Genomic DNA, 72,089 nt, shown 5'->3' on the forward strand with positions numbered 1-72,089 from the left:
ACGTCATTTTCACTTCAAACGATTGTTTTTGCATTTTGCATTTGCATTACAAAAACTAACAATTTCCAATAAGTTCCAGACATTTACAATGCAGAAAACGTCGAGAATCAACGACTTTTTGAAATGACCATTCGGTATTTCCCGACTGCTCGGGATCCCGAAAAGTCGGAAATTCATTTCCCGAAGTCGGGATCGGGACGGGAATTTTTTTCCAGATCCTGATCCCGACTTTTCTGGATCCCGCACACCCCTAGTATCCATTTCTGGAGAAAAAAGTGTGTAAGCAGTTTCAATTTTTTTTAAATCGACAACGACGTCGATTGGTTCATTATGTGAAAAGAGCACCAAACAGCTGCAGCTACAGAGGCTCTGTCCGAAAGGTACAGTGAGATCCATGAGTATTACCGTGCAAATTGTCCATGACTATTTTCATTAATTTTTCTCTTACACCCTATGTGTTCTTTAGCGATGAATTTTTATGTATGCTGGTGCAGAAGTAGTCAACAGCTTGTTTTGAGTTTTATTTTAATTCTTGAAGCTCTTATTGGTTCAAATAAGGTGCACGAACATGGTGACGGATAATTTGCAGGGTAATACTCATGGATCCCACTGTACAAAGTGCAGACTTGAAGTATCGTCTTGGTGGAAGTGACGTCACCTAGTACAGTTTGAAAGCGCCAAGAACAGAAGGACGCAAGTACACAGCATGCAGTACAGATAATTGGTGACTAGGTCACGTTACGTGGTTTGCACACTCGTTGTTCATTTGTTTAAAATCACGGAGGTAGGAAGCGAGCAGCACAGGTAGATAGATATACGTTATTGGCCAGCAAGTTGTTGGTTATAGTTCTTCTAATGTGTGGAAATGTATGTGTACGAGCATTTGAAAATGCTATGTGATTACTATTGTGAAAAACAAGTGTTTAAATGGCGAGAAAAACAACGAGTACTCAGTTTTATCTCCTGATCGTATTTGGCGCTGCAGTCGTAGTGCAATTCGAAAGACAACACTTCCAGTCCATGACTTGAAGACCGCTCTCTAAGACCATACCAGGAGGATGCTCGCTTCAAGTACGGTCTTGCACCTTTCGGACACGGCCTATCCCACTTTGCTGGAATCGAGTAGAAAGTGCGTAAACCGCTACTCGCCATAGAAGGGTCGAGTCGAGCAGACAGGCCAGTAACTCTCCCGCTCACTCGACCAATGTAAACCAGCCTTCAGAAATTCAAGATAATAATCTGTGTGTTGTGCACAGTGCAGAATAATGGATTATTATCCACTTTTTACGATGATGATCCTGAAAAGTCGGGAAATCATTTCCCAAAGTTGAGATCCCGAACACCTTTAAAATTGAGCAATGAGTTCATAGGCATAGCCAGCCAGCATCTTTCCGGAAGGAGGGGGGGCGACTCGTGGCTTTTTTGAAGTGTAGGAAGAAGTTGTGGTAAACTGAGGAAGGTTTCAAAAATGCGTTCAATTACTGTCGCACAAATAGCTCGTGTTATCCATTGCATTTAGAATGTTACCTGCAGGCCCACGCACATGGTAGGGCAAGGTGCTCCTGCCCCCTTGAACTATGAACCTATATAAAAAAACAATGACGATATTTCAGATTTTGCAAAAAAATCGATTTTGTCCCCTCTCCCTGTCGTGTGGATTGAGGATAATAAAGAGTGCTGCTTAAATTCTGAAATTATGATAAATGCTTCTAAATTGTGCTAGGATTTATTATTAATTATTTTATTCTGATAACTACAGTTTTAAGTTCAATTATGCATATATTTTTCGAGTTTTGAACTTGCGTTACTTATTATTCACTACACAAAATTGTGTAGAATGGCTCAACAAACGAGATGGGTTTAGCATAGAACTTGAAATGGTTTGTTTACCGCCAACCTTCTATAGATTTACTGTCGTAAAATCTCCTCAGGAACAAAATCGACAGGATAAAGAAAATATAGAGGATGATGGATCGCCGCATGGTTGTAAAAAACCGTATCGCTGTGTGTGCATACTCCGTTTAATTTTAAACAAGTCCGCTGGTGAAGTATAAATAAGATTTGAATGTAATTTTATTTCAATTTCCTGAAAACCTATTCGTTTGAATTCGATTTCCCTCTCCCAGGGACTCGCGTTTGCAGATTATACTAGATTTGACCATTATGCCAAAAGCAGGATGCTAGGGGCCAACGAAGATCAAACTGTGCTACGTTTAGTACCAATTTGATGGGGTTGGCACCACTGATGTAGGAACCCCTCGATGATTCCTCACTGGATGCTTTAAACCCGCAACCTTCCTTCTGCCCCTTTTCCACTCCTCACCCATCTGTTTGTAGTGATACCAGCGAGGTTCCTCAGGCGGGGCAGCAAGTATAAAGAAACTGTAGGAAGTTCCTCACTTTCTACATGGAGGAATCGCCCCTGGACCAACATAGTCATTCGAGCAAGTGTTCTCGGGTTACCAGCCAGGTTAAATTGGAAGCCAACTTCAATTTAACCTGGCTGGTAACCCGAGAACACTTGTTTGAATCACGTCGCCAGGAAAGCTACAATTCCTATTTTCAACATAGTCATATCATGGGGACAAAAAAAGACGTGGGGTGGCGCAGCTGTGAATGTCTGCAGGAATTTAGGTAAAAATGGCAACGGTAGAAATGCCAAGAAAAAATGGCAAATACAATATATTACGATTCTACATAAAAATTTAGACTGCACTTCACAGTTTGAAATTCAAATTTAATATAATTTTGATGTCTTAAAATTAATTTGTCTTTGAATGGATACATTTTATTGGTCTAGGAATCAATTCGTGCGGTTGTTACGCACACATTGAAGCTGTAGTTCAAACACAAAATACATAAATATCTTAAGAAAAATATTGTCCATCGCGAGCCACCACTTTCGCCCATCTGTCAGGCAAGTTACGGATTCCGTGGCGAAAGAAGTCCTCATCCTTTGAAGCGATCCAGTCAGAGACCCATTTTTCGATATCTTCTGAAGAAGTGAACCGCTGTCCAATCAAATCGTTATTCATGCAATCGAGTAGTAGTCCGAAGGAGCAACGTCTGGTGAATACGGCGGGTGGGGTAAAACTTCCCATCCGACATTTTCTAAATAGGTTTTGACCGGTTTTGCGACATGTGGGCGAGTGTTATCATGTTGAAAAATAAGTTTATCATGTCTGTTCTCCCATTCTGGTCGTTTCCTGGCCAGAGCTTGCTTCAAACGCATTAATTGTCGTCGATAACGTTCTCCATTAATAGTTTCACCCGGTTGCAGCAGCTCATAGTACACCACACCTTTCATATCCCACCATATGCACAGCATAACCTTTGCACAGTGAATATCTCGTTTCAGTTGTGATGGACCTGGTTCACCTGGCTTCACCCAGGCCTTTTTTCGTTTCGGGTTCTCGTAATGGATCCACTTCTCATCGCCAGTAACAATGCGATGCAAAAACCCCTTTCTTTTCTGTCTTTGAAGCAGCAATTCGCAAATGGTTTTTCGTCTTTCAATTCATGTGGAACCCAATGTGACATCTTTTGAATCATTCCCATGGCTTTGAGGCCTTTGAAAACTGTTGTTTGATCAACGCCTGATGCTTCTGCAAGTTCGTCCTGCGTTTGACACGAATCCTGATCGAGCAATGCTCTCAATTCTTAGTCTTCAAATTTTTTTGGCTGTCCAGGTCGCTCTTGGTCTTCCAGGCTGAAATCACCACTTCTAAACCGTGCAAACCACTTCTGACACGTTCGCTCAGCTAGCGCATGTTCACCATACACTTCCACCAAAATACGATGACTTTCGGTAGCACTTTTCTGCATGTTAAAGTAATGAAGCAGAACACCCCGCAAAAACACTTTATCTGGCACGAACTGCGCCATGTTCAGTTGACTACAAAATGCTGTTGTTGACGCGTCAATCAACTGCCCTATACTACGAACGATGCGCGCTGACAGGAGTTTTCAACGCATGTGTGGCTACACGGAACTGTGGGACGATACGCTCGTTACGCCATCTCTTGTCCAGGCGCACGAATTAATTCCTAGACCAAAATATTTAACGTTTCCAAAAATAATTATAATGCCCTTTATTTCTTTTGGCAGGAGTTACTGCCGCTATAGAATCACTTGTTAATGAAAGGTAACCTTAGTAAGTAATTTGAAGCATGTGTGATTGATGAAACTTAGGGGGGAGGGGATGCAGCATAGAATGGGTTTTCATCTTGACTGAAAACAAGTTTACGCCTTGCGCGCACCTGCTGACCAATCGCACATGTTTGTTAATAGTAGGACTTCAAGTCAGCCCTTATCTAACCCCTCGCACTAATTTGTACCACTGAGAGTGACGAACTTGTTTACTTTTTTAAAATGAAAATTGTTAAATCTGGGAAACCTGGAGAGAAGCTCTTCTTCCTACAACAGTCTCATCTGAAGAATGTTATAAGGTGGAGGAACAAATTCAAGTGTCGAGGAATTCTAAAAAAAATAAAAAAATAAAAATAAAGAAAAGAAATATTGAAACAAAATTCTGTGTGTTCCTATGACCATAATCATCCACCTGAATATGATGATGTAAAGATAGCCAAGTGTCCTAATTTTGGACGGTATAAGAGAACATTGCATATAATATATTTGAAGGTAGAAACAATAACAACATTTTTTTTCCATTTGGTGGGGTCTAAACATCCTACAAGGTACAGACTGTAGGCTATATTGTGGAAGCTAATCAGGTGCATCTAGCAAGAAAATGCAGCAGGGAAAGTGAGCATTCTGCAGGCTGAGAGAGGACAACTGCCAAAGAACAAAACTACGAGAATTTATACCGACAATGGTAACAGTGCAGGATTTCTTACGAGGCGTAGCACATAACCTAAAGTTGCAATGCATGTAAAGTGGCGATGTCAAAGGAGAATAAGTATTGTTAGCTAAATACAGTAAAAGGTGACGAAACCCAAGGTGAATAAATATTGATTTCCTTAAGCACAGCATCAATATTTTTCTTCTTTACAATTTACATATGAATTATTTATATCAATTATTTATCATTTGCTTCTGCTTTCTGTTTGTGATTTTTACTTTCGCCATTTTTCATTTGCCATTTTCACTTTCACCAGCCCGACCCTGTAGCCGAGTGGTTAGCACATCGCACTGCGACGCCAAGGGCCCCGGGTTCGAATCCCGGTCGGGCTTGGTTGTTTGTGAATGTCCATTCATCAATTTCATCATTTCATCACTCATCCCCATCTTCGCAAAATTAGCCAAGAGGCACAAAACGCGAAGTAAAATAAACTAAATCAAATCAAATCAAACTTTCACCAATTTTTCCGTTTACCATTTTTACTTTTGCCATTTTTTTCCGTTTGCCATTTTTACCCGGCCATTTTTACCGGACACCGTCTGCAGACATAGGTGGAACTTGCGAGGTAAGGGGTTAATTAGAAATGTACAAGGTTACTTTTGTTAATCCCCCCTGGCACCGAGTTTCATGTAATAAACACGAAAATTTCGATTGAAAAATGACATGTATTAAACGAAAAATTGACCAGGCAAGCAACACACATGTCATTAAAGAAAAAAATCGGCTACAAGAATGTGATACCTTTGATGATACCTGTACTGTACAGTGGGATCTATGAATATTACCGTGCAAATTGTCCATCACCATGTTCGTGCACTTTATTTGACCCAATGAGAGCTTCAAGAATTATAAGAAAACTCAAAACAAGCTGTTGACAATTTCTGCACCAGCATACATAAAAATTCATCCCTTAAAAACCCACAGGATGTAAGAGAAAAATTAATAAAAATAGCCATGGACAATTTGCACGATAATACTCATGGATCCCACTGTACCTTAAGAAAGAGGACAAGAAGACACGGAGAGCTAGGATAAAAAAAATTAGCAACAATGGCTAGAAATCACAAGGGATACGTGGTGTGAGCCAACAACAACCACCACCTTGGTGATATCAGAATAATATTAAGTACTGTGGTACATTATACCAGGAAGCAACAACAACGAAGTTAGTTATAATCTTCAAGAGTTTTATATAATTTTATGTATGGTCCTAAGGAATTGTGTTTCTGAAATTACAAAAATAGAATTGCTAACATGAATTATAGATAGTCAATGCGTAAAAATAGTAAATTAACCTACAGCTTAGCCATGAACTCAAGGAAAAGTATATTTTTGCTCTTTTATGGAAGGCATAAGGTTACCAGCCCACTACAAGCAGTAAGTAGGAGAGACTACTGTTCGACAATGTAGATCTTTAAGTCAAAATGTAGGACACAATCGTACACAGTAATTAATACATATTAAGGAAATGAGAGTAAGTAATTAATGTGATATTAATATATTTTTAAACTTTCTCTTCTAAATTCCCAACAACATTACTAAAGGAGAGGCATCAGTAGTTAACACTCTTGAAGAAATGTTAAACAAGGTCATCGGAACTACATTCGCTTAAAAATTGTGACAATTTAAGTCCATCCATTTGTCATTAAATTCAATGGGTGTATATTAAAAATTGCATGATAGGTAGCCAGACTGTCGAAGATTTTGACTTGATTTGACATTTTCTCTTATGCATTTCGTTAAACAGGTAAGTTCATCCATTAAGGTTTTCCTCCTATTTTTTATTGTATTCTGGTTCAAAAACTTCCTTTACTGCATTCTACAATGTATTTTCTGTGTTAACATAGTAATATTATTTATTACCTTAATGGGTGCCAACTGCTGAATACAACATTCACAAAAATATTATTCATAGAAATTTTACAGAAAGGGGATCTCAAGTACTAACACTAATTTCAACTGGATATAAATTGATATTAACTTTGCATAAATTCTAATCTGGATAAATTACTGAAGTTTCTGTGATAATTGATATAATTTGATAGTAGTAGACTATGGAAAGTCCAATAATGGCTAAAATTTACCCAGCACTTCCAATTATAGATAGGAATGTTAATGTTAAGTAGCATACTGAAAGAGGTATTTTCTTAATGGAAAATTACACGATATTAAAAATGTTGGGCATGTACATTTTTACAAATTTGTACTAGACACCGTGGTCCTCTAAAATGTAGGGCACGTCCGAGGAAAAGAGGGCGACTGGCAACCCTGCGAATCATACTTTTGAGCTGTACACATCCAATACACAACGTTGGTATAAAACATCAATTCTTATGTAAGTAAATGTTCCAGATTATTGGGAGGACAGTTAACACATTATCCTCCCGGCTCCCGATGACAATGTACATGCTAGAACATTTACTTCATTTCGAGCATTTGTTGGTGAATCGGATCCAAGTATGCTTGAATTCTAGTAGTTTCTTGCAGTAGATTACATTACAATGAACGTGCCCGATCCATTCCATGATATTTGTCTAGCTCATACAGTGATGATGCATTTCAGGCACGAGACACTCCAGGATTTCTGTAAAGACGAAACGCACAGCCGACTTTTATCCAGAACAAACGAGGAAGTCTCTGAAGAACAATGTCTCCGGTGTCAAGAGTGCTGAGTAAAACATCTTTGGAGGCCAAGAGGTCGCAGCAGAACGTTAGGTTTGGTGATCCTGTCTCGAGAGAAAGTCTAGTCGGCAGCGCGAGATCAGAAGGGTTCGTAGTTATTGGAGAGCGGCAGCCGAGCAGTGGTGAAGATGTTGACACGAAGCAAGATGCAGAGAATTCTGTTGAAGATGAACCTGAACGGGATCCTTCATTGACGACGCTGGCCAAGCGGTGGGAGTCGACAAAGTACATCCCTGGATCCGAGAGGGTGCAGACCGCGTATGCCGCACGTAGGACATCGTTTACGGGACAGACAGATAGGCCAGGACGACGGATAGCGTTCGCTGGACAGACGGAGATTACAATCCCGAAAGGCGAAGCTTCGACAGAACACACGGGCAAAGATAACTGCACGTGCTGCGACTGCCAGCTGGGGCCGGCTGCACGGCTTCATCTTCCCAGAAGGAGGCGCGGCGACTTGAGGACCGTGAACACCGTGGGGACGCAAACCGAGAAGGAACTTCTTCGCCGCGATGACAAGACCTTCTTCGGTCGGCTACGAAGGATGTTCAGGTGCGGTCGGAAGGAGGTCATCGAGGGCATCTCCCTGCCGCAGGTTTTGAAGAGGGAGGAGAAGCGAGGGTCGACGACGCCCAAAGAGGTCACGCCCTTCCCGGTACCTACAGTGTCCGCTGTGGCCGTGGAGGAGGTCGATGTCGGCCTGGAGGAGTTCAGGTACCACAGTTGGCAACATTTGTGTGTGTGTTTAAAAAACAAAAAGCTTGTAGGATTGCTGGCATTGTAGAAATTACAAGACAGACTCAAATGAAAAACTTTCATTTGCTTTTGCTTCTTATCTAGTACATTTCTGTATGTAGGGTTGCACAAGTTTGCTGCATTCTAGCACAGACCTATTTCTGACCTACAGGGTGTACCAAAAGTCCCATTACCCCCCCCCCCCCATTGAATTGTAGACAAACCTGCAAAATGTTATTTTAACAGCATGAGTATGATGAGAGGATGGTATACCAATCAGACCAATGAACCACCATTTACTCCAGAGGATCTGTGTGCACACCGCCATTTTCATGGCACAGTATTTTTCGCCTCCAGATGCGTTGTGAAATCCTCCGTAACATAAGATGTCAGATCTTGATTTCAGGTGGCCATTTTAAGAGAATACCTCAATGATGTGTTCAGAGACAAATGGATTGGACGAGGATCGCCAAATTTACCAGCACCTCTAAAATGGCTACCCCAAAGTCCAAATCTGACATCTTGTGATAATGCGCTATGGGGACACATCAAACAGAAAGTCGCCCATAATCGTTAACAGATAACTGAGGAACTTCAAGAAGCTGTTCGCAGTGCGTTTGCTTCCCTCACGCCAGCCATGGTACGGAGGATTTCACATCGCACCTGGAGGCGAATAATACTGTGCCATGAAAATGGCGGTGTGCACACAGATCCTCTAAGTAAATGGTGGTCATTGGTCTGATTTAATGGTATACCCTCCTCTCATCATACGCATGCTGTTAAAATAACATTTTGCTGGTTTGTCTACAATTCAAAGGGGGGAGGTAATGGGACTTTTGGTACACCCTGTACATATATATTCAAGTCTGAGTTAGTGCCTGGATACTTTAAGAAGAACAAGTCTTTGGGGTCCATATGCAGTCTCTTACGATTGGATTGGATTGATTGGATTGATTTGTTGTTTTAAGTCCACTTTATGCACAGTAAGGCTAATCGGGACTGGACCTACATTTTAAAGTGGGATCCGAACCACTTGTGCCTCCACCGGGTATCGAACCCGGGACCCCTTGATTACAAGGCGATGACGCTACCACTGTGCCATCGGGGAGGCCCGCAGTCACTTACGAGTCACTGCGAATGCCTTTCCACCCATCTGCCTGCGAACCGAGACCATTGTCGAACTTTCTTCTCCATTAGTATACTTGCTGGCGTGGTAAGCATGCCCAGAGATACTGAATTTTCATTTGCTGCCGAGAAATTTCTGTAAGTTTTAGGCTGACAGAGGGCAAGTGTGTATAGCAGGCGCCATCATTAAAATAAAAACAAAAATCCGCGCGATGACACGCCGTCTGCAGGCACGCGCTATCTCGGTGATAAAAGATGAAACATTTGAGTCTGCAAAAATATTAGGCCTAATATAATATTTGCAAATGCCTTGCAGTTGGGAGCGGCTGGATCGCGCGTGCCCCACAGACTATAATTATCAAGTATCAAAATATGCGTTTTAATCAAATCTTAAAAAAATGTTTAAAACACTGTTTGAAATTTTTAACATATTTGTAAAAAAGAGAAAGTCGTGTTTTACACAATTATAACAAGTTGTTTTAAACATGGCAGGTACGTGTTCACGCGCGGCCTGCGAGCCGACAACCTGTCCCTGTCGGCCGACGTGTGCTTCAGGATCCCCAAGATGAACAGGGACAAGGAGCCCCACATCATCTTCAGCGAGAGGGACACACCGCTGGAGTTCCTCTTGAAGCTGGGCTACAGCACCGAGGAGTCTGTGAAGGCTCTGGCTGATGAGGACTTCAAAGGGCGCATGAAGGCCGCCATCGTCGAGGTACGGGCATTGAGGTAACTTTAGTTTCTAATCCCCCCCAGATATTTTATCCCCGGCAAAATAAGTTATTGTCATCCCTGCCAAAGAAAATTGAATTGGAAGCATGTAGCATCACATTTCCTAACTTTTGGTTAATCGCGACGATGATAACATGATGAGACACTCACAAGGAACACTCATGCCCAGGTCGACATTCGAAACCGGGACCCACGGCGTCTGTGCTACCACTCCGCCACGAAGATTAATTAAAAATTGTAGGTAATTAACAGTGTAATGTGTTGATAGGAAATATTGTGAAAATAATAAAACAGTACTCATCAGATCAGAGACAAGACCAAGAGGATATTCAATTTGCCTATTACATTGTACAGAGTGGGACATGACCCACCAAGTAAAGATAATGGTAGGCAAATTGTCCACCGCTATTTTCACTATTTTTTTATTCTACATCCTGTGTTGTTTTAAGGAATGAAACTATGTTGGTTCGAAGCAGGCATTGTTCTCTGCTTTTTGACGTCATTGTGTAATACAGACCGAATGAAAATGGTGGTGGACAATTCGACTACAGTTTCTTTCGCCGTTCGGTGTGTCGGCTCGTGTCTAAAATAACAGGTGAAGAAGTATATTTATAGGCAATGAAAACAAATAGTAAGTGCCAGTGCCCCCCCCCCCCCCAATTTAAAACGTCTTTTTTGTCTTCATCCGTCCATCTGGAAAATGGTGTCTGCAACAAATTACACACTGTCATTTACTGGGTTCATTGTAGAAACCACAGCTCAACACATGAACACAACACACGATAGGAAACGCGAAACACACACGCGGAACATGATCTCGCGAGAACGCGAAGATTTTGCCACAAGCACTGGATGCGATGTTTTCTCCGACGAGAGAACTGCTTCATCTAGAAGGCGACACCCGTTCAAGGCCAACGCTAGGTGACGTCACCGTTGCCATGACAACCGGCTAAGTTTTCCGCAACCTAGCGGTGTTTGCTCTTGGGTTGGGACGAACTCAATACGTGCGTAGCGCCGAGCGGCGTGTTATTTGAGTATTATCGTGTGCGTTCTGCTGGGAAATAGTTAAATTTAACAAGCTAATGAAAAATGTCAATATTAATTTGAAAATTAGGTGAAAACATCTGCACTTGTTGCACTTGGCCAGCCGCCACTGGTGTGTATTACACAATGTGATGACAATGAATTGAAATAATGACGTCAATAAGCAGAGAGCAATGCCTGCTTCGAACCAACATAGTTTCATTCCTTAAAACAACACAGGATGTAGAATAAAAAAGTAATGAAATTAGCGGTGGACAATTTGCCTACTATTATCTTTGCCGTTAACTGTACAAGAACGAAAACGTGACCTGTGTGTGACCACATTCCGTTCTGTTTGTGGCTCTTGAAAAAGACATTTAGGTGAATTGTATGGAAACGTTGAGTAATTGATTGACTTGTTGTTTTAAGTTCACTTTCTGCACAGGACTGGACCTACAGTTTAAACTGAGATCCGAACTACTATGTGCCTCCACCGGAAATCGAACCTGGGACCCTTTGATTACAAGCCGACGACGCTACGTCATCGGGAAGGCTCTACGTTGAGTAGTTATAAGTAAGTACTGTTTGATTGTTATGAATTATTTTCTTGGCAGGCGAGGATTTGGGCGAGCAAGATCACCAAATACGAGGGCAGTCTCCTTTATATGCTGGCGAGGAAGGCCACGCCCAAGATCATGCGTCACTACCTACTCTTCGTTGAAGCCATCGTCAACCAGCGGATCGTAAGCGCCTGCAAGCTGGACGGTAGGTGGTGGCGTGGCACACCCTCTGATTAGGGTGGTGTAACCATCCTTCTTGGCCAAGCTCCGCCCTACGTCTTCTGAAGTCATGATAAATGATTACGTTTTTAGGTTAGGTATGTTTTGGCATTAATACACTGCAATTTTAGTGACGTCACAAGTCGAAGGGCTAGGCTTAAACAACAAATGTGTTTGACAAGTGTCCTATAAGTGAGAAGGGGCGGCAAAAACCTCGATAAAAGTTTCGGGGAAAGAAAAACTACATTCTATCGTGCTGTTTTACAAATGCATTGACGTGTACAAAGCAGAGGCAGCTAAGATGGGCAGCTCCCCGAAAATCTGAAAATTTAGTACATTTTTGGACTACCGCTGATACGGAAATGGTACTCTTATTTATTCCATGTAAAGTAAGCCCAGTCTAAAAATTCCCAGCTCTTGATAAGCTAGAAGTTTCACTGTACATACACTTGCGAATTAAATGCACATAGTAGATTTACACATATTGAATAGCGTATGAAACACTGTTGGTCCAACACTAGAATGAAGTGCAGTCTTACGAAAAATGTTCGTCATGATTCAGTTGTTAGAAGTGCAATCTTTTTTTTTTTTTGGATTATCCTCTCGCCCCCCCCCCCTTACTCTTGCACCACCAAACTAACAATAGAAAAATGATACAAATTACTATGTAAACCAAACATGTTCTGAAAATAAGAAGAAATTTGGTCAAAAATCATATCCCACTATCATCGTAAAACTATTGTAATTAAATTATTTTGAAACAATAAAGTTTTCACATAAAACATAAACGGGGGAATCGTAATTCAATGGAACTGACGTCCTGGTTTAGTATTAAAGCTTACATATACTGACATTTTTCCTTTCAAAGAAAACCATTGTAAGCATTTATCCACTGAATATTTTTTATCGTGCTTCTTTTGTGCAGATTGTCTTCTTTCCAGCGAAATTATTTTTTCGCAGCTACAGTTAAAAAAAAAGTAATGTGTTCCCCCGTGCTTTGCACCACGCCATGAGGGCGTATAGGATAGGGTGTGTGGAGTTAGGGCCCACACTTACTTGATCACGGCCAAAAGGGGGGGGGGTGATGTGATCAGCACCACGCCCCTGGCCGCCTTTACACCCCCAGAGTTTCCTCCAGTTACCCACTTTATACGACGCTGGGTGGGTGCCGGTGCCGCTTGAACAGGTGGGAAAAAATCCCGGTTCTCCCCCGCCGGGGATCTCGCATGGTAGTCAGATGCCCAAACTACTTTTTCCCCCCCTCGGGAAAAAGAATACTCCCTAAGCGGTAGTATCCCCCGTTTTTCACTTATCTCGTTTTTTTCTTCTCAATTCTCAGTTTTTCTCATTAGGACAAACACAAACATCCACGTCTTACCGGGATTTGAACCCGGGACCCCTGGCGTTGCAGTGCGCTGTGCTAACCACTCCGTCACGGCGGTCCACGACGACTGAGCTACCGCGACAGCTACAGTCAGAGATGTCTCCTGAACGCATGCGTCAATTGTGGGAAAAAGGACAGCTTGCTCTGCGACGACATTAATGAGCATTTCTACATTCTAATTTCTTCATATAGGAGAAGAATTTATTTTATACAAGAGCGCTCGACTAAAGCCCCTATCACACGGAACTGGATTTCTAGTTGGAATGCCCTAGTTGGCGATGAACTGACTTTCTGGGTAGTAATCATGGCCGCCTGGCTGACTGCTTGACTGGTTTTGAGGAATAGGACATGTTCTAATTGCTACTAACTTTTTCGACTAGATTCTGTGGAACAGCCAATCAGAGCAAAGTTTGGCCATGTGAAGATAATCTGTGAGTTTGTAAAGTAGCCTTTTTTTGTCTGTGGCTTCCGAGTGCATACAACACGAAAGGCATGTGTACAATTGAAAAAGCTAAAATATTCTTCCATACGTGTATAGTAAACGTTGTAAAGTATGTATTTTATCAGCGCCATTCTTCTCTACCTAAAACCATTTAATGCGATGCGATATTTTTCTCGGTTGGATAGTTATCGTATTTTAAAAGTGTGAAGTGATACGTTGTTTACCTCTCGCGTGGCCGCCATTATGGGAACGAAAGACTATCGACAAGTACGGTGTAACAAGTACCGTGTGAGGCGAAAACTAGCAAATGGGTAGCCAGTCCAGCGTCAACTAGAGCATTCCAACTAGAAATCCAGTTCCGTGTGATAGGGGCTTAAGCTTATATTACATTTCTTGGATCTGAAGTGAAATAAAGTAATAATTATTTTCCCACAATTGACGCATGTGTCACTTCAGATCCAAGAAATGTACTTTAATATAAGCTTAGGAGACACCTCTGGCTAGAGTTAAGCCCCTATCATACGGAACTGGATTTCTAGTAGGAATGCCCTAGTTGGCGCTGAACTAACTTTCTAGGTAGCAATGATGGCCGCCTGGCTGACTGGTTGACTGTTTGGGAGGAATAGGACATGTTCTAATTGCTACTTGCTTTCCTCGACTGGATTCTGTGGAACAGCCAATCAGAGCAAAGTTTCGCCATGTGAAAATAGCCTGTGAGTGTACAAAGGAGCGTTTTTGTCTGTGGTTTCCGAGTGTTACTCCAGCAATGTATAACGTATACAGCATGAAAGTCGCGTTGAGTTACACCATCTATGCTGAGTGCACGGTGTTTACATTTGAAACAACTAAAATATTCTTCGATGCGTGTACAGTAAACGTTGTAAAGTATGTATTTAAGCAGCGCCATTGTTTTGTACCTAATAACGTTTTATACGAAACGTTATTCCTCTCGGTTGAATAGTTATCGGCCTTTAAAAATGTGAAGTGATACATTGCTTACATCTCACGCGGCCGCCATTACAACTTCCTCGTATGGGAACAAAAGTCTATTGACAAGTACGCTGATAAGTATCGTGTGAGGCGAAAACTAGCAAATTGGTAGCCAGTCCAGCGCCAACTAGGGCATTCCTACTGGAAATCCAGTTCCGTGTGATGCGGGCTTTAATAAAATGAAAATCTTTAGTAGTAAACATTTTGCGTCTACATGTATTTTTGTGTGTATACAACTTGTGTTGTCCTGTCTCGTTTATATCTTTTTTCATTACCTTTTCCTTTGTTCTAGGTTTTCTGAAAATCTTCTCCAAACTAGAAGACGGACAACTAGGTTTCTCTGAAGTTCTAGGGTTGAAGGTAAGACCAATGGCGTAGGTGTCACTCTAGATAAATTCTAGAAGCACAAAATTGGTAGCTGTCATTTAATTACATTTTTTAGCAATATTATACGTTGGGAATGAAATTCTCTGATACTACACGCGGCACTAAACTGTTTACCTTGTGAATATTGAAATGTTTATATACTGTACTATTTCTTCCGTAGTATGAATTTTCATGTCTTGTATCGCCTATCCAATTATACTTAGTTTGAGCACTGTTTGCCAATAGGAAGATGACAAAGAAGTTAAACTGTTTACTAAGTCTAAACAGTTTAGAACTTAGTCTAACTTTAACAGCTGACGTCAGTGGAGCAGTGGTTAGCACAGATTTGCTACGACGGCAGGGGTCCTGGTTCGAATCCCGGCTTGGTCATGGGTGTTCTTTGCGAGTGTTCATAAATTTCAACCCTTTATCACTCATCCTCATCGTCGCGATTAGCTAAACGTGAAAGAAAAGCGACGCTAAATAACAAAAATGAAATCAAATCTAACTTAATCCTCTGTGTTTGTCATGACTTGTACTGAGTGTTCCTCTACAGGTCGATATCAAAAGAATGGAGATTTTAGTCGGCGGACGAGAGTATAGTGGTAGTATTGGTTTTAGAAAACAAGTGAGTTAGTTTTATTGTTAAGTACCCCCGGCCTCAATTTTTCCTGTTAAGGTGCTTGTATTATACGACGAGTGCAAATAGCCAACGTGCTGACGTATCCATTAATCTATAAATCTATCCATCGACCTATATTCGTGGCTTTTCAACAAATGACCATCGACCATCCTTGATGGATCACCCTGTATGCTTTCACCTTGGATTGAAAATCCAGAGCTGTTAAAGCGAACATAACGCCAAGTTTTGCATAGCATACAGTGTGACCTCAAAGTACCTTTACAACTTTTATGAAAAATACAAATTAACTAAGTGATACAAGTGTGAAACTCGATGTTGGCAAAAACAAAGATTTTGATTAATATTCAAATTATACATGGCTTTACTTTTCTCGATGGGAGTAATGACAAACAATTACTCTTTTCCTTTCTACCAGATGGAGGAAGAAGTGGTGACGGACGAGGAGGAAATTGTTCGAGCATTGAAGAAGAAGAAAAACCAAGAAATGGTTGTCATAGCAGAAGCACAGGCAAGTACTTTTTGGTAATTGGTTCGAAATTTCCCTCAGCGTAGGGAAATTTAGAACCAATTCTGATGTAAAGGGAAAAATGGGAAATTTTCTCAGAGGTTGGCGAAATGCATGAATAGCACACAGGCTATTTGTTTTAATTTATATTTATTATTACATTTGTTTCTACATTCGTGGTAGATGCGTATGCTTCCATGAAGTGTCTTTTACAGATTATTTTTTATATTCTAGTGAAAATAATTTGCATTGGGAAGTGTATTAGAGCTGAATTGTGGCTACTAGTCAGTATTTTAATTACTCTCATCTTAATAAATAATAGTAGAAATTATAGTGAGCAAATCAAGGGAATTTTGTCTGAAGAGGAGGGATTTTTTTTGTTTGTAGGAGGGAATTTTTCGGAACCTGATTACCGTAGTGGAAAGTAATGATTCTGTGCAAAAAAGAAAGCAGGGATTGTAGCTTTCCTGTCGTCGTGATTCGAACAAGATTAAGGCGAAGAGTGACAGTTTAGCACCAGGGATGCATTTATTTCAGTATCGTCGGAATGGGCACTGCAACTGAAAAAATAAAACATAGCACAAGAGAGTATGAATTTCTCTCCCTGATGAATAATTATTTATAGACTCCCATGTATTCCTTATAGGCAAACAACTTCAAGTTATGGCTAATCAAATGTAAGTTTCGACTTTCTCTAACGCAAGCTAAATCTTCAACCTGTCCTCTTTACGTTGATGTGTTTTTCTACGCCCTCGGAAGTGTGATATTCCCAAGCGAACTAGTAAAATAATACTCCCATAAGCGTAATGCTAAGTTTTCTCCTCCCTCCTACAACCATCCAGCAGACAGACTTCTCTTTCTCCAGCTCACAGCGGGAGCAGTTTAGGTTCCTCGCGTCTGGATGGACGTGGAAACTGTTCCTCGTGTCCTTAAATCGTCGATTTAACATGGCTAGTAACCCGATAACACTTCTTATCCCTCAATCTTCGTCTTGGCCTTCGTACAGGTCTCTTACCATCAGGTTTCCGAACATGAATCCTGTAAACTCTCCCATTCATGCCACATGGGCTGCCCACCTAAGTCTTCTTGATTTAATCATTCTAATAATATCTGGACATGAATTCAAATTATGTAGCTCTAAGTTATGTAACCTTCTCCACTCACCTGTCTCCTCATCCCTTTCAGGTCCAAATACGAGTAATTTCCTCAGGATTTTATTTTCAAATCCCCTTCGTAGTTACGAATCCAATCATACACAAATGAGGAAGTGAAAATTTACCCGAACACATAAAAACAAATTCTCCCTCTCTCTAAACATATTGTTACAAAAGGTAAATTGTCAATGCGCTGAATTTATCCCATTTTACCCCCAGTGTGAAAAGGTGAACAAAAGGCCCCTGTCGTCAACCCAGAAGCATCTTCTGTCGCTGTTCATCCAAGACTTCCAGTCCAGCCTCCAGATACACGAGGAGCTCATCGCCAAGTACATAGGCTCGGATCTCATCACCACAGACATCCAGTTGGAAGGTGAGTTAAGGTTGGGCTGCTTGTTGTGACGTCAGACAATCATGGGCGTTAACCGTATTCATTATCTACATTAGCTAGCATTCTGCTACAATGCGTGTGGCTTATATTTTCGTTACGTTTATAGTTATAGTCCATTACTCCAAATTATTATTAATAATCGACATTATTAATGTGTAATACTTCTGTTGAGTATATGAATACATGATGTACCATGAAGGTTCGACAATTGAGGTTTGTCGTATTTTAATTTTTTTTAGCACGGAGAGAACGAAGAAAGAGAATTGTTGTGTTCATCTTAACGCTTTTTATGTTCAAATATTTTCCCACGATTTTCATTTTTAATGTAATTAGCAATATTGTTAAAGTTATTAGTAGACCTCGGATTGTAGGTTTTTAACCTATTTTTTTTTCCTTTACAGGTATGTAAGAAATAATAAGTTATGTCAACGTTTCGCTAAAAAAAACGCAACGACTGATGAAGTTTTATAGTGCCTAAAAAACCTACTTTGCTTGTTAGAACCTATTTTAGGTTTATGAGCCTAATTCAAGCCTTTATTTAGGTTTTTATATATTTTTAAAGGTTTTACAGGATTTTTATGTCACACAGAGTCATTTGCTTTGTTTGGCCACGAAAAAATTCAAAGACGAACGTGTTTCAAAAAGTTCTCTCTGTCGATTTCCCTTCCTCCAAGTCCTTGGTGATTTTTCAAAGCAAAATGTCTGGTGCCACTGTTACCTGTACAATCGAAAGTGGTCTCATCTGTGTGCTCTTGATCACTTTGGTGCTTTGCGGAATTCACGCCTTGCAAACTAACATTTCAGCATTGAAGTTTGCACCACTGAGTATGCTTTTGTTGAAAGATTTTTTTCTGCATATAAGATGATCCTCACAGACAAAATTGCGGAGTTTGACCGTGAATAACATGAAAAACGATTGTTGCCTAACTAAACGGCGAAGAGTGGATTTTAATAGGAAATATCCAATGGTAAGTTCTGCCATCGCCGTAGGGTTAGGCAACACACATAACGTTATGCAAGATAGTGCGTATTTCAGGATATAGGTGCCGGTGACTATACCTAATCAGAATTTTTCAGAAATTTTGTACTATTTTAAGTTTTTTGAACCTACTTCAGGATTTTTCGAGCCTAACAAGATTTTTAGGGCCTATTTTAGGATTTTTAGAGCCTATTTTTGAAACCTAAAAATCCGAGATCTGGTTATTAGCACTATACAGAAGAACAAAAGCAATAACATGCGTATTGTAGCCTATATGTTTCAAAGCAGAATTTAAAATATGCGTTTCATATATTTTTAAATGCCTTCTATATACCTCTCATGCTGATTATGGGTATATGTTCATCAGCATTCTACAGAGCATTCCCTGACATTCGCTACGAGACTCGGCGGTAAGGGCCCCGGCGTCAGAAAATTGTCTTTCCCGGTGAACGGGGTCCGCGACAGTCGCACGCTACAGCCTGTTTTTTTTTTTTCGCTCTCCCTGCCTTCGCTCTCTTTCCCTTTCTGTTGACGTTCCAGACTGACGCCAGTATAATCCTCCCTCGGAAGTTGTGTTGTGTCGTGTCCGTGTCTTGAAAATTGTGGCTTAATATGGCACCACAAAAGTTTACATTACAACAAAGGATTTATCTTGTCGAGTGTTACTTCGGAAAGAGGAATTGTGGAGAAGTGCGACGACGTTTTGCAACGAAATTTCCTGGTGTTCCCGTTCCATATAGGACCACTATATTAAACGTCGTAAAAAAGTTTAGAGTAACAGGGTCAGTAGTTGTATTTGTGGTGGGATAAACTCACGAAAGGAAGAGCACCTCTCAAGCAGCTTTGCTATACTTAAAACAGGCTCAACATGCCCATATGAGCTTTTTGCTCAAGTGTGGAATCTTGTCTAATCCAAGATTTTTGTAAAAATGCCCCTTCAGAAAGGAAGAGCTCTCTCAGATTGATTTGTTTATACTTAAAACTTGCTCAACATGGCCATATGAGCTTTTTGTTCAAGTGTAGCACCTGCCTAACCCAAGAGTTTTGTAAAAATGCTCTTCGGAAAGTATCAACCCCCCTCAAGCAGATTTTTGTCTATAAACTTGTATCCATACATACATACACATATTTACTTCTGGTTTAAGTTTAATTGGATACCATTCAATTTGTTTATTTAATATTAAAACAATGCAATATGCAGAGCCCTCTAGAATTGCCCCGTGATTGCATGTTTCCCCTCTCTGTGTCAGTGTGTACAATTCCCGAGACGGTAGTATTGATTTTTGCTTTGCACGTTTCTCCCCAGCGCCAATACTTACAGAAATTCCCGAGTATTGCATCAGCCAGTATTGTGAGCGTGGCTGAGGAGAACAGATGTGTTTTTACAGTACTTCTCATACTTACTGGTTTAAATATTCATATTGAACAATATAAAATCTGATATTTGTTGTAATCCACTCATATTTAGAGTCAAGCTTATATTTGTTCTGTGTGAATGAATATTTATTCTTTTTTTCCACTTGTGGGCTATTGGCTTTACAACCTGTCATAAGATATGCATAGAGATTAGATTTAAAACCCAAGAAATTGTATATAAATACCAAAGCCAAAAATATCAACACACATACACACATACACACAGCACAGTGTTGAACCCAATTGATATTTTTATCCAGTATAAAGTTTTGAATTGAATCCCAAGAAATTGTATATAAATACCAAAGCCAAAAATATTAAGTGTATACACACATACACACATACACACACACACACAGCACAGTGTTGAACCCAACTGATATTTTTATCCAGTATAAAGTTTTGAATTGAATCCCAGGAATTTGTATATAATAAACAACAGCAAAAATGCCGAATCAAAAATATTGTAATCAATGCAATAAAAATATATCCAGCCCCAATTGGGCCAAGCACCAAAAAATTTGTAACCCGGACAAATACAGAACTCCCACAATAATTTGCCCCAAATGCAATAGAAAATACAGCATGCAATACTTCACATATACACATAAAGATACTTGCTCTGCACAATCATCAATACAACCATCTACATCTGGTCTGAAAAGAAAGCATGAAGCACCTGTTAATGCTGGACCTGCAAAACAGCCACGCTATGCACCTATCCGTAGCAGTTTTAACGGCCAATTAAGAGATCACCGGTTTGTATCAGAGCCAAGATGTGGCATTAAGAATTTTTTGAACAGTAAAAATTCTGATCTCCAGGCAATTCTAAATGCACAAAATGGCTCTTATAAGCTGTCCCTCAAATTGTTTGTACAATATAAGAAGCCAAATGGCACAAAATTTACACAGCCCCACTTAACAGAAACTGTACCTGTATATTCAAATGCAAATTCGGACAAAATAATAAGCAGGTTGATAGATCAACTGAACACTAAACACTCTGAATTTGCGGCAAAAGAGTCTGGATGGACCCTATGCGGCTCTCCACACAAGTTATATGTTAATATTTCTGAATTCAGCCCATTGCGAGGATCTACATATCTGCCATTACCTGCCAATATCAAAAACAAAAGAGCCGTGGTTAATATAAAAAATAATGACCAGAAATGCTTTTTGTGGTGTATTTTAGCTGCTCTGTATCCAGTTTCAAGGAATCCTGAGAGAATAACTTATTATAAACAACATGAACATCTTTTTGACGATGCAATGGAGGGTTTGGAATATCCAATGTCTGTACAGAATATTGATAAATTTGAAAAAAGAGCCAGGCATATCAATGGCAAACAATTATCTATTAATGTATTTATTTGTTCCACTGGCAATTGCCCGATAGCACCTCTCAGAATCAGTACACTTGATGATGAATCTGCTATTCCGATTGATTTGCTCTTAATTGAAGGGGATGATACACACCATTATACTCTGATACATAATCTTGAAGCTTTAGTGAGAACACAACTAGACAAATATAAAAAAATATTCAAGTTGTGCAGAAGATGTTTAACTGAATTTGATGGTAGAAAAATGGTGAAGGGGGTTCGGGAAGAGAATGCTGAAATTGCAAAAAACAAGTTAATTGAGCATCTGAAATACTGTGGCAACCATAAACCTGTTCATATGGTGATGCCCAATCCAAGTGAAAATTGCAAATTTAAAAAGTTTGAAGCCTTCTTGGAACACCCAGTATATATTGTCTGTGATTTTGAATCAAACCTCAAACCTTTTGCATCCTGCAATCCAGATCCTGAGGAATCTTCAAGTACACCATACCAGCTACATGAACCTTCCAGCTTTTGTTATACAGTTATACGGGATGGCGTAGCTAGTGAGCCATACTTATACATGGGACCAAATGCCATCAAAATATTTGCACATAGAATAGAAAATGAGTGCCGTGACATAGCATCTAACATCTTATTAAAATCAAAGCCTATGTTGCCTTTAACAGAGAAACAGATTGAAGATTTCAACAATGCAAAAAAATGCCCGGTATGTGATTGTGAATTTTCAGATACAAATATCAAGGTTCATCACCATTCTCATACAGATGGTAAATTCTTAATGGCCCTGTGTAAAAGCTGTAATATTCAGATCAAGAGACCAAGATTTATCCCCATATTTTGCCACGGAGCATCCAATTATGATTTCCATCATATGATCAGATACGAGGGGTTTGACAAGCAGAATTTAAATATTTTAGCTGAAAATGATGAGAAATATATATCTATTAGCAAGATAATTAAAGTTGATGGTGTTCCTATTCACATAAGATTTCTTGATTCTTACAGATTTTTACCTGCTAGCCTGGCTACACTGGCAAATCAATTATCTGATGATCAATTCAAAATCACACGTGCCTCGTTTCCAAATCTGGACCTGAAATTAATTAGGCGGAAGGGTGTATATCCATATGACTATGTTACAGATTTTTCTAAATTTGATGAGTGTTCCCTGCCACCACAAGAAGAGTTTTACAGCAGAATCAGAGGATCTGGAATCAGTGATGAAGATTATCACCATGCCCACTTGATGTGGAACAATTTAAAATGCAAGACATTTGGTGATTATCACATGGCATATTTAAAACTTGATGTGACCCTCTCAGCTGATATATTTCAGGCATTCAGAAAATCTTCCATGCAAAATTATAGACTGGACCCAGTATATTTTTACAGTGCCCCGGGCCTAGCATGGGCCGCAACGTTTTTGAACACTAAAATGCAATTGGATCTGATCCACGATCAAGATATGTATCTGTTTATGGAGAAATGTATAAGAGGAGGGATGGTGCAATGTTCTCAGAGATATGCCAGAGCAAATAACAAGCATATCATGCTGTCTGATTATGATCCAGCACGGCCATCAAATTATATACTGTATGTAGATGCAAACAGCCTCTATGGTCATGCCATGATGCAAAAACTGCCATATGCAGGGCTTGAATGGGTTGAAGATTTCAAGATTGAAGATCTTCAGGACTTTGATGACAGTGAATATGGCCTATTCTTAGAGGTTGATCTGATAATTCCAGATCATTTACACAATAAATTTTCTGATCTGCCCCCAATTTCCGAGGTTCAGTGCTCGCCTGGCTCTAAACAGAAGAAGCTCATGATGACTCTGGAGCCGAAACAGGGCTATGTCATATATTACAAAAATCTTCAGTTCCTGATGAAACATGGTGTTCAAGTGACCAAAGTTGGAAAAGTTTTGAGGTTCAGGCACTCAAGATGGTTGAAACCATACATTGATACAAACACGGAGCTTCGAACATCTGCAAAGAGCCAATTTGATAAGGGCTTGTTTAAATTGATGGTGAATTCAGTGTATGGCAAAACTATTGAAAATGTCAGAAAACATACCGATGTTAAAATAATTACTGACCCCAGTCTGAGCAAAAAATTGGTTGCAAAGCCTAATTTCAATTACAGAAGAATTTATGATGAACACATGGCACTTTTCAACATGAAGAAAACAAAGATCAAGTTTGATAAACCTATTTATGAAGGGGCTGCAATATTGGAATCGTCCAAATTACATATGTTAACATTGTATTATGATGTGTTGAAACCTTTTTATGGTGATCGTGTAAAACTGATGTACATGGATACGGATAGTTTTATTCTTGATATTCAAACAGAAGATGTTTATCAAGATATGTCACAGCCTGAATTGTTTAAATATTTTGATACCAGTGAACATACAATAATTCAACCCCACAACAAAAAGGTGCCTGGGAAGTTAAAAGATGAGACATGTGGTGATGTTATTGTGAAATTTGCTGGGTTAAGTGCCAAGATGTACACTTTTGAAACATGTAGTGGCGCTGTTGCCAAAAAGGCCAAGGGCATTGGCAAAGTAACTGTTGAAAAAGATCTCCAATTTGAAGATTATGAAAATTGCATCAAATCCCAGAATTCAATCAAAACATCAGAATCCAGAATCCAGAGTGTGGATCACTTGCTGACTTCAAATATTGTAAGAAAAGTGGCTCTGGACCCACATGATGATAAGAGATGCATTTTATCATGTGGCATACATACTCTACCATGGGGGCATTGTGATTTGAAAAATGGGAAACAATGCCCAATTACAGAGCATGATTTGAAATAAATAAACATGCCTATGAACTTATTTGGGTTCAAAACACAGGCTATTATGGAGCTGCCAACACCACAATCCTCTTCTGATATGCTGTCTAAACTGAGTGGCTTGTTAATTATTCATCTGAACAGCATATTTACAGATAATGATGATGAAACAGGCAAAACATTGTACATATTTAACAATAATTTAAATCATTACCAATTACCTGTAGGTGGTCAATTACAATTTATTACAACCCCTGAGGGTGATGTTAAAATTTCAGTAGGGAGAAATATTTATAGAATCAAGCACTCAAACATGGTTTCTGGCACTGTATATACTGTTTCTGCTGGTGACTGCTTATATATTGAGGTCCCTGGATCTTATGACAAGCTTATACCCTTTTTTATAGAATTAAGAATCAGATATTCTATAATAAATAACCACTAAAACAAAAATGCCTAATGATATATTTGGCCATACAAGGCATGAAGATCACAGTGATGAGATTCTGATGCTTGATGTCAGAGTCAAGAAATTAAGAAGTGATTTACAAGCTTTACAGACCACACTCAATGCCAGTCTTCAATTAGAAATTACAAATTTACAATCACAATGCATGGACCCTCTTCTTAAAATTGATTCTGAACTGAAAGTGCTGCTTCAGAAATATACTGACCTGGCAACATTGGATAATTTTCAAAGTTTAGAAGAAGCTGTAGCAGCTCTTCAAGCCAAATTTAAGACCCAGGCCACCAACTCTGAGCAATTGAAACAGCAATTGGAAGAGCAGATAAATAATGTCCAGACACAGCTCCAAACAATTGTCAAAAGCATAAAATCACAAGAAGATTTTGATCTAGTCATTTCCACTCTAAAAGAACAGATTCAATCACTCCAAATACCTAATCTGGACCCCTTGAACAATGTCATAGCCGAGGTTAAAGAAAAAATTGAGACACTTGAAAATTTTATGAACAACTTGCCATCTTCTGATGCTTTGAATGCAATAACTCGGAGTGTAGCAAATATTAAGCTGCAACTTGAAACATATGAAGATTTTGGAAAAATTCAAAGTTCCATAACCCATCTTGAAGGTACAATAGCAGCAGTGCAAAATGATTTGGCAAATGTACTAGAATCCCGATTGCCCGGGATTGTAGATACCCTTGTCAGTGTCCAGCACCAGATCACAAAGCTTGAAAACCTCAACACTGAATCTGAGCTATCTCATTTTCATCACTTGATCGATGATATCCAAACAAAACTTGAAATTTTACAACAATCAACACCCTCTCAGGCAGATATAGCCCTGCTCCAAAATGCTATGCAAAATGTGGCTGATGCTTCTGAATTAAACAATGTGAAATTGGCACTTGAATTTTTGCAGAATACAGTATCAAATCTTCCCACATCACAGGAACTTAAAAATATTAAGAGGGCAGTGAATAGGATATTGAAATCAGAAGATATCAAGAATATCCAAGCAGAGATCAAACAACTCACTCAGACAGTGGCCACTCTACCAACCAATCAACATATTAATGAACTGCATGCCCTGTTTGAGGATATCAGAAGACAGGTCCATGATCTTACTGCTCAAAATTCAAAATTGGCAGTTGTTGAAAATTTGCAACAAATTGTAGCTAATATCAAGCAACAGATAGGGACCATGGAATCCAATCAAGCAAATGCCCTGTCTGTTTTTGCCACCCAGCTTCAAGAGATTGTGCAACAATACAAGAGACTTGCTGTGGACATAAAGATCAAGCCAGGCCATGATGATGTTGTTAGGACCATCAATGAGCACCTTGAATCTGTAACAAGCAGATTGCTTACAGCAGAAAAAGAAATAACAGGCATAATCGAGAATCCTAAACATACAGTAATTCTTGAATTGTACAGCATCCCCAACAAAGAATATGATTCACCATTTACACCAGGTGGCAAAATATATATGCTGTCCCCTGCACAATTTTATTACCAGTTTTTTGTTGGGGGCACACTGAGACCAATCAAGATCAAATATTGGCTTCAACCACAGGCACACCACTACCCTACCTTATCAATAACAAATGCTGAAAACAAAGCAAAAATCACCAGTGTAGAGTTAGAGGATTTTACAGACCCCAATACATTAGAAACAGCATATGTTGAAGATGATGGCTCTCTGGAATTTAAAATACAAATAGGGGACAAATTATATTTAGAAAATCCTGCAGTTTCAGCTGCTGAACATCCCATAGTTGCAATATTCTTGTTTTCATATTATGTCTAGACAAATTATTGTTGATGAATTACACAGACAGGCCAGACATAATTATAAGAGACTGCCAGTAGTCACAAAGGGCATAGATGATTTATGGCAGAGCGACTTGATTGAAATAGCAAGTGGACAGCTGAAAAACTTAGACAAAATCAACAAGGGCTACAAGTATCTACTCACTGTGATAGACACATTTTCAAAATTTGCCTGGGCTGTGCCACTCAAATCCAAGACTGGAAAATGTGTTACAGAAGCCCTCAGGACAATCATCAATCAGAGTGGAAGATCACCGCACTATTTGCAAACAGATAATGGCAAAGAATTTTATAATTCAGTGTTTCAACAATTTATTAAAAGCCAGGCAATTAAACATTATTCGAGTTACAGTGATCTCAAAGCCTCAATTGTAGAGAGATTCAACAGAACCTTAAAAAATCTTATGTATAAACAATTTACACTCCAAGGTAATTATAAATGGATTAATATTCTTCCAGAACTTCTACATAAATATAACAACTCGGTCCATTCCACAATCAACATGAAACCCTCTGAAGTAACTTCATCTGATGAGCAAAAATTGATCAGGACTGTTTATTATCCTAGATACCAGCCAACAACAAGAAGGGCCAAATACAGGGTGGGCGATCAAGTAAGAATCAGCAAATATAAGCACTTATTCAAGAGAGGCTTTACGAGAAACTGGAGCACCGAATTATTTACAGTAGTTCAAGTTAAACCCGGGACCCTTAACACATATATAATAAAAGATCACCGAGGAGAAATTCTCAAAGGCCGCTTCTATGAACAAGAGCTCAGCAAAACTAAACAGCCCGACACATATCTCATAGAAAAAATCATCCGCAGAAAAGGCAACAAGTTACTTGTCAAATGGCTGGGTCATCCGGAAAACAGCTGGATCGATGCAGACAAAGTGATAATATGAGTACCTGGGATGTTATAAAAAGACTGCCAGAACCTGAACAGCAGAATAAGAGAAATGGCAAGTTGCTACCTGAAAATATTAGGTGTCTTATTGTTGGGCCATCGGCTTGTGGTAAAACTACACTAATGGTTGATAATTTTTTATTGGCACCCAACTGGTTAGACTGGAAAAATAGGCACTTGTATGTCTTCTCTAAGAGCTTGGAACAATTAAAATATCAGCAGCTGATGAAGCTATATGATGGATTGGATATAGCCACTTTTGAACCAGATGTTAAGCCACTTCATGAATGTCTCGATAATTCTGTTGTTGTGTTTGATGACATTATACTGGATAATCAAAACAAGGTTAGAAATTTCTTTACACAGGGCCGACACAAAAACATTGATTGCTTCTACCTGGCACAGACTTTTTCTAAAATTCCGAAGCAGCTGATCCGAGACAACAGCAATTTTATATGTGTGTTTCATCAAGATCATACCAACCTCAAACACATACATGATGAATATGTAGGTGGGGACCTGAGCTACAATGATTTTTCCAAGTTTTGCAGCAGGTGCTGGAACCAGGACAGTTATGGGTTTGTTACAATTGATATGACAAGAACACCCAATAGTGGCAAATACAGAAATAAAATCAACGATTTTCTAGACGTTGAGACATAAATAAATAACCATGAAAAGGCCAATCATTGATGATCTTAAGTTAAGAGATTATCTTGTAAAAAGATTTAAGGGATGGAAATCAGAGAACCGTGGAATTTATGAAAAACACAAACAAACAGAACAGCCTGTAATTGATGCTATTAATAATTTAGGTAAGAATATCAAAACTGTTACAGAGCAAAATCAAAATTTGATCACAGAGCTTGTACCTGTAGCTGCAAGGAACATATTAGATTATCCATTCACCCCACTTTCCAGTATTCTTACACCTAGTCCTGTTGCTCCTAGAAGAATTGAAGCTACTCAGGATCCTATTGAATTGGGTCTTCTTGCACAAAAATATTTAACCACACCTAAAGACAATAAAGATGAGGTGTTTGGCTTATATGCTGACACAGAGCTTGATGGCAGCATCATACACAGAATTGGTAATTTCAGAGTAACTTTTATGGGGGATGATCTGATTGTTTATTCAGAATCTCGTCTCGGAGAAAAAGGTGCTTTTGTTAAGTACCCCGGAACACCTGGATTGTGGGAATTGATGACTAGGAAAAGGCCTGGCAGCTATACAGATCAAGACTATGAGCACTACAAAGAAATATTAATAAAATCAGATGCTCTGTACCAGAACAATGATCCCACACAGAAAAGGGTCAAGTCGAGCAGTGGGGCAAAATACAATAATTTAATCAAGCCCATATGGTCACAGATCAAGACTGGCAGTGGAATCAAACAATACAACACCCTGCCTAAAGAATTTGTGTGGGTTGATGATGTCAGGAAACTTGTAGATAGGTTATTGGTGATAGCTGGGGAGGAAAATGCTGGGAACCACAATTTTTACAATGAAAAGGTTGGAATTATGGACATGATAAGCACAAAATTGTCTAATTTTATAGTGAATGACCCTAAGGGGATTGGATATCTCATAAAAATTATTAATACTCTACCACCTAATTTTTGGAATATTTCTGAGGGTCGGGGCCTTGTTAATGACATTATAAACAAGCTGCCATTTGAACTACATATTCCAGGCTATCAGTATTGTGGTCCAGGTACAAAATTGGACCATAGATTAAACAGAGGGGATCCTGGTGTTAATCCTTTAGATGCTGCTTGTAGAGACCATGACATAGCATACAACACACATTCTGATCTTGACAAGAGACATGTTGCAGACAAGAAATTAGAAGAGGCTGCATTTGGTAGATTTGTAAGCAAAGATGCTTCTTTGAGTGAAAAAATAGCAGCATTGGGAACCACCATAGCTATGAGCACCAAACAAAAACTGGGGTGGGGGTTGTGAATATTTATATAATAAACCTACAATGAAGGCCAAGGGTGTTATGTATCAAATACCTTATGCAGGTCTCAAATCTCTTAAAACTATTGACAGTCTTTTAACCAAAAAGCAGCGCAAGAAAAAAAATTCTTGTATTGCCAAGAGCCATGGTATGAAATTGTTGCTTAGCACCCCCCAATTAAAAAAATTACAGCAATCAAGAAAAAAATCACATGTGGGGGGTTTCATATTTACTATCCCTGCCATCTTAGCTGCTCTCGGGGCTGTGGGGAGCTTGGCTGGGGGATCAGCTGCCATAGCGAAAACAGTAATAGATGCCAAGAAAAATAAGGCAGAATTAGATGAGCAGAGGCGCCATAACCTGGCCATGGAGAAAAAAGGCAAAGGTGTTAAGAGAGCCATGAATAAGTTTAAAAAAAACAAGAGCCGCTTACAAACCAAGATATTGAAGCTTTAATCAAGCCACTGGCCATCAAAAATTTTAGAGGTGTGTACATGTCTGATTCTTTACCGGAACAACCACTCAACAAAGAGTGTGGCATTGTTAATTTGGATGAGTACAAAAATCAGGGCACTCACTGGATCTGTTATCTTAAATATTTAAACAATGAGGCATTTGTGTTTCATTCATTTGGAGGTGTTCCACCTGAAAATTTAATAAAATATTTAAAATCACCTAATCTTTATTACAATAATGCCCGTGTTCAAAACTTCAAAGATGTTAATTGCGGACATTTGTGTTTATCTGTTCTCAGATATATGTCTCAAATAAATAAACCATCAATTGAAAATTTTCAAAAAGCCTTGTGGTATTTAAAACATCATGGGGGTATTCCATCTCACCAGCCAAAATTCAATATTGAAACTCAAATTACATGATGACATAGTGTATCCCAAAACAATAGCTCTCAGAGCATTTTACGGCATGTACTTGATCCCTAATATTACACACCACAACAACACAATTGCAGTTGGGGATCAAAAAATTGTCATCACTCCAGGGCAGTATAATCTGTCCACTCTAAATGCTCAATTACCCAGAGGTATAGTGTTAAGTCAAAATTCTGTCACTCACAGAGTAGAGATTGTGTCTGCAACAGAGACAGTGGATCTGGGTACTATAGGAGAGCTGTTAGGCTTTGAGAACAACACAAAACTTGAACCAGCAATCAAACATACTGCTATGAATATACCTAAATTCTTAGCCATAGAGACTCTGAATATTCACTGTAATGTGGCCGAGGGTATGATCACCAAATCAAATGGCATAGGTACTCACAAACAAACCGGCATCATTGCAACATTCAAACCTAATTCCGAATTCATGGAGCCCATCATCTACAATCCATCCCCAACATTATATTTTCCTGTGTGCCATAATAGAATAGATTACATTGAATTGATGGTCACTAATGAAAAAGAAGAATTAGTTGATTTTGCTGGAGCCACAACAACTGCAATCATAGAGATTAACATTTAAATAAAAATACATACAATGGAAAATATTGAGAGTTATGAGCTACAATCATTCCCTCCAAACAGGAGGACATTTGCAAATTTAAATCAACCCAACACAGAAATCGAGGTTGATCTTGATGTAGGGGACGGCTTTATACACCCCCACAGAGCAGATCTATACATCAAATTTGATGTTGTAAAGCTCGATGGAACAGATTATCCTGCAAATTCAAATATAAGACTTGTAGATAATTTTGTGCCGCATCTGTTCTCTGAAATTGAGATCAGAAAGCATGGCGTTGTTATAAACAGAATAGATTATCCCGGCATTACCTCCACAGCTTTGGCCACATTAAAATTATCCAAAACAGAGGCTTCATACTACAAAATAGGTGGATTTGAAGCTGGTGAGAAAATATTATCCAAGAGCCACACAGTGCTGTTCCCCATGCGCCTGTTGCCAGGATTCTTCTCAGATTACAAAGAAATTATGTGGAAGGGTGGGTTAAGAATTACATTTAGAAGAGCTGCCAATGATAATAATGCTTTGATGAGGTACAGTGCAATAAACTCTACAGGGGAAGCTCTGCCTAATACCCTACCTGATGAGGGCAAGTGCATTATTCAGACTATGGAGTTAAGAATCCCGGTTGTTGAATATGAGGCCAGCTATGCTCTTAAATACAAAGCTGATATAATAAAAAATCCACAGATTCCTCTTCAATTTTATACATATCAATGCGTACAGAAGGTTGCCACTGGTACTTATTATGAATTTGATGCTACAAATTCATTCTCCAGCATACAATACGACATGCCGGATTTTGTAGTGGTATTGTTTCAGACTGGAAGACACAACAATCAGGAAAAAAATTCAAGTAAATTTGATAACTGCAACATCAAGAACATATATCTTAAAAATGGCAGAAATGAGGTTTTTCCTAGAGAAAATTACAATTTAGACATTTCCAAGGATGATTTCCTCAAATTATATGAGGCTTTTTCGGCTTTCAAAAGGGTCACTACGGGCAATACGGATATGTATTACATTCCAGATGAATTCAAAACACAGAGACCCATGTTTGTAATCAACACTTCAAAAAGGAAACAGGTTGTGGTGAATGACAGGACAAACATTAAAATTATCTGTGAATTCCACGAGGCATTACCCGATGACACCATATGTAGTGTCATTCTCATAGGTGAAAAATCATATGTTTATGATGTAAGAAATGAGAGGGTCACAGAGCAATTCTAAAAACCCGATTCAAATACAGAGGCCCTTTAGATATAAAACAATACTTTACCGTCAGAAAATATATTACCTACCCATTTTATAGCACCTCTGCTCATAGCAGAAAAGCTTTTATACCTATCCAAATAACACAGCACATCTGCCAAAAAGCCTAAAGCAATTATTCTGTTGCGACAAGACCAAACAATATCCGAGAAGGCAATTCCTCAATATGATAGATGGTAAGTAATTTTCCTGAAAAGAGCATAGTGTAGATAAGAATTTCTCTTTGAGTTCCATGACAAATGACATGTAATTTCCCTCGGAAAAGGCACAGTATAGGTAATGTCAACAGATATAATCTCCCAGGCATTTACTAATGGGATTGATCAAAAGATTATAAAAACATGGAAGCATGTTTGTTCGCTCTTTCCCATTTACGCACAACTCGGGAAGCAAAAATCAATACATAACAAGGTTATGGCTAGACTAGAGGGGCTCTGCATATTGCATTGTTTTAATATTAAATAAACAAATTGAATGGTATCCAATTAAACTTAAACCAGAAGTAAATATGTGTATGTATGTATGGATACAAGTTTATAGACAAAAATCTGCTTGAGGGGGGTTGATACTTTCCGAAGAGCATTTTTACAAAACTCTTGGGTTAGGCAGGTGCTACACTTGAACAAAAAGCTCATATGGCCATGTTGAGCAAGTTTTAAGTATAAACAAATCAATCTGAGAGAGCTCTTCCTTTCTGAAGGGGCATTTTTACAAAAATCTTGGATTAGACAAGATTCCACACTTGAGCAAAAAGCTCATATGGGCATGTTGAGCCTGTTTTAAGTATAGCAAAGCTGCTTGAGAGGTGCTCTTCCTTTCGTGAGTTTATCCCACCACAAATACAACTACTAGGGTCAGTTCTGAATAAAAGTGGAAAGAAAAATGGGGAAATAAAGTATAGCTACAAAGACAATCCGCGGACCATCCGTGAGATAAAAGAGAGTATTGTACGAGAATTACAGTAGACGAACTTGCACGTGTAAATGCCAATTTCCTTCCGAGATGCCAGGAATGTGTTGCAGCAGAGGGACATCATTTTCAACACCTTCTGTAGTCAAGGTTAGTACACAATATGAAAACTGTAATTTTAATAGCCGACTCTAGGGACTGTCGCGAAAGACAAGCGCTGATGCCGGGCCGCTTGCCGCCGAGTCTCGTAGCGAATGTCAGGGAATGCTCTGTACCATGAAGGATTTTCTTTGTAGAAGTTAAATAATTACATTCACATATTGAATAGAAACATAATACTTAACGATCCACGAAACTTTGCGTATACCCTTTAAATATTTTGTGATTACAGCACTGCTTCTCTCCATTTCCTGATTGTCTATCTTTCTTTCATTCCCTGCTTCTCTCTCTCATTTCTTTCAGGGTTGTGCAATTACGCGTAAAAATGGTTTCGTACATGACACGTAAATTACGCGTAAAATACGTAAAAAACTAGAATCAAAGTTAAATATTAAAAGAAAACATTTTTTTGCGATGGTTATTCTTAATTATTGCAGCTGGCATTGGTAGAAAACAAAAAAGGCTTTAAAAAACATTCCTTCCGAATTTATCTGTGCTCTTACATTAGATTTGATTTGCTTTATTTTACTTCGCTTCTTGTGCCACTTTTGGCTAATTTGCGAAGATGGGGATGAGTGATGATATGATGAAATTAATGAATGAACACTCACAAACGTTCATGGCCCGGCCAGGATTCGAACCGTGACCCCTGGCGTCGTAGCGCTAACCACTACGCCACAGGGACCGGCTCTCTTACATTAGAATTTTACAAACTGACATATTCACATTCACATCATAATTAGCCTATGCAAGTGTATACGGTAATACGGATGAAAAAGGAATTTGAAGTGTTACAAAAACTTTGAAATCCAATCCAAATAAATTGTCCGTAATCGTTATGTTCTGTTGTAAATAGAAGCACTAGTGCAAGACGTATATATCAACATATTTCAAAAATATGTGAAGGAACATTTCCATTTTTAAAAGAAAAATCTGTGAGAGAGAGGGAGTGAGGTGACTGTATAAACAACTTGAGAAAATAAATAAATAAATATATATATATATATATATATATATATATATATATATATATATATATATATATATAAACCCTGGTTTCTTTACACATTCGTTCTTTCATTCTTCTTCTCTCTTTCTTTCTCTGTGTTTCTTCTTTACCCTTTCTCTCCTTCTCTCTCTCTTCTGTCTATTTCTCTCTCTGTCTTTCTGTGTGTCTGTTTTTATCTTTTTGTATTTTTTACTCTTTCTCTTTGTCACTGAACTGAAAACTGTCTCTTGTGTGACATTGTTATAGCTTCGTTGCGTACAAATGAACTGTATTTTATGAAAATTAATACGTATAAATGGATTACGTATAAATAAGGTTCACACGTGTTTAAATTATATTTTGCCGAGACCTACAGTAATTTACGTTAGAGGCTCATGGAACAGTGGTTCGGATTCCACTTTAAACTGTAGATCCAGTCCCGATTAGCCTTTCTGTGCATAAAGTGGACTTAAAACAACAATTCAACAACAGTAATTTACGTATAAAACAGAAGTACGCAGAACTGATTTACGTGTAAAGCAGTCTCAACTGTATTATAATTACTAATGACATTTTTTCATGATGTCTAACAATAAACCTATGCTCTAGTTATATAATTAATTATATTTTTTTAAGGAAAAGCTAGTCTATATATACTCAAGAATGTTTCAATTTTTGCAAATCTTTCTTCACGTTTTTAATTTCCTTCCAGCTGCCATGATCTACCTGCCCACAATTTCCACCAGGAAGGTCGTACAGAGGCAGTTCGAACGATTCTGTGGAATTCGAGCGCATAAGATCCAGATAGACGTGTCCTAGCTGCGGAGTATTCTGTGTAAACGAAAACTTTACGTAAATAAATATATCTCGGCACTTGCGCAATGGAAGTATATATTTCTGTCTGTACGCAGAAACAAAAATATTTGGGTCGACGTTTCGATACAAGTTTGGAAAACTGCCTCCCCGATGGCGCAGTGTTAGCGTCGTCGCCGTGTAATCAAGAGGTACCGGGTTCGATACCCGATGGAGGCACATAGTGGTTGGGATCCTTCTCTAAACTGTAGGTCCAGTCCCGATTAACCACACTGTACATAAAGTGGACTTAAAACACCAAATCAATCAATAAGAAGTTTGGAAAACTCTACTGAACTTCGATTTGAAGTTGAAATGTAGGACCTCCGATAGGGTAATAAGCCAAATCAAACCAGTTCAATTTTACCGATCTTAGCTAAGATAGATAATGAATACGTCCTGTTATATCTCTATTCTTATTCGGTCCCTTTACGTATTCATGTAATAATAATGTTTATTCATTAACTTATATTTTTATTGGTTGAACTGTAGGTCCTGTCCCGATTATCTTTTCTGTTCATAAAGTGGGGACAAAGCGAAAAAATTCAAGTTAGGGGTGATCAAAGCAAAGAAAAATAAATTGGCTTCAGCACTGCACACAGAAAGGGGGGGGGTAAAGACGGTCAGGGGCGTGATGCTGATCACATCACCCCCACTCACGACCGGATCAAGAAAGTGTGGGGCGTTACCCCCATACCCCCTATACACCTTCATGGCGTGGTGCTAAGCACAGGGAAGCACTTTACATTTTTTTTACTGCACACAGAACTCAAAATGTGTCATGACACAAAAAAATACCTTTTCTTTATTTGAATAACACGTTAAAGTACATCAAATCCTGGCCTGCTAAAATTATTTCATTTGGTTTATTTTACTTCGCTTTTCTGCCACTTTTGGCAAATCGCGAAGATGAGGATGAGTGATGATATGATGAAATAATAAATGGACACTCACAAAGAAAACACATGGTCAGGTCGAGATTCGAACTCGTGACCCCAGGCATCGTAGCGCGCCGTGATAACGACTTTGCCACGTCCGTTTCGAATTAATATTGTAGGAAATATTAATTTAAAAATAATGAATTTTCAAATGAATTATTGAAGGCAAGACTTCCAAACTTATAATAATCAATAAAGAACATGCCTTCAGGCATTGTTTCAAACAATTAAGATAGTTCGATTGTTGCGCACCGTGTTTCCATGAGACGCTGCTAAGCACACTGTCATTCTAACGCCTCTTCTCGCTAATCATGTGGCGTTTCCTTCAAACCACTTGCTAAATTGTCCGATTACAGAATTGATAGATAGCGCGGCTAATTCACAGAGAGAGCTTCGGAGAGCGCGTGTACGGCAACCACAGTTTCGTTTCTTCGTTCTCTTCGTCTTCTACAATTCACGGTAAGGCAACACTTCCAGCTCTAAGTAACTAACTCTCTAGCCTTCTTAAACTCGAATGTTTATGGCTGCAGCAACCCAAGCCTTCCATCTGTCCCCATCCTGGGCAAGATCAATCCAATCTTTTCCATCCTTAGCGATTTTCTTTAGGTCCATCTCAACGTTATCCCATCTTCGTTTTGGCCTTCCTACAGGTCTCAGCACTTGCAGATCAAGTTTAAAATCCATTGACAAAAAAGGCTTAAAATCTGTTACGTCCAAAATAAAGGAACGAATCTATCCCATTTAAACTATTCCTAACTCAATTCAAAATCTCCAACAACAGTATAGACTCCATTTCCGATATCCATATCAACAATAATCTTCGAATCTCTTATTGCAATTATTTGAATGCTTCGAGAACATCGCCATGTAAACTTACTTACAACCCCTTACAACTATTCAGACAAATCAAATCACAAAACCTCAAATACCTTAAGACCAGGCATTCAAAAGGTAGGACAATAATATCCTGAAGAAAGTGAAAGATAATACCTGAACTCAGCAACGTTGGCTAGAAATCGCAAAAATAGGCGGTGCGAGCCAATAAAATGACAACGACGTCAAAATCTCCCATCATGCTCCTTGGGGTAAGTGAAAAGGTTACGATTGTGCAAGTGAACTTGAACAACTCTGCGAACTTTAAGGAATAAAGTAAACCTTATTGTTAGAGCCCGGAAGATCAGTCATTTATTTTCGTTAAAGTAGGTAGGCAAAAAAGGCATTTATAATGTGGAAAAGGGCACCAAAATCATTTTATTTAGAAATATGCATTCAGGACATTCGTCCGCCATATTTTATTGTTCGATATAGATATATTTTAACTTCCCTGAGAAGTGGAAGGTTGTCTCCAGTTAGAACTAAAACGGAGAATTGAATTGAGAATATCCACCCTACAGCATAGTCTGTCTGTATGGTCTGAGGAAAACGAGACAGTCCATTCTTTTCGTTATAAGGACGTTCCACGAAAAGTGGTCATGCTCGTGCAAATAACAAAATTAATTAATATCAAAATTATTATACTTTTTAATTGAATTAAGGTTTGGATAGTTGTGAATTAACGTAATTTGCACATTTAACAATAAAAGTTCCTAGCATCTGCAGCCTATGTGTCATAGACAAATGAAGTAAAAATTGTCTACATTTTTAAGGTGTCACACACGTAACACACTTTTGTCAACGATTTTCATTCATTCAGCCCATGCCATCATACTCAAGTCTTTTTTACATTTGACGGCAGACACCACAAAGTACTTCATAATTCTGTGAAATCAGGTCATTACAAATATTTTAATCCAATCTCATGTCTAGAACCTTATATGTTGTGTGTAAAATGTCACACACGTAACATTGGAATATTCCCATAAAGTCTTTTACATCCTGCTTGGTTCTATGAGAAGGAATCGCTGTTGCCGTTTTCTTCCGTTCTAGAACATCAAATTGCACAAAACGAAACGAATGTACAGTGGGATCCATGAGTATTATTGTGCAAATTGTCCATGACTATTTTCATTAATTTTCTCTTAAATCCTGTGTGTTTTTAAGCAATGGATTTTTATGTATGCTGGTGCAGAAATTGTCAACACCTTGTTTTGAGTTTTCTTCTAATTCTTGAAGCTCTTATTGGGTCAAATAAAGTGCACGAACATGGTGATGGACAATTTGCACGGTAATACTTATGGATCCCACTGTAGAAGTTCCTATTACATTTACCACCGGTTGTAGTATCAAAAAACATTATAATATGTTGCGATGTAAGTGAATTCCTGGTGCCTTTCCAATCGGAATTTAAAATCAATCTGAAGTACGACATCAGAGAAGCAATTGATTGTACACATTTTACAGTTCTAGTGGTGTTGGACTGTACTTTACCTGTGCTATAGTTATTTTCAGTTAAAATACGTAGAAGCATCTTTTAATTTTGCGCCTGCTACAATCATACTTGACATGATATCTTTAATTGTTAATTAAACGTCACTACATAATCAAGTTGTGCTCCTGAGTTAGAAGTGCAAATTTCGACCTAGTACCAATCAGTTATCGGTTTTCTACTTTTAAATACAAGAAATGCTGTTGGGCATTCGTTGATCTTGCCAGAAGTTTCTAGTATCTCGAGTGGTGGATACTTAGCAGCTTTTCAATTTTTAGGTGCATCTTGAACTTTACAATTCGTAAGCGATGATAATGAAGGTCTGTATTCTTACCGTTATCATTCTTGGATATTTGACTGCATCTGACGTCACAACTGAAGCGGAGAATGATACCGATGATGACGTAATTGAGGACATTTTAACTCCGGAAGAAGATGTCCTTCCGGAAGAAGATGTTCTTCCGGAAGGCGAAGATGTTCTTCCGGAAAACGAAGATGTTGAAGGGGAAATGCCTGAAGAATCTCGTGATAGCTTAGATGATGATGATGACGTGGACATTGCAGACATCTCAGAGATATGCGAGGAGATTGGTGTTCCTGTCAGGGAGCCTCTATCAAGCCAGGAACTGAGCGAGAGGGTTGCTGAGCTGAGACAGACGAAAGTCGCGGTGAGTCGAGAGCTGAGGCTACTGAACGAGATGTTCTCTTGTCAATGCAGCTCGACATGGGAGAGGCTGAGTGACCTGATACCGCTTGTCCTTGAAGAAGTTGGAGGCTCGCAGCTCGTCCTGTTTGTCGTTCCTCCCAGAAGCTTCAGCGCCGCACGAAACATCACATCCCACGTGGCAAGCATGGTGACGAGACTCAGGAACATCACCGTTTCAGAAACTCCAAGCATCAGCGCAGTCAACTACACAGGAGAAGAGTTTTTCGCAGTAGCCTCAGAGATTATGCAACAGTCCAAGGTAATCATTGTAGAAGACATCCAGCTCCTGACGTCAGATACAGTGCCTCACCTCTTCAACCTCCTGGACTTCTACCTCAACCCAGTCGATGGTCTCCTGCTCCTGACGGTATCCTCCCCCTACGAGGGACCGTTTGATCTTCAGAAAGACCCGTGCGAGCTACTCTGCGCCTATCTGGCCTACGCGTGGGGGACTCGTGTGGAGCAGCACGTGATCGAAGAGGTTGTGGAAGAAGTGTGCGATAAGTGCATCCTCATATATCCTGAGGAGAAGCACGACATAGTGTACGTTGCTCCGGACAGATACGTCGACCCTCCATATGACTAACCTGTGCATACATTGACCTACTTGAAGCTTATATCCCACAATGCGTGTTACCTCATGATTTAAACAAATAAACCTGTTTCCGTACTGATTGAAATAATAATTACCTTTACCAAAGTAATATTTTGGGCTGCCACCACTTTAAATCATTACAAAGCAAAGTGAAGATTTGACTATAAAATCATGTGCAACGTGCTCCAAGAATGCTAATCACCAAACATAAAGAGATCCCACTTTAAACTGTAGTTCCAGTTCCGATTAGCCTTTCTGTGCATAAAGTGGACTTGAAACAACAACTCAATCAACAATTCAACCAAACATAAAGGAAAATTTGAGCCAATATGATTATATTCAAGTCTTGGAGATGGAAGTGATTAGTAAGCAGAAAGTCAAAGATATGACGAAATTGATGTTACCATTCCGAAGACCGGGGTGGGTGATTTCAGGTTGGAATGTCCATTCATGGAGTCGCTCTGGAATTCACCCAACCTCTAGCCGGGCCAGTGTTGCCACTGATGATTATTTCTTCAGACAACGAAACAAACTAGCTCCGTCTAGTTCACTAAACTTCTTGACTCTCTCTACACTCACGCGTATAGTTGGTTACACGATGCAGCACCGATTCGTCTACTTCGTTCATTGCTGTCTCCACCGTTTACACTACGCTCTGGAGCGGTGTAGTGTGTGATGTATAGTTACGTGGTGCTTGCTACCAAATCAAATGAACATTTAAAGCAGCAAACAGGCATTGTTGAATACTTGTAGTACACGGCTATTCGTCTACTTGGTTAAACGTCATTTCCTTGCACCAGCCACACACCGGGATACACTAGTGTCAAAAAGTTGAGCGAACTAGACGGGGCTACTAAATGCGATTGCACGCTATGGAAACACAATCACGCCAGCAGATAACGCTGGGAGCCTGAAATCGTAGGGTTTAATCCACCTCCCCTATTGAGTCATGCATTTATGGTCGTCCATATATAAGCTAGGCTACCCTATATATATATATATAAAGTATATATATATAAAAAAAATGTATGTATGTGTGTTTGTTCCGGCATAACTCTCGAACGCCTGGAGCGATTTCAACCAAACTTGGTACACGTATCATATGCAATCTGGAAAAAAATCCTGTGGGGTTAAGACACCCTAGCACCCCTAGGGGTGGGGTTGGAGGGGGTGACATGTAAACATAATCGAAAACGACCGATATTAGTGTGGAATCCATAGTTTACGGGGTCGCTAAGATGATTAGTGACACTCCCAATGTCGATCAACTCCAGTACACCCCTGGCACCCCTAGGGTTGGGGGTGGAAAGTGAGTTACTTGTAAAAATAACCGAAAACGACCGATATTAGTGTGGAATCCATAGTTTACGGGGGCGCTAAGATGAATAGTGACACTCCCAATTCCATTCAACTCCAAGTTCATTTTACACTATAGTTAGAATTCATTATTTTCCTGTCTAATCAAAGATTGGGATAAATAAATACCAGGGCAACGCCGGGCAATTAGCTAGTTTTATAATATTAGTTGCCTTGCAGTCTCAGGTTCAGTTTCAGAAGCAAATTACGCAGTGGTTCGAATCACGCTCTAAACTATAGGTGTTGAATGAATGAATTCAAATTTTGTGGTGCTTCAGCACATATAGTCATTTTCACTTTTTAAAGCGGAAAAGGACCTGCTAGTACATGAAAAAGGCAAGGAGAGACTAAACACTTATTGGAAACAGAATAAGAGGTCCACTCTTCTCAAAAAGCTAAAACACTTGTTAATACGACTGTCGTTGTCTTGAAACATGGATGATAAACAGTTGGCAAGATCAAAACTTTGCAGGAGGAAAGTAAAATTGGCACATTCGATAAGAATATGCCTAGCATTTAAAATAACATTACACACACGACATATATGAAGGTCCAGCCTTTGCAGCAGAGTGAGACGGCTGTTGACTACTAAAAAACTTATGCATTAAAGAAGGATTCAATAAGTTATATTTCAGAAGTAAACACTAGGTCTCGGAAGTTGAGGAAAAATCCTTTTCTTTCTTAGTGTCCGAAGACGAGGCCCAACATAATATATGTTCATTTTGGGTCATTGTAAGCCAGAAAAAGGTGGGTTTTATTTGTCCTTTTTCGGCGTTTTTTGGCTTATTGGTCCTTCTTTAGCCTTTTTTTAAAGGTCTTAACGGCTTTTTGTGTGCAACTTCACCTTCTTTCGACTGCGTTTTTACTGCCCATTCTCAATTCGAATCATCATCAGTTCATCACCTCTTAAACATCCTTTCTGTAGTAAAGAAAAAAAAAATTTTTTTTTTTGGACGACTGAATCAGGTACGATACAAGGTCCTTAAACCGTAACTTGTCTGGAAGGTGGCGCTGTAAGTGGCAACTTTCTCTTGTTTTGAAGCTTTCAGTTTTTTCGCACTGTGTGTTCCATACCGCCAGAATTTTTTATTTTTTTATTTATTAAATATGTAATTGAAACTGAAGTTATTAATTAATTTGGATCACGTTTTTAGGTCCTTTTTTTTTATATTTTTAGGTCTTTTTATAGGTCTTTTTTTGGCTATTTTAAGGTCTTCCGAGCTCTAGTAATCACAGTCTAAAGATAGATCCTTGACCCGGTTAAGATTTCCCAATTATAATTATCAGTGGTAACCCTGAATCTGCATCGCATGGTTGCATACATATAGGATAAATCAATTTTTTTCAAAACTAGCACTGAACCTACTCGAGAGTGTGGTGGCTAAGGCTGACACCTTGTATTCAAGGGGTCGCGGGTTAAATTCCCTGTGGAGGCACGCTGTATATTGGTTCATATCCCATTTCATGTCCTGATTAGTCTACCTGACCAAATAGGTCTTCAAGGCTTGTAGCGTCGAAGAGAGGCCTCATTATTATGAAATGTTGGGCAGGATGTCTTCTACGTGCTGTCAAAGTTTGACGTTTTTTCTGGCGATACCCTGTATATAATTAACATATAGCTAAAGGTTGCTATACCTCAGAAGGCACTGTGCATAAGGACGACTTAAAATACCAACTAGTGTTGTGCACGGGACGAGACGGGACAGGCTTTTAAAAATTCGAGACGAGACGAGATTGACCATGTGTCATAAGACAAACGAATATTTTCGAGACGAGACAGCATTTCCACGAGGCTCCACGAGACGAGACAGGCCAAAGTCTCGTCTCGTGGGCAACACTAATACCAACTCAATCAATCAATCAAACCTCAGAAGGCTTACGTGGTACCGCTCCCCCACTCGGTGTTCCGTAGTCTGCTGGAAAACTACGTGAATGCTTCCGTCCACCGACAGAGGCGCTGGAGACAACACGTGCTCTGTTCTCTGCCAATCAAAGCCCGCCGTTCTCTTTAGGAGGGGAATTCGAACGCTTGGTTACCACGTTCGCAGCGGAGGAGAGGAGAAGGGAACCGACACACAGGAAATAGGTATTTCTCATGGCTAAAGGGAAAGAATTTGTCCTCTAAGAGCTTGAATAATTCGTAGATATTATTTGGGTGCCCTTTCCAAGCCTGCAAAAACGTCAGTTGCTATGTTTGCACAAAACATACGTTAAAAGGCGACAAGGGGTGTCGTCTGAGTGCCCACGTATTACACCCCGGTAAGTGCTATGTTGTAGGTCAACGAGACTCTGACACTTGGATCTACTGTAGTACTGCACTGGCCACTTCCCATGCTCGAGCGTTTACAATGGACTATCATTTTATTGTGGCAATAATCGCATGTAAAATATCTGTCCTGGCAGTTTCAGCCCACAATCATAATTTTCATATGTACTATCACTGTATCAGTAAGATAGACTAAACTAAATTTTAACTTGGAAGTGATGACAATGTTCACTTAAGTTTCAATTTCACTGCATTTTTCATTTCACGATCCATATTTGAAGGCTCATTACCACACACAAATTATGATTATACGTGTACTGTTGGGCTTCGAGTGTATACCGCTAGTATTACCTGTACGAGCGTTATTCGCTCGAGCGAAATCCTTTCACTGCGCCACTCTAGGATCTACAGCCAATAAAATCCGCTGTAGGGTTGTGTTTTGTCATTATATGTGCTGAGTTCGTTTACAACCTCAGCTTTTAACCTAGATAAGGGGATTATAGCAATGAGATTAATAATAGTTATGGTAAGGGACCAAAAGTGTTTATTTCAATTAATCAATCAATCGCAGACGACAGACCACCTGTTGTTTAGAGCTTTTGTCTGCAGATTTGGCCGATTTCAGCCATGAATAAATAGAATGGAGTCCTTCAAAGTCTGGTGACGACCACCGTCTTTGTCGTTACAGGCTACAATGACGTCCAAGTGGGTGAACGGAGTGTTGGTGTCCCTGGGCTTCTTCTCCATCCTGTACGTCCTGGTGCTGGACCACACGTGGCAGCGAGAGAAGGCAGTGAAGGCGGAGATCCGCCACCTGCAGTACACCTTCCCGACGCAGCCACGCGACACCTGGCGGGCGGTGGAGGACGTCCTGCGCCCCATCGCAATGGGAAGAGCGTGGTACCCGGGGGTGCTCATGATGGTCACCCCTCCGGGGTCATCCCTTACAGGTTGGTACATTACTATAGTCCTTTGGATTTGCAGTTACTGCACCAATGCAGCTGCGAAAAGTTTGGTACATGTCTGCATCATAGTTTGAACCAGTGGCGTGAAACTTTTCTCTTTCATTCTTTCTTTCTTCTTGTCTTATCTCCCTCTTTCTTTTTCTTTCCGCGTTTCATTCTATCTCTTTCTCTTCTTCCTCTGCTTCTCTCTATCTCTCTTTCTTCTTGTTTGCCTATCTTCCTTTGTCTTCGTCTTCACCTGAATCTCTATCCATCTTCCTTCCACTAACTTTCAACCTTCGCGCACGGGGGGACAAGATGGGGCAATTACCCCCACCCCCTCCTAATCATCCACTTTCGCAGATTTTTCCCAAGGAAAGGCAAGCAAGTTTTTTTTCCCAACGGGTAAACGAGAAATATTTCTCCAATTATAGTGTTGTCCTGTCAAAAATCATCACTTTAGTTTGAAATTATTATCCCCATTGAAATTCCTGCATCATTATTATAATACTTATTGTAAATTACTATGACTGAAATTTAGTGTAGAGGAATATTATCGCCGTTATTAAGCGATATTATACTAAAAAAATGAAGTACTTACAAGCCGATTAAAGTTCCAAGCAACTGCGGGGGAGGGGTGCGCACAATTTCCTACGTAATTGAACTATTCCGCTTCGTTCTTTGGCTAACGTCTTGTTATTAACACTCTCACATGCTTTATTTATGGCAGTTATGTTGCCTCTATGTTGCTGCATATCATACGCCTAAAATTACACTTAGGGGATTTTCCGTGGGCCCGGGCACACATTATATACGCCTGTGTTTCGTACCCACCAATACAGAGCATTCCCTGACATTCGCTACGAGACTCGGCGGCAAGCTGCCCGGCATCAGCACTTGTCTTTGGTGAACCGGTCCGCGACAGTTGCGTATATTAAACTTAGTAAAAACGTTTAGAGTGACAGGGTCAGTTCTGAATAAAAGTGGAAAGAAAAATGGGGAAATAAAGTATACAAGACAATCCGCACACCATCCGTGAGTTAAAAAAGAGTATTGTACGAGAAATCGGGAGAATTACAGTAGACGAACTTGCACGTGTAAATGCCAATTTCCTTCGGAGATGCCAGGAATGTGTAGCAGCAGAGGAACATAATTTTCAACACCTTCTGTAGTCAAGGTTAGTACACAATATGAAAACTGTAATTTTAATAGCCGACTCTAGCGACTGTCGCGGACCCCGTTCGCCGGGAAAGACAAGCGCTGATGCCGGGCAGTTTGCCGCCGAGTCTCGTAGCGAATATCAGGGAATGCTCTGTACAATAAACAGTGAGATGGAATGAGGGTTTTCTTTCCCGGCTGAATTTTCATCAAGGTTTTTGCCCGCCCCCCGGTTAATCAGAGGGTCTGCGCACGCCTATGTTCTCGCCGTCTCTTTATACCTAGGTATATTTCTTTTTCTCTCTGTGTCGCCTTCCCGATGGCGTAGTGGTAACGTCGTCGTCTTGTAATCAAGGAGTTCTGGATTCGATACCCAGTGGAGGCACATAGTGTAGCTCCAGTCCCAATTAGCCTATCTGTGCATAAAACTTAAAAATTTCTCTCTGTCTTCATCTGTTTTTATGTTTCCTCCTTGTGAAAGTTCGGCCCCCCTATCCCTCGTTTCTACCCGGCCCTCTGGATTACTTCCTGTCTTAATCCCTCAATCTCTCCTTTCACCTCACCCTGGGTGCAAAGCGAGCAGATTATATTTGCGCCGGAATTACAAAAGGGGGGGTTTCACATAACAATTTATATTTTTATGTCCCTGGTTCGTTTACACATATACAGCAAGTGAATATACAACTGGTTAAATGGACAGTACCGTTGTTCTTGAAATCATAACATTCTCGTAGGATATATTGGTTTATTATACGTAGTTATATGTATACATATTTTACATAGCGTTTCCATGAGTGTCTTGCATAGATCAAATTATCAAATCTCTAATAATTTATATGCGCACCTATGGCATAACCATCGGCACTTCCTTTACCACAGAGTTAGCATAACTATCTCCGTGGGCCTATTCTCAGCTTAAATGATATTCCGTTACAAATGCGTTTCCTTACGCTTTCACTCCTTCTTTTGGACATCAATTAATCAAATACGGAAATATCCACATAATCAAAACTTTTTCTAAATAGGGGACTTGGGACAGCAACAGGGGCTGGCATAACCAGATGCTACAGCATTATATCCAGTTTAGCCACCATAAGTGGACTAAACTTGAGGAGACGTTCCTCTTTCGTCGATCAATGGGGAAACACTGTTTTTCTGCTAAGGCCCACTGGCCTTTTTATAGTCGGGGTAAACGTCCGTGGACGTGGACCCCGTAGCGTTGGAAAATTCCACTGCCAACGGTCTTTGTAAGACAGCTAGCTCCCCCAACCGGGAAGGTAAAAAACAGGGGAATCTAACATCCAGCAAAGCACAATCCAATAAGCATATACACTTACATGCAATAATAATATAAAAGTACACTCATGGAAACATATTACTTAACCCAACACCTTGTAGCTGGCTAGCAATTAATAAACATATTACCAAAACTAGTAATGGTCAATCCGACCGTTACATCCTCTATTTCTCCCTTTTTCTATCACTCTTTGCATATCTCACATTTCTGTATTTATCTATTTGATGGGAGGCCATTGCACCCATGTAGAGTCCAAGAAGACTCGCCGGTTGTAGTATATACCACCGACAGTTGAATTTAAAGAGAAACAATGATTTGAATCGGTGGCCTCTCCATTCCAGGCCGCTGCCTCGGGATGCACATCCGCAGCATCTGCAAAGCCCTCTCCACCAAAGAGGCCACCGCCAAGTGCCTCCCTCTCGTGGGGCTGGACTACTCCTTGGACTCCTCCGGACCCACCCTGTACGAGCACGTGGAGGGTGAGCTGACGAGGGAGAACGCCGTCTTCATCCAGGGGATAGACGACCTCAGCAAGAGCTCCATCCTCACCCTGGGCTCCCTCATCTCGGGGGAGAGATTTCACAACCCCAACGTCATCTTCCTCCTCACGGCCTCCTGCAAGACCCCGATCGGAGTCGACGCGAAGACCGGGCCGGTGAGCCACGCCTACCAGTGCCTGTCCACCGCTTGGAGGATGCACAAGGACGACATCCAGGTGCAGTTCATCATGGAGTGGCTCACCGCAAACTCCATCCGAGTTCTACCCGAGCAGAAACTGGTTGTCTAGTAAACTCAAGCACCTGCTACCATCCTAGCACACGACCACAAACGCAGGATCTTATCTTATAAATTCTTACAGTTTCATAAGCTTCATAACCTGTACAGTGCAATAAAGTATATATTCTGGGACTACTAATTATAAGTTTCTACTTTATTCTGAGGTTCCTTAAGAGTAGAGCAAAGATCTGCTGTCGGATTAAAAATTACAGATAGTCCACTTTGGATTCCAATTAAAAATTAACCAGTAGACCTACAAAAAAACTAGTTACATCAAAATTTAACTTACTCAATTCTGCGTTGATCTGCACAGATCTGAAGCGTGGAAAGTGCGAGTCAGTGCGTGCGGAGTTGCCACGTTTCCATCTCTACTCCGTTGAATAAAAATCGATGTCGCAATGTGAATTGACAATGATAATGCATTCTAAAACAGATGCAAAGGGCTTCAAAAGAAGAGCAATATCGTATTTGTAGCACTATCCAATACTAAGAAGAACTTGTTTCTCGAAATTGATGATAACGGTTTCTTGACAATTTTTTAAAATCTGAAAATTAAGAATTGTGTTTCAAACCTTTGTGCCTACACCATACTCAAATTTTATCAGAATTGGACACCCCGTTTTTGATTTATAGAATTTCATAGAGAGCGATCGTTTGCAAAACTAAAAAATACCGGCCCCTTTTTTTGATCTCACGACGATAAAAAATAGATGGCATACTCGAAAAAAAAATGATTACCATAGATTAACGCAGAATTTAATAAGCTAAATTTTGATGTAACTCGTTTTTTGTAGGTCCACCTGTTATTTTTTAATTGGAGTCCAAACTCTAGTATCTTTTTAATCCGACAGTAGTTACTATATCAACAGACAGCGCTGAGGGTATCATTCTACTGAATGATGTATCAAACCTGCCACTCCCAATGGGTGATGTAGCTAATCATCATTCATCCTCATTAATGATGAGAACACTTGTCATAACGACAAGTTAAATACTTGGCAGCAAAAGGAAGAACAACTGAAATAAAATACTTTAGACAACTAGAAATGGCAAATAGTCACTCGTTGGATTTTAGAACCTTGCACCCTGATCATACATGGTAAGGATTAGGATAAATACCTGTCTAGACTTAGAAGAATGATGATGAAGTTAATATCGAAGAGTAAAATGAAACTATCCTTTCTCCAGGCTTCTTAGCTAGTTCAGCTTAGTCAGGGTGACTACCGTCCTTCCCACTTCTCCAAAGACCTGTCCCTCTTTCCAACCAAATCGAAAAGTCAGTCTTCTCCCAGTCTGTCCGCTCCTCTAAACCCCAGCAAGAGGAGACTTCCTATACGCTGATACTATTGTAAACAGCTTCCTACTTGTTTACCTGCTGTAAACTTTGTAGCATCAATATATCAGGAAGTGGAAGTCTGCTTAACACTCGACTGTGCATAATTCAAATACCTGAGAGGAGTGGACAGCTAGAGTAAACAAGTGAATGAAACTTGGTGAATTGAAGCTTCTAGAGAAAGTTAAAATAAAGAATAATCCTTTGGATTCATACGATATTTTCTCAGAACTGTTACAAGATAATAACGTTCGTGTTAGGAAAAACATGTGGCTACAAATATAGGCTGTTCCATTTGAGTGAATTATTTCTTATTGGATAATTCTTGGCCATTTCATCTTTTCCGTCCTTCCTGTCCGTACACCACTAAGGGGTTAAGACAATGCACTGAATTAATATCCATGGGTCACATCCAGATCACCGTGAATATCACCTCATAATGGATGTTATAATGCTAACATATGAACATTCTTTTCTATGTGCATATATATTTTACACTTGTGGCTGTCATCTATATAGGTTAAGAAAATCTGTGAATATTTCAACAATACAGCCATATCAGCATATATCACATGGCCCAACAGCCCTCGAAGGGCCATGGCCTTCCCCAGAGTGGCTTTTTCATTAGGTGACGAGTGGTCTGCGCTTGGAGACCCATCGAGACTGGGCTCTGCTACTGCTGCTTTCAAGTAGCTTCCAATTCGTCCTCATGATGCTGGCTGAACACGGATATTTTAGGCGCTCCTACTGGGAATCGAACCTGAAACCGCTCGCTCCAAAGGCGATAGCGTTAACCATTAGGACACGGGAGTCCTTAAACAGATATGCATGATGGGAAAATGTAGCTTTCTTTGTACAGTTTAACAAGAAGCTTTAAAGAGGAGCGGAAGTTGATGAAATGTCATCTTTTTTCTGACATCTCGAACAGATGCTCATTAAATATACACAATATTACACTTCGTCTAGAACCCAAAAAAGGTAATTTTAAAGTGCATTTTTTTGCATTTTTTGCCAATTTTCAGGTGTTAGGTTATTTCCCCCGATTTTCGACATTTTCCGTCATTTTTCGCAATATTCGGTGTATTGTTTCGTCATATTTTGTCACTTCTTTCGTTTTGGTAATATTCTTGAGTCTATTCACCAAGGTGAAATATATATCTCGCAGGATTGCAATTTACGAGCAAAAGAAATGCTGAACTGGTGACAGTCTTTGTTGTGTTTTTTCAACAGGTGTCCGTCTGGGGCAAACTCAAATTTAAGATCAGATGAGATTGCATTTAGTTTAATTTCCTTTTCATTTAAATTATTAACCCGAAACTAACAAATTTAATGGTAAATTTTTGCAATTTTTACGTCATTTTTCCCATTTTTAGGACATTCTATAGGTCATATACCTATATTTTTTAGGTCATCAACTTCCGCTCCCTAGTAATCACTGTTTATGTCATTGTAGGGGAAAGAGGGGTAAGTTGGCGAAGCGGGTAAGATGACGAAGTCGCGAATTTGGCCCAAAAAATCATAGATGGCAGGAGCTGAGAGTCTCATGTGGTGACGTGTGCAAGCATGATATACTGGAAGCGGAACCATCCCTGTAACAGTTACTGAGGGGGAGTAACAAGAGAAAGTTGTTTGTGTTAGGTGCTGGTGTTAAGTTCAAGTAGGTACTGCGGTCATCCTGTGGAGCGGTAAGTATAGGTTCACTGTGCTGCTTGTACTGCTTCACTACCTTAGTGATTGTAGCTTTCTATATACGTATTGCATTGTTGTTGTCATTATGCCTTTTCACGGTGTTAAGGGAAAAACAGAGTGTTACGGTGTGGGGTAAGATGACGAGTGAAAGACAACGCAGTATCGGAGGAGTTCGTCATCTTACCCAATTGTTAAGCAAAGAAATGACGACAACGAAAGCTAAACAATAAAAGTTCCTAATGATTGAAATCGAATAGAAAGTCATAAGAAAAAGGTAATAGCGTGTCTATTACGTAAAGTAGAATAAATTGAAACCATTATTTAAATGCCTCGTCATCTTACCCAGCAGGTGGGGTAAGTTGACGAAAACGTAACCTTTGCTCACATTTATTGTAGTCCGCACACTTTATGAGTTTCCACATCGAAACCTGGTCATCTTTAGAACAAGATACCATATTATGTCACTGCCAAAAATTATGTGTTTTGGTGAAATGAAAGTGGTTAAAAATCAACCTTTTCCTTAACGTCGCCAATTTACCCCTGTTTCCTCTAATTAGGAAATAACAGAATACTTCAACTACTCTGGCCGTTTTATTGTGGACCTGATAGGCACACTTGTGCGCCTTACAAAAAAAGCGCCGTTGTAGACTGCGCCTTGAGGACGCTAAGATGATTTCTCCTCCTCCCTTACAAAGAAAGCAGACTTGGCGATTGAATTTGCAAGAGACCAGGCGTTACTAGCACCGAGACTCTTCCCCCAAGTCGCCATGATGTAATGAGAGGCCAGCGAGAAGGGGTCGCATCGACCAGAGCAGCTTTTGGACCACGCGGATGGACAGATGGTCAGGATGATCACGGAGCCTTTGAACGGAGACGAAACGGCATCGGCGAGATCAAGAAGTGCCAGGGCACTCTCCCAGTGCAGCTTTTGGACATCGAAGATAACCGCAACCTTTTGGTGACCCAGATTGTAAGCCAGCATCGAGGCAAATGCGCCAACGCAATTCTTCCCGGAGAAGAGGCAACCGCAGATGGGCGCTCCGTACTCCTCCCTCTGGGTACCAAAGATTTGCCTCAGGTTCTTCTGCAAAGCCACCGCGAGACGCTCGCCTGTCGCTCTCGTTCTGGAAGATGTGATCAGCAGAAGAACACCCGGGCCTTTTCCTTTCTGAGCCGAACGCACGGATTCCGCAATCGTGCCCCAAGTTTTCACGCACTGGCAAGGAAACTGCAGGCTCATCTTGTTAAAGGTCTTCAGCATGGAGCAGTTTGGATCACTCACGGCTTTCCAATCTCCGGAGATCAGTAACAGGGTGAAAGCTACAAGCTTTAGGAATCTCGAGGTCTCCATAGTGGGACGTATTCACGGCTAACCTGAGGCGAAGAAGTGTAGAGTGAATTCACCTTTCAAAATGGTTGCTATCACAGTGCTCCGAATAAAGTGGCAAGTTTCAGACAAGAGCTTCAAGGTGCAAGCCAATTTGGTAATATTCAAAATACGCCTCATTTATTACTCAGTTTAATGCTTATACTCGGCAACAAATGATCGGAAATAGATTGCAAGTTCTGTCTATAAAAATTAGCGCCATCTACTTTTAAAATGTACAAATATCGGACTTATACAGAACTGTTTATTGCAATGTGCATGTCAGTTTCATTTTTAATGAAAGATGGTAGAAACAATAACACATTTCCTTTACCACAATTCGCTTTACTCAGGTCCCAGAAGGCTAATTTGTAAATTTTATTAAACCTGAAAATTTTGGGAGGCAAGTGCCCATTGCCCCCGCCAAGTTACGCCGATGAGTCTTAGGTAAGTCGTTTTTCAACTGATTGTTTGGTTTAGTTTATTTTACTTGGCATTTCTGCCACTTTTGCTAATCGCGAAGATGAGGATGAGTGATGATAGGATGAAATTGATAAACGGACACTCACAAACGCCCGGGAACCTGGCATCGCCGTGTGCCATGCTAATCACTCTGCCTCGTAGTCTGGCAGAGGTCGAGATATAAAATGCCTTCAAGGTACAAGAAAGGAGAAATGTGAAGACAACAGTTCTTTTTTGTTTATTCGTGCATGGCAGCAACTGTACAATAAGAGACACGGGGGAGATGTAAGAGCATTATCTGTCGTCGAGATGTAAGAGCATTATCTGTCGTCATCTTCTTCGAGCCTTGTGTCGTGCTTTCTAACAGTGATAGAGGCGAAGGCTATTGCATCCACCAGCGTGTCATAGTTCTCCTCGTCGAGGTACTCCCCCCAGGCGGCCTGGATGTACTCGGCGGCCACTTCTGCCGCCTCTTCCGTGGACGGGTCCCGGGAACTGCTTTGGTATCCTGCAGGCGGCGACAACGTGAGGATGAGAATCGCATCTTTCACAGGTCGCTTCCTGCAGAGCAGCTCGAGGTTGGCGAGCGCCAGGGCGTTCTTGGGGTGCAATTCCTGAGCGTCGAGCAACACGGCGACCTTCTCTGCTCCGAGGACCTCGCACAGGGTGCTGCGAAACTTAGTCCTAGAGTTCCTCTTGGCGAACGCGCTCGAGCATATGAAGCCGGTGCTCTTCTCCAAGACGGTTCCCAGCAGCCTCCTGAAGCTCTTCTCCAAGGTCTTCGCGAGCTTGTTGCCGACGCTTCTGGTCTCTGGAGACGTGAGGACCAGCAAGGTGGCGGGGGAGTTGTTGTCGAAGGCAGGAGCGACGACGTCCAGGATGGTCTCCCACGTGCGCTCTGGCTGCGACGGGAACTGGTGCTGGAGTTTCTTGATTTCCGCCTTCAGGCTCCCTCTCCTCGAGGCCTCCGCAGGCGTCAAGGTTCCAGCGATTGCCACCAGGAGCAGGGCGACGAGCCAAGCCGCCTGCATTGAGACGCTCCTCACCGGAACCTGGGCTATAAGATTATAAACTCTTGTAAAATGCATCATAAGTTGAATTGTTTTTCAGCGTCGCTTTTCTGCCACTTTTGGCAAATCACGACGATGAGGATGACTGGTGGTGATGATACGATGAAATTGATGAAGGGACACTCACAGAGAACATGCCCAGGCCGGAATTCGAACCATGAACCCCGGGAGTCTTACCGCGCCGTGCTAGCCATTCCGCTACAGAGGTCGGCAATGAACCGGAAGAGGTGGAGATATTGAACCTTGACACAATCAGAGCCTAAATTTTGAGGCGATGTCGAGATAAATAATTACGATGTCAAAAAAGTATAAGTACACTTATGCTTAGATATACCGTAGAGACTGGGTGCTTCAGTCGTTATGACGCATGACTGCCACCCATGGGACCCGGGTTCGATTTCCGGAGTGGGTGATCTAAGGCCAGAATTTTTCTAGCAATGTCCCTATGTGGAACGGCTCTGGGGTTCACCTAACCTTTAATGAATGCATACCTAGTGTAATCGTGGGAGACAACGAAGACCAGAGCGTATAATCGATTGTTTACAGAACGTTCCGGGAAGAAAGAAGCAAAAGGAATCGAAACACCCCTTTTTGAGATAATAGACTGAGTCCGGTACACAAAGGGAAGTAAGCGCTCGTGGATTTGCGCGCGAAGTAGTTTCAGCAGTTGGCGCGGATATTTTGGCGGGAAGGTGGGCGCGCAAGTTAGTGCTCTGTCTGTTGAGTTTTGCAGACCTCCGTGGACATTTTCTTCTGGCGAAGTGGTAAAGTAGTCTTCAGTCAGAAGACCACGCTAGTCCGCCGTTGTTTGCAGAATCACTAGAAACGTTAGTAGAGAGGCAGCACTTCGTTCCTACGCGTCAGCAAAAATTCGATGCGACTGGTGTTATGTTACATCCGGTGTAGCGGGGTACGAGCGATTTTATTGTTGAGTCAGCAGAACGTGTCTGATCACGTTGAAGACATCGGAAGCGGTGGGGGAGGGGGTCAATGGATTTGTCACGTTGTTTCTTGATGTATGCTAACCTAACACGTGCTTATGTTTGTGTGTGTGTGTGTGTGTGTGTGTCTGTGGAGGAAATGCGCGCGCAACCATTGCGTATGATGCAAACACATGAAGAAATGATTTAAAGATGGCGCCGAAGGTGCTATACCCCGAAAGTTTAGCGGCTAAGGTTATTGCTCTGTAAAACAAGAGACGTCGAGGGTTCGATTCCTGGTAGAGTCAATATTGATTGATTGATAGATTGAGTTAGTTTTTTTTAAGTCCATTTTATGCACGGTAAAACTAATCAGGATTGGACCTACAGTTGAAAAGTGGTGATTCGGACCACTATGTGCCTCCACCGAGTATCGAACCTGGGACCCTTTGATTACAAGGCGACGATGTCAATATTGAATGGTCTCGATTAGCCTGTGTGTACATAAAGCCAACAAAATGGTTGAGTTCGAAACTCGAGTTGGTTTAGTGGTTAATGTTGTCACCTGGCAATGAAGAGGTTGCGGGTTCGATTCTCTAGGTAGTTAAATTAGGCCAATTGTTTAGTCCCGCCATTATAGGTCCCCGATTAGTCCATCTGTGCATAAATAGTGTTTGAATAAAATCAATATGGAGGCCTTTTGTTAGTGATTAATGTTGTCGCCTGGTAATGAAGAGGTCGCGGGTTGGATTTTCTAGGTAGTTAAATGAGGCCAATTGTTTTGTCCCGCCATTATAGGTCCCGATTAGTCCATCTGTGCATAAATAGTATTTGAATAAAATCAATATGGCGGCCGCGTTTTGTGTTTAGCGGCGGCGGCGGCGGCGGCGACCGGGCGCGGCGCGGGGCGGGGCGGCGCGGCGCGGTGCGGCTCGGGGGTGTTTTTTATTCCGCGAGATGTTTTAACCAAATGGTTGAGGGTTCGATTCCCAATGTTGGTGAAAATTGGATATTCAATTGTATTTGTTTAAAAGTTCCGATTAGCTTTTCGTGCACAAAGAGAAAATGAACTAATTGGAAATAGGATATTTATGCTGTAATGAAAAGGTCCCCGGGTTCGATTCACAATGTCAAATTGGCTGATAATGATGTTGTTTTTAAAATAAAAAAAAAGAAGTGTGAATAAATTAGAATCTGTTGTTTTGCCGTGTGGGGCCCCAGTAACGATTAGCTTAAATGCATAAAGAGTAGGTAAAATAAGCAAGATGGGCGTCACTATTGTTTTGTGATCAAAGAGGAGTCACAGGTTCGATTCAATCAAAGGAGGCAACATTCTATGTTTCAATTCCATGTAAAAGTCTAAAGTTATGTTTCGATTAACCCCAATGCATAAAGAGGAATTAAACAAAAACAAGCAAAATGGCGACAGATGTGATAAAAGAAAAATTGAATTAGTTTTTTTATAGTGACAAGAAAAAATAGCGAATCACTGTTAGAAATAGAATGAAAATAAAGATACTTGCCTTTGCGTGTCCAGCGCTGTGCAGAAAAGCTCTCATGCTTTATCTCCGACAAGTCCACAATACACAATTTTTTTTATTGTATAGTTAATTATGAATGTTGTTATTAACACAGATTCTTACCAGTGTGAAGGAAAGCTCTCATGCTTTATCTCCGACAAGTCCACAATACACACTTTTTCATTATATAGTTAATTATTAATGTTGTTATTAACACCGATTTTTACCAGTGTGAAGAAAAGCTCTCATGCTTTATCTTCGACAAGTCCACAATACACATTTTTTCATTATATAGTTAATTATTAATGTTGTTATTAACGATTGTTACCAGTAAAAATATAAACCATGAGGATTTTTAAAGGGGTGATAAGTGGGAAAAAAAGCCAAGACATATATTTTATCCCTGTTTATTACCAATATTTACAAAATTCAAAAGAGCCGCACACACACACACACACACACACATACATATGTAAAATGTTTATATTGTGTCACCAGTTTATCAGCATGTTATTTAACAAGTTTTTATTCTTCAAGTTTGTTCACTCACCCACATAAGGAATTGTGTCACTATCATATCCATTTTCTGCTGCAACCACTGAATTAAAATGTTTCACTATTTTTTCCACAAGCATGTTCTCGCAAAAAACAAACACTTCTTTGGAAAGTCTTTTTCCGTCGATGTTTTGTATAGACAAAGGCTCAGGTTTTGTACATCCATGTAGATGGGAAAGCACAAACTTCTCCTTATTACATGCATGGACAGGGGAAATATCTGTGCAACCGAAACATTGTTCGCGAAGGTCGAGAATGCAAGATTCCACACAGTTTCCAAAATATGATTTCAGATACGGCGACACTGTTTCACATATAACTTTCGCATGCTCGATGCAAAAAAATAAGTTCATAAAGTTCCGCCACGAACTTTCTGCGATGAACACTATCTCCAGGGAACCGTAAGCTGGTTTCTTTCTTATAATGATCTGACGGCGATTGTACAGTGTGGTTATCAGCAATTCATGTTGCTCACTTAGTGGGTAGGAAACACGAGGCTGCTCACCTGGAATAGCGATGTAATTGTCGATTACTGGAAACAATTCCTGAAGAGCGTGCCACTCCTGCAACTGTAGTTCAACACCGGCCGCCCCGCTTCTGTGTAGCCTGACCACAGGTTGGAAATCCAGATGAGAGGAAAGTCCGATTGAGATAACCTTTGTTTTCGAAGCATTCAAATAGTAGACGTGATCAAATAATATCGACTGGCGTATAAGACTTGTTTTTGTTCTTCAGGTAAATGCTGATCGCTCTCTTTCTGAAGAACCCCCTTGAAATTAGTGTACGGTTGAAATCTTTTTTCAGCGGCATCGAAATAGAGGATTCCATGACTAAGAACTGCGAGATACTGCATGTCGCAGCGTGCAGATATACATTTGAAGAAATGCGTGGGTGTGTTTTTGAGACGCATGCGCGCGTAGCAAACCAAGCATGTGCTGGACAAAAAAGGTGGAGGGGGCGGGGCGTTACAAAGATCAATGGTGAGAGAAAAATCAGCAGAATATCATAAACGTCATATTGAGGAAATATTGGATAACAAATATTAATTAATTTAATTAAAGCATCAACCGCATTGTCGATCTGAAACTAGGTTTATAGACAGGGGGCAAAATGGAAAATATCGACGATGTTCTAGTATTGGATTGTTTCTGTATTTCCATCGGTATAATCCTCCACCACATTTGAAGCATACTGTTTTATCCTCTTTTTGAATGTAAAATAATCCTGCTTCGGACAGAGCTTCTACAAACGGGAATTCTTTTGATTGCCAGTTTCTGAAAGAGGACAATCTAGCATTGAAAGATCCCATCTCTGGATATTGCGTCATTGTTCTGTAAAGACACAAAACAAGATAAATATTATAAGTAAGCTGTTGTAAACTGTAACGCTACAAAATTATTAATATACTATTAGGACTATATGTAATTTGTATAAAATTTCAAACAGTATTTACTGTCAATATTTTCTAGTATACGTACCGAGTATTATAAATTTAATTTACGAGTCAGCAAATAAGTTGTTATAATATTGTCGTTTTTTATCGGTACTGGGAATAAAATTTGAAATTTATGCATGGGTTTACCAGAGGCTCTATGGAATAAATACAGAAAACAGTAATGCCCACAGTACACAGACCCGTAACTTTGTATCTGATGAGTGTTGTACGTATAGAATTTAGAGTTACTTTCCAAAAATCGCAAATGGTTATGCACATGTGGAGGTTTTCCGTAACTATCAAAAAATTCCCCCCGGGAGTTACTGTCTATGTAAATTGCTACCCAGTGCTTCCCGGGGCTATCTTTGGGGTCTGTATTTACAATCAACGCTGCTGGTAGTTCCACATGTACAGGTAATTCATTAGCTGCGAAAACCCCAACATGATGATTGTCAAAGGCTCTATTTGATATAACCCGTGAAGCAAATTTAAAGTCGACAGCATTGCTGGACACTAAATAGTAATATTGTGCAACTCACCTTTTTATACTTCAAAGTAGACGGCACACGTCACAGTAGATTCCAGAACCAATTTGATCTGGACCACCAAGCTGTTTATCGTTGTTGAAACAATAGAGAGCTCTCTAACACAACGCTGATGCTCGGAATATGTAGGCGGGGTTTACAAACGCGCATGCGTACAATGGTAATGCTACCTGGCATTTGTTGTGCTGTTGTAAAGTGAATTTTGTACTATAAGAAAATTGTCTGTATGTGTGTGTGTGTGTGTGTGTGTGTGTGGGTGTGTGTATACAGACACACACACATATTTATTTATTGATGAAGTATATATATATATATATAATACAATATAATATATATATATGTAATTTGAAGATACAACATATCAGTAAAATCTAACAACTAGAAAAATATTCATAACATTCGATTTTTATATTATATGTAATTTAAAACATTCTTCACAGTTTGAGAAATGGAGTGCTTGTGGAATAATCCGTTCTCTGCAATATTGGCTGGTCCATCAGGATGCGGAAAGACATATTTTGTGAAGCATTTTCTCCAGTGTTTACCCCAAATGGTAAATGTAAAATTCAACAATATTTTGGTGTGCTACGGGGAATGGCAATCTGCATACAATGATTTCCCTGGTTTTGTACAATTTCGGGAAGGAATGCCTAATATTGACCAATTTGTGCCAAATTCTGGACCTCATCTTATTATTATCGATGATCAGATGAGGGAATGCGATCAAAGAGTCACAGATTTATTCACAAAAGGGTGTCATCATCGTGATATTAGTCTTTTCTTTATCACTCAAAATCTATTCCATCAGGGAAAAGGGAATAGAGATATATCTTTAAATAGTCATTATATTGTATGCTTCAAAAATCCAAGAGACAGAGCCCAAATTAATTATTCATCTAGACAAATATACCCGAAGAATCCAAATTTTATAAAAGATGCATATTACAATGCCAACGCTGAACCCCATGGATATTTGCTGTTTGATCTGAAGCAGAACACTCCGGAAGAAGTACGTTTTCGGTCGCGGATATTTCCCGACGATGATATCAATTATGTATATATTCCTACAAAAAAAGCAAGCATAATCACTAGTCGTTTATTCTGTCATCATGGCTCCAAGAGTGTAACACGCTAAAGTGCTCCAAGTTTTGTCGGATGCTAAACCAGCTCTTCGCACAGCAATATTACAAGCTGCTGATTCTTCCTTAGTTAATTCAATCTGTGAGTGTTGTTACAATGTTCTAAAAGGGAATGTTCCTCTTTCAACACCTCAGAAAACAAAATTGAGCCGGTACAAGAAGGTGCCAAAGGACACTCTACAAAGCAGAAGAAACAGATACTAGTGCAACACGGAGGATTTCTACCTGCGTTATTAGCCCCTTTAATAGGAGGTGTGTTATCAAGTTTATTTAAGTGAAAAAAAATCTGAACATGGAGCATGCCAAAAAAAATGGTTATAATACCTCAAGAATTTATGGATAACATAAGACATCCTGTTATGTCTGCACCGTCTACATCCTTATCGCAATTGGATCAGGATATGCAAGTAATTTTGAATCTCAAAGGTCTTTCGGATGATGAAAAATGGAATCGTTACAGCATTGTACTCCAAAAATTTCTGTCTATTACTCGAAAACAAAGAGAACCTGTGTCGCTACCGATTACAGAATCTACTGAGAAGTTGACTGATATGAAAGAAGAAATTCTAGCTGCTACACCTAGCATGTATCGTAGAAAAGCCGAACTGTTGTATGAACGTCTTTTACATAATAGTAATATTGATTGGGATAAATATGGGGCAGTTTTTATTAACAATAATAAAATTGAAGGCTCAAATATTGTCGATCTAGTATCGGATATAATTCGACCACGAAAAACAAGCAATCCTGTTGGGTGGCAACTGTTCAATAGAGCTCTGGCGTTATCTAATATTCCTCAAGAATATGTTGGAAACCCCCGGAGACAGGAGTTTATTCAACAGATTGTTTTTGGCAACCCCGGACGCCATGTTCCGCTGTCCGGAGCTAACCAAGAAGAGGCACAAGAATTAACAGAAGCAGAAGAAGAAGAAAAAGAACCAATTTCTTTTGTATCATCATTTCCAGGGCACAAACGTAAACGTACTGTTCCAGTTTGGTCAAGATACAAACCATGAGCGAAAAAATATTAGAGAATATCTGGTACAATCCATCTCATCCAGCATCCTATTCTACAGCTTCAACACTATGGAAAGCTGTAAAAAAATCCATACCATTGTCAACAATCAAACATTGGTTGACAAAGCAAACTGCATACACTTTGCATAGACCTGTAAAGCGTCGATTTCCGAGAAACTTTTATTTTGTGCATAATATTGATGACCAATGGCAGGCTGACTTGAATGACATGCAGAGTTTGCGGAATCACAACAAAGGGTACAGATATATACTCACAGTTATCGATATTTTTAGTAGGCATGCTTGGGCTGTCCCTGTAAAAAATAAAACTGGTGTATGTATAAAAAAGGCTTTCCAGCAAATTTTCAAACAAAGCAAAAGAAAACCTTTGAAATTACAAACTGACAAACGGCGTGAGTTTACCAACAGTATTGTGCAGGAATATCTCAAAAAACAAAATGTAATTTATTTTACAACAAAGAATCCTGATATTAAAGCTAGTATTGTTGAAAGATTCAACAGAACTTTAAAGGAACGCATGTGGAAGTATTTTACTAAGCAAAGAACCAGCTGCTATGTTAATGTACTCCCAAAGCTTTTGAAAGCTTATAATCATAAAATTCACTCGAGTATTAAAATGGCACCAGCAGATGTTACTCCTGAGAAGGTTTTGAAAGTATGGCACAATATGTATGACAAAAAACTCAAATCTGATTCATCTCCACTATTGTCATTGAAGATGCTATTCAAAATAGGAGATACAGTGAGAATAACAAAAACCAAAAAACGCTTTGACAAAGGTTACATGGAAAATTGGACAAGAGAAATATTTGTGGTGGAACGTATTTTGAAAAGAAATCCTCAAGTGTATGAATTAAAAGATCTACAAGGACATAAAATCGATGGAACATTTTATACGGAAGAGTTGCAACTGGTCCGCTTACCGGATATGCATGAAATTGATAAAATCCTCGCGACCAAAGGTAAAGGAGCCAGTAAAAAGTTGTTAGTTCATTGGAAAGGTTACTCCAGATTATTTGACAGTTGGATTAGCGCATCGTTTTTGGAGTCAAAAAAAGAGAGAGAGAGGCATAAATTTTGTAGATATTCTCATCAGTGGTACAAATAACCTTGATAACACATCATGAAAAAAGCAAACGCTTTCTACATTACTTTGCCTAGTAACAGTTCCATGAAATATTTCCCAAGTAATACTCTAACTAATTACACCACAAAGCTTCAGAACCGTGTGGAGTTGGACACCAACAAATGGGAGATGGCATTGGTAGAAGTGCATTATCCTTATTCAATACTAAACACTACAAGATTTAACAACTATATTCAATATAAATCTATGGATGATGTCAAATGGAACGAACTTCGAATATCCGAAGGCTATTACGCATCTATAAACAGCATTGTTGCAGAAATCAATAAATATTCTGAAACATTAAATTTTAGTCTCCGAAATCATCCTGCGTACAAACATGTGACTGTTGATATATCTACCAAGCAGAGAAACATAAATGTACAATTGTCACCTCAACTGGCACGGATATTAGGTTTTAAACCGACCGATGATCTATCAGAAGTAAAAATTGGACGCTCGCCTCCAAATGTTGTGAGAGAGATTCCTTCCCAGATGTATATTTACACAGATATTGTGGAATCACATATGGTGGGAGATGCTGTCGCCCCTCTATTACGTATTATAAACATTAATCCTATGGAACATACTTTTGGAAGTGATGGTGTGCAAATTTTCGATTCACCACATTACATCCCAGTGCAGAAACATAATTTCGAACAAATAGAAATTGACTTAAGGGACAGCACTGGTGCACACATCCCATTCTCCTTCGGACTAGTGTGTTTGAAACTTCATTTTAGATGTTGTGGTGAAAAGCTGTGATTATGAATGACCCATATTTTCAATACTACCATCAACAAGCTGGATCTGGTGTGGGTAACATATATTACGGTGCTGCCTATCAAAAAGGACATGGCATTGGAAGTTTTCTTGGAGGACTTTTTCGGTCAGCTTTGCCTCTTATCAAGAAAGGAGCGAAAGCTGTAGGGAAAGAAATGTTAAAAACAGGGGTAAATGTGTTAGGTGATGTTGTAGACAAAACACCCCTAAAACAGTCACTACAATCCAGAATTTCGGATGCCAGATCAAATCTTAAAAGAAAAGCTGAAACAAAGCTAAAGGAAATGATTGGTTCAGGTTATCAGGGGCATAAACATTTCAAAAGGAATCACTCTGCTTCGGGACAGCGAACTGGAAGGACCGCTCAGAGAAAGAAGAGATCCAGTGCCAATACAAACACCAAGAAAACAACCAAACGCAACCGTAAAAAAATTCAAATAACATCAGATATTTTTGATTAGATATGGCGCTAATTAGGGAGAAATCATGTGAGTGTTTTCAAAGTGAATTGGATATTTTCTCGGTAAAACTTACTCAGACAAGCATCTTAGAACACCACACCTTCGGATACAAACCTGTTAGTTCTCTGGCAGATAATGCCCCCACCGAGTTTCTAATACCTGGACATGGTGATGATTATATGGATTTAGCACACACAATGTTGAATATAGATGCCAGAATTGTAAAAGCGAATGGTCAGTTATTGCTACCCACAGATAAAACAATTGGGCCTGTCAATGATTTTCTCAATGCAATGTTCAGCGAAGTACAAATCTACTTAAATAACAAACTCCTCTCGTTTCCATCTCACATGCACCCATACAGGTCTTATTTTGAAAAAGCACTGAACTATGACATATCTGCAAAATCATCTCATCTCCAAAGTGCATTGTGGTACAAGGATACAGCAGGCGCTTTTGATAACGTTTCGGAAGACAACAAAGGCTTTTCAAAACGTAACCAACTAACAAAACAGAGTAAAACATTTTATATGTTTGGTTACTTGCATTCTGATATTTTCAATCAAGAGAAATTTTTGATCAATGGAGTGGAAATGCGAAAAAAACTGATTCCTTCGAAAAACACTTTCTGCTTGATGGGATTAGATGACAGTGAAGGCAAAGTGGAAATTCTGGATGCTACACTATATGTGAGAAAAGTATCGGTCAGTTCATCCATCAAACTTAGTCACAATCGCATACTGCAAAAACATACAGCAAAATACCCTCTAACAAGAGTACAACTTAAAGCTGTAACTATCCCAAAAGATATTGTTTCAAAAACAATTGACAATGTGATACTTGGACGTCTTCCGAAACGATTAGTTGTGGGGTTTGGTACCAACGATGCATTCAACGGCACTCTGTCTACAAACCCATCCAATTTTCAACATTTCAATTACAACTTCTTTACTTTATATGTTGATGGAGTCCAAATTCCCGGCAAACCACTTCAACCACACTTTGAAAACAACAAGTACATAACAGCATATCACACATTATTCTCTGGAACAGGGATACACTATATGGATGAAGGAAACAATATATCGCGTGAGGAATACCCCCAGGGATACGCATTACTTGTTTTCGATATAACAGCAGACGCAGCTGCAAGTGCAATATCCCACTGCAGTCTTCAACGGCAAGGGGCTGTTAGCTTGGAACTCACTTCAAATCGGCTTTGGAATCTACTGTGACTTGTGTTATCTACTCTGAATTTGACGCTCTCATGGAAATTAATAATCAAAGAGATATTCATCTGGATTAATTGTATAACAAGGTGAGTTGCACAATATTACTATTTAGTGTCCAGCAATGCTGTCGACTTTAAATTTGCTTCACGGGTTAATATCAAATAGAGCCTTTGACAATCATCATGTTGGGGTTTTCGCAGCTAATGAATTACCTGTACATGTGGAACTACCAGCAGCGTTGATTGTAAATACAGACCCCAAAGATAGCCCCGGGAAGCACTGGGTAGCAATTTACATAGACAGTAACTCCCGGGGGGAATTTTTTGATAGTTACGGAAAACCTCCACATGTGCATAACCATTTGCGATTTTTGGAAAGTAACTCTAAATTCTATACGTACAACACTCATCAGATACAAAGTTACGGGTCTGTGTACTGTGGGCATTACTGTTTTCTGTATTTATTCCATAGAGCCTCTGGTAAACCCATGCATAAATTTCAAATTTTATTCCCAGTACCGATAAAAAACGACAATATTATAACAACTTATTTGCTGACTCGTAAATTAAATTTATAATACTCGGTACATATACTAGAAAAAATTGACAGTAAATACTGTTTGAAATTTTATACAAATTACATATAGTCCTAATAGTATATTAATAATTTTGTAGCGTTACAGTTTACAACAGCTTACTTATAATATTTATCTTGTTTTGTGTCTTTACAGAACAATGACGCAATATCCAGAGATGGGATCTTTCAATGCTAGATTGTCCTCTTTCAGAAACTGGCAATCAAAAGAATTCCCGTTTGTAGAAGCTCTGTCCGAAGCAGGATTATTTTACATTCAAAAAGAGGATAAAACAGTATGCTTCAAATGTGGTGGAGGATTATACCGATGGAAATACAGAAACAATCCAATACTAGAACATCGTCGATATTTTCCATTTTGCCCCCTGTCTATAAACCTAGTTTCAGATCGACAATGCGGTTGATGCTTTAATTAAATTAATTAATATTTGTTATCCAATATTTCCTCAATATGACGTTTATGATATTCTGCTGATTTTTCTCTCACCATTGATCTTTGTAACGCCCCGCCCCCTCCACCTTTTTTGTCCAGCACATGCTTGGTTTGCTACGCGCGCATGCGTCTCAAAAACACACCCACGCATTTCTTCAAATGTATATCTGCACGCTGCGACATGCAGTATCTCGCAGTTCTTAGTCATGGAATCCTCTATTTCGATGCCGCTGAAAAAAGATTTCAACCGTACACTAATTTCAAGGGGGTTCTTCAGAAAGAGAGCGATCAGCATTTACCTGAAGAACAAAAACAAGTAACTAGTCTTATACGCCAGTCGATATTATTTGATCACGTCTACTATTTGAATGCTTCGAAAACAAAGGTTATCTCAATCGGACTTTCCTCTCATCTGGATTTCCAACCTGTGGTCAGGCTACACAGAAGCGGGGCGGCCGGTGTTGAACTACAGTTGCAGGAGTGGCACGCTCTTCAGGAATTGTTTCCAGTAATCGACAATTACATCGCTATTCCAGGTGAGCAGCCTCGTGTTTCCTACCCACTAAGTGAGCAACATGAATTGCTGATAACCACACTGTACAATCGCCGTCAGATCATTATAAGAAAGAAACCAGCTTACGGTTCCCTGGAGATAGTGTTCATCGCAGAAAGTTCGTGGCGGAACTTTATGAACTTATTTTTTTGCATCGAGCATGCGAAAGTTATATGTGAAACAGTGTCGCCGTATCTGAAATCATATTTTGGAAACTGTGTGGAATCTTGCATTCTCGACCTTCGCGAACAATGTTTCGGTTGCACAGATATTTCCCCTGTCCATGCATGTAATAAGGAGAAGTTTGTGCTTTCCCATCTACATGGATGTACAAAACCTGAGCCTTTGTCTATACAAAACATCGACGGAAAAAGACTTTCCAAAGAAGTGTTTGTTTTTTGCGAGAACATGCTTGTGGAAAAAATAGTGAAACATTTTAATTCAGTGGTTGCAGCAGAAAATGGATATGATAGTGACACAATTCCTTATGTGGGTGAGTGAACAAACTTGAAGAATAAAAACTTGTTAAATAACATGCTGATAAACTGGTGACACAATATAAACATTTTACATATGTATGTGTGTGTGTGTGTGTGTGTGTGCGGCTCTTTTGAATTTTGTAAATATTGGTAATAAACAGGGATAAAATATATGTCTTGGCTTTTTTTCCCACTTATCACCCCTTTAAAAATCCTCATGGTTTATATTTTTACTGGTAACAATCGTTAATAACAACATTAATAATTAACTATATAATGAAAAAATGTGTATTGTGGACTTGTCGAAGATAAAGCATGAGAGCTTTTCTTCACACTGGTAAAAATCGGTGTTAATAACAACATTAATAATTAACTATATAATGAAAAAGTGTGTATTGTGGACTTGTCGGAGATAAAGCATGAGAGCTTTCCTTCACACTGGTAAGAATCTGTGTTAATAACAACATTCATAATTAACTATACAATAAAAAAAATTGTGTATTGTGGACTTGTCGGAGATAAAGCATGAGAGCTTTTCTGCACAGCGCTGGACACGCAAAGGCAAGTATCTTTATTTTCATTCTATTTCTAACAGTGATTCGCTATTTTTTCTTGTCACTATAAAAAAACTAATTCAATTTTTCTTTTATCACATCTGTCGCCATTTTGCTTGTTTTTGTTTAATTCCTCTTTATGCATTGAGGTTAATCGAAACATAACTTTAGACTTTTACATGGAATTGAAACATAGAATGTTGCCTCCTTTGATTGAATCGAACCTGTGACTCCTCTTTGATCACAAAACAATAGTGACGCCCATCTTGCTTATTTTACCTACTCTTTATGCATTTAAGCTAATCGTTACTGGGGCCCCACACGGCAAAACAACAGATTCTAATTTATTCACACTTCTTTTTTTTTATTTTAAAAACAACATCATTATCAGCCAATTTGACATTGTGAATCGAACCCGGGGACCTTTTCATTACAGCATAAATATCCTATTTCCAATTAGTTCATTTTCTCTTTGTGCACGAAAAGCTAATCGGAACTTTTAAACAAATACAATTGAATATCCAATTTTCACCAACATTGGGAATCGAACCCTCAACCATTTGGTTAAAACATCTCGCGGAATAAAAAACACCCCCGAGCCGCACCGCGCCGCGCCGCCCCGCCCCGCGCCGCGCCCGGTCGCCGCCGCCGCCGCCGCCACCGCCGCCGCTAAACACAAAACGCGGCCGCCATATTGATTTTATTCAAATACTATTTATGCACATATGGACTAATCGGGACCTATAATGGCGGGACAAAACAATTGGCCTCATTTAACTACCTAGAAAATCCAACCCGCGACCTCTTCATTACCAGGCGACAACATTAATCACTAACAAAAGGCCTCCATATTGATTTTATTCAAACACTATTTATGCACAGATGGACTAATCGGGGACCTATAATGGCGGGACTAAACAATTGGCCTAATTTAACTACCTAGAGAATCGAACCCGCGACCTCTTCATTGCCAGGTGACAACATTAACCACTAACCCAACTCGATTTTCGAACTCAACCATTTTGTTGGCTTTATGTACACACAGGCTAATCGAGACCATTCAATATTGACATCGTCGCCTTGTAATCAAGGGGTCCCAAGTTCGATACTCGGTGGAGGCACATAGTGGTCCGAATCACCACTTTTCAACTGTAGGTCCAATCCTGATTAGTTTTACCGTGCATAAAATGGACTTAAAAAAACTAACTCAATCTATCAATCAATCAATATTGACTCTACCAGGAATCGAACCCTCGATATCTCTTGTTTTACAGAGCAATAACCTTAGCCGCTAAACTTTCGGGGTATAGCACCTTCGGCGCCATCTTTAAATCATTTCTTCATGTGTTTGCATCATACGCAATGGTTGCGCGCGCATTTCCTTCACAGACACACACACACACAAACATAAGCACGTGTTAGGTTAGCATACATCAAGAAACAACGTGACAAATCCATTGACCCCCTCCTCCACCGCTTCCGATGTCTTCAACGTGATCAGACACGTTCTGCTGACTCAACAATAAAATCGCTCGTACCCCGCTACACCGGATGTAACATAACACCAGTCGCATCGAATTTTTGCTGACGCGTAGGAACGAAGTGCTGCCTCTCTACTACGTTAAATTGGCATTAAGGCTCTCCGGAAGAGAAATCATGCGGGAGTGAACTCTGTCTGCAGACGTTTTGCACATTTTCAGTCAGTGAAGCCGAGGTTCGTCGGGAAAAGAAGAAGGAACGACGAAGACAAGACACCGAGGATCGTCGGAAAAAGAAGACGGAACAACGAGAATAGTCTAGTGAAGTGGTCCCTAGTGTCGAGACCTTCTGATGAAAAATCCCACTAAAGTCTTGAAAAGTGTTAATTCTTTCTAAAGGCCGGCAAGGTAATAGTAAGTAAAAAGGTTAATTTTGTTATTTTTATAAATATATGAGAGAGTAATTTTTTGTTATATTTCTTTTACCAAGATAATTTAAAGTACAGGTGTATTAGGTTCACTCATGCAAACCAAGAATCACCAGCGAATCAGTGTGAATTTATTTCTTAGTTTTCTTCTGTAATAAAAGGAAGAAAAGATAATTGGTTATTCTTCCCTTCATACAATAATATTTGATATCAGTTTATGTCAATTGAACTGTAGCTAAAGAGCAAAGTTTAGTCTAATAATAAGAATAATAACGATAAACACGTCTTATCGTTATAAGCGTGGTGCTGACCACATGACCTCCATAAATGATCCGAGACGGGGAACTAGCGAGTCCTTACGTCCTCACGGCATGTTTCAATGTGCAGGGAGTAGCTTTACCTCAGAAAGGCTAATCGGGACTGGGCCTACAGTTTAAAGTGAGATCCGAACCACAATTTGTAGGAACCGGAGATCGAATCCAGGGTCAGAGCGTTATCTTCGGGAAGGCCCAAATATATGCCAATACTACTCTTCCATCCCTCGAAACTACTTCGTATTAAAGAAACCCATTGGCGGCGATTAGGGGGGCGAGGGGGGCAGTTGCCCCCCAGTTTTTTCCACTTTTGCCCCCAATATGCTAAATCCTATCTACAAAGGGAAATATACTGACTTTGCCCCCCTAGTTTTGACACCTTGTCCCCGCCCGGTTTTTGGACCCAATCGCCACCACTGGAAACCCCATCCTTAGAGAGTCTATGAGAGTGACGTCACAGGATTTCCATCCGATGCTGATTATCCCTGAATAAAGGCGATGAAAAGTAAGGAAACAACTTCGAGGGACTATCTACAGAGATGAAATGGACGAAGACACAATTCCGTACTCTCCACGGGATTCGAATGCAGGAGAATCCATAAAGGCAATCAATATCTAAAGAATCTATTTATCTTGTATGACCTTAAGTAGTGCACGCAAGACCTAGAAAAACCTTCTGTACATATCAATCTGCATATTAACTAAAGCTTATGAAGCATATACACAGGGTGTTTCCGTGAAAATTTTTCCAACTTGCAGGGTGGATGCATGCTGACCCAAGTACCAATATGAGATAAGGAACCCCGGTCCGCAAGCGCACCATTAAAAAGTTACAAGCCAAAACTACGAGGGTGTATCAAAAAGGTTTGCCTGTTGAGGTATAATTTGTTTAATAATGGAAAGATTGAAGCAATGAACATACACATAGTTTGCCTGTAGTGTCCTCTACTCAGAGTTACCCTTACGCACAGTTGCCATCACGTTCGATGCATTTGTGCCAGCATTTTATTCAGCCCTCAAAACCAGTTTGGAAAAATTCCACAGAGCACTCCCTACCCCACCGTTAAGAGCTGTTTGCACCTCCTGTAGGTCCTCGAATCTCATGCCACGAAGCGCAGACTTAGAACAGACTTTATGGTATCCCAAACTCTCAACCATTGCATGTGCTGACCCATAGGACATGTGCACTGCATCAGAAATTTCCTGGATGGTGATGCGTTTATCCGCTCGAATGAGCTCACCATACCTATGGCGGTTGTCGTCGGTCAACGACGTTGATGGCCTGCCACTCTATGTCACGTCCACACTTTCGGTTTCTCCCACTTTGAACTTAACTACTTAAGTCTGAGCTAAGTCTGTGCTTCGTGGCATGAGATTCGAGGACCTACAGGAGGTTGAAACAGCTCTTAACGGTGGGGTAGGGAGTGCTCTGTGGAATTTTTCCAAACTGGTTTTGAGGGCTGAATAAAACGCTGGCACAAATGCATCGAATGTGATGGCAACTGTGTGGAAGGGTAACGTTGAGTAGGGGACACTACAGGCAAACTATATGTTTGTTCATTGCTTCAATCTTTCCATTATTAAACAAATTATACCTCAACAGGCAAAACTTTTGATACCTCCTCATATTTGGGGCTGCCTATGACAGTGGAATAAGACACTGAAAGATCTGGATTGTAGAATTAATACGAAGATTGCACTCTACGGCACCCCTTGCGTCGCCTTCTGGCAAGAATCCTTGCTGCCTGTGATATGGGCAGAATGACTCCAGGGATGGCGACTCTGTCGTGCCTGAATCGACGCTGGGGGCGGCCATTTTGAACAACTACTGTAAGATTTTCGTCGTAATGTGCTAAGATGCACTGTAAATGCAACGTAAAATAAGAATATATATATATACAGAGCATTCCCTGACATTCGCTACGAGACTCGGTGGCAAGCGGCCCGGCGTCAGCGCTTGTCTTTCCCGGTGAACGGGTCCGCGACAGTCGGTAGAGTCGGCAAATAAAATTACAGTTTTCATATTGCGTACTAACCTTGACTACAGAAGGTGTTGAAAATTATGTCCCTCTGCTGCATCTCCGAAGGAAATTGGCATTTACACGTGCATGTTCGTGTACTGTAATTCTCCCGATTTCTCGTACAGTAGCTACTCTCTTATAACGCACGGATGGTGTGCGAATTGACTTTGTATACTTATGTTTTAGATTTCCTCGTTGTTCTTTCGAGGTTTAATATAGTGGTCCTATGTGGAACGGGAACACCAGGAAATTTCGTTGCAAAACGTCGTCGCACTTCTCCACAATTCCTCTTTCCGAAGTAACACTCGACAAGATAAATCCTTTGTTGTAATGTAAACTTTTGTGGTGCCATATTAAGCCACAATCTTCAACACACGGACACGACGCAACACAACTTCCGAGGGAGGATTATACTGGCGTCAGTCTGCAACGTCAACAGAAAGGGAAAGAGAGCGAAGGCAGGGAGAGCGGAAAAAAAAAAAACAGACTGTAGCGTGCGACTGTCGCGGACCCGTTCACCGGGAGAGACAAGCCCTGATGCCGGGCCGCTTGCCACCGAGTCTCGTAGCGAATGTCAGGGAATGCTCTGTAGAAGCCGCATATTTCAGTTGTCTAATTCCACTGTCATTGGCAGTCCCAACTAATTTTGGTCCTTAAATTTTTAATGGCGCATTTCCGGACAAGGGCTCCTCATCTCATATTGGTGCTTGAGTCAGTCTTCATGCACCCTGCAAGTTTCAATCAACGTCACGAAAACACCCTGTATATAAGATCTTTGGAAACTGTTTCAAATTCTGGCTTCTCTACGGTAAAAGATATCAAACTTCAGCTGCGCAACACAGTTGAAGATCGTATATCAACCACTATACCGTGGTCCGACCGGAATAGAACCTCGATCGCAAGGCTTCTCCGCTACAGTAAAAGCACTTACCGAAGATAAGTTGGTTGCATCCAGATTTT

At 40.0% G+C, this 72,089-nt stretch overlaps 3 protein-coding genes across 3 annotated transcripts in view; 2 read left to right on the plus strand and 1 right to left on the minus strand.

Annotated features, from left to right (window-relative positions):
• The first annotated feature begins 5,952 nt into the window (after positions 1 to 5,952).
• On the plus strand, positions 5,953 to 35,166 carry LOC145999834 (uncharacterized). The gene is made up of 8 exons (XM_083137096.1): positions 5,953 to 6,026; positions 7,425 to 8,257; positions 9,896 to 10,118; positions 11,773 to 11,923; positions 15,046 to 15,113; positions 16,178 to 16,270; positions 17,641 to 17,794; positions 35,060 to 35,166. The coding sequence occupies exons 2-8, from the start codon at positions 7,509 to 7,511 to the stop codon at positions 35,164 to 35,166; spliced, it is 1,545 nt and encodes a 514-aa protein (XP_082993222.1). The 5' UTR covers positions 5,953 to 6,026; positions 7,425 to 7,508.
• A 1,229-nt stretch (positions 35,167 to 36,395) lies between these two features.
• On the plus strand, positions 36,396 to 47,740 carry LOC145999835 (uncharacterized). The gene is made up of 3 exons (XM_083137097.1): positions 36,396 to 36,596; positions 44,114 to 44,375; positions 47,166 to 47,740. The coding sequence occupies exons 2-3, from the start codon at positions 44,120 to 44,122 to the stop codon at positions 47,609 to 47,611; spliced, it is 702 nt and encodes a 233-aa protein (XP_082993223.1). The 5' UTR covers positions 36,396 to 36,596; positions 44,114 to 44,119; the 3' UTR covers positions 47,612 to 47,740.
• A 5,023-nt stretch (positions 47,741 to 52,763) lies between these two features.
• Positions 52,764 to 72,089, minus strand: part of LOC145999836 (uncharacterized) — a 19,451-nt gene continuing 125 nt past the window's right edge. The window contains exons 1-2 of the mRNA XM_083137098.1: positions 72,061 to 72,089; positions 52,764 to 53,508 (exon numbers count right to left, since the gene is read on the minus strand). The exon at positions 72,061 to 72,089 is cut by the window's right edge and continues 125 nt beyond it. Coding sequence (XP_082993224.1) covers positions 52,772 to 53,482 — 711 coding nt within the window. The 5' untranslated portion in view covers positions 53,483 to 53,508; positions 72,061 to 72,089 and the 3' untranslated portion in view covers positions 52,764 to 52,771. The remainder of the gene's footprint in view (positions 53,509 to 72,060) is intronic.

This window comes from Lepisma saccharinum, chromosome 16 (assembly GCF_977018435.1).
Source record: "Lepisma saccharinum chromosome 16, izLepSacc3.1, whole genome shotgun sequence".
Lineage (NCBI taxonomy): Eukaryota > Metazoa > Arthropoda > Insecta > Zygentoma > Lepismatidae > Lepisma > Lepisma saccharinum.

Bases quoted from the DNA above. Each gene is read 5' to 3' on its own strand.
- LOC145999834 (XM_083137096.1), top strand. From the start codon at position 7,509: ATGTCTCCGGTGTCAAGAGTGCTGAGTAAAACATCTTTGGAGGCCAAG. The intron at 8,258-9,895 runs GTACCACAGTTG...TAAACATGGCAG, and splicing joins GTCGGCCTGGAGGAGTTCAG to GTACGTGTTCACGCGCGGCC. The intron at 11,924-15,045 runs GTAGGTGGTGGC...CCTTTGTTCTAG, and splicing joins AAGCGCCTGCAAGCTGGACG to GTTTTCTGAAAATCTTCTCC.
- LOC145999835 (XM_083137097.1), top strand. From the start codon at position 44,120: ATGACGTCCAAGTGGGTGAACGGAGTGTTGGTGTCCCTGGGCTTCTTC. The intron at 44,376-47,165 runs GTTGGTACATTA...TCTCCATTCCAG, and splicing joins TCCGGGGTCATCCCTTACAG to GCCGCTGCCTCGGGATGCAC.